Source organism: Arvicanthis niloticus, chromosome 14, assembly GCF_011762505.2.
Source record: "Arvicanthis niloticus isolate mArvNil1 chromosome 14, mArvNil1.pat.X, whole genome shotgun sequence".
In the NCBI taxonomy this organism is placed as follows: Eukaryota; Metazoa; Chordata; class Mammalia; order Rodentia; family Muridae; genus Arvicanthis; species Arvicanthis niloticus.
In genome coordinates this window covers 52,509,268-52,565,152 of record NC_047671.1, presented here as the reverse complement: position 1 = coordinate 52,565,152, position 55,885 = coordinate 52,509,268, and the positions used below count along the sequence as shown (strand labels likewise).

Here is a 55,885-nt window from a genome sequence, read left to right as displayed (position 1 = left end):
CCACCAGGGGTTTGAGATACATGCACGGTCATACGTGTCTTGTCTGTTGTTCCCGTGAAAAATCTTGCAGTTCATTTGAAAAAAAAAAATCTAAACATTCACATAATCTCATGCCATCCAACACAAGGAAATACCACCACCTCCCTTTACCAAGAATAGATCCAAGCAAAATCATCTTTGAAAAAAAATTTTTTTTGGTTCCACTTAAATTGCATGTTTTATTTCTCCCAATCCCAGCAATAGCACAGAAGCCCCATCGTGTCCATCCCAGACTGGTTTCTAGTAGGCTGAGATTACAGGGAGCCTCAGTAATGCTAATGCCACAAGGGGCTCCCAAATACCGGGCACAAATGTGCCTCCACACTGATGAATGTCAAGAGTGCAGTGGCCCCAATGTTTCGGCACTCGGTCTGACTTTACAACACAACCTGTACCTTTGAAACGGACAGTCTGGGAGTGGGGGAATGTGAGGGAGTGAAGCTCAAATTGCCTCCTATTAGCTCACCCTTTCAACATTAAACAGAGACCAAGAGAGAAACAGTTCCAATATTTCACATATATTTCTTCTTGTGCAGTCTAAGCCGAGAATGCCATGTAAATGGGTCACTGCAAAATGCAGCAGTTTAGTTATTCTCCGATCAAAGGAAGAAACAAACCAGTATGATCTCACTTCTACTAACTTTTGAAGGTTTACAGCAGTTAAAGTATTTTGCTTCTATGTATGAAGGTTAAAAAAATCATTTTTTTCATAAAATACAAGAGCAACCAATTTTACCATCAAGTAAAAGTAAAAACTGGGATTCTTTTTAAATTAGTCCAAAGTGGCATTTAGGGACTTAGTTGTAGGCTGCTGCGCTGACAGACACCACGACAAACCAAAGTGTAGGGTTGGGTCTGGTTTTGTTTCGCTTTTCTTTTCAGTATCCAATGCTCACGGATTAAGTTCTGGAAATGTTCCAATTGTAAGGCAGGGATCTGTTTGGACTCCACCACGGGTATGCGCCTTGGGTTGAATGCTGGAGGGTGAGGCACGTCTTGCCGGACCCATGTCGACTACCTAGTAGTCATCAAGGTCAAAAAATTCATCATCTCCTCCTTGGTATTCCATTCCCTGGAAATCTACTCGGTACCGCAAGATACCTGGAGAAACAAAACAGAATAAGTAGCCTGGGCTCCTAAAGCAGAACAGGAAAGCTCTTACAGGAGAAGCCCACCCTATTCCAGAATTACAGTCATAGTAATTAGCCCCAGACACGGTAGCTCACAAATAGAAACCCCAGTACCCGGGAGGCCAAGGCACAAGGACTGCCTGTGTTGGAGGCCAGTTTGGGTGGCACACTGAATCCCAGGCTAGCCACCCCCCCAAAAACCCACAAAGGGGAGGGGACAGATAAGTGAACTCCAGTGCATGTGCTAATAAGTCCCATGACCCGAGTTCCATTCCTGCAACCCACTTGATTGAAAGAGTAGTCTCCCAGTTATCTCTTGAAACCTCAATGTTTGCAGGCACAAAACCACACTCCCTAAAATAAACACAGGCCCAGCAAGATGGCTGTGCTGGTGAAGGCACTTGCTGCCCCAGCTGACTCTTCAGGACCCACATGGAGGAATGGCACTCTTGTGCCTACACAAATACATACAAAAGGACACCACCAAACCGCAGAGATTAAATACATTATGTACATGCATGAAAAAAGTGGGCAATGGCGCATATCTTCAGTGACCCGGAGGCAGGCGGATCTCTGAGTTTGAGGGAAGCCTGGTCTACAGAAACCCAGGGCTACACAGAGAAACCCTGCCTCAAATAAAATAGAAAACATTAAAAATAACTACAAATTGGTCCAAAACTAAGGAATGTGGCATCACATACTGATCCAACCACCTCATTCGAGTAGAGGGGCATATGTCACTTAATAAGTAAACGATTTCAGGAGAGCCCAGAAGACCCTGGTTGAGTTTGCTACTCACCTCCAATTCCACCAAATCCTTTCACAAACTGTGATCCTTCTTGTGACTTATCTGTGACAATTTCTAGTGTAGCTCCGAATTTTTTATAGTTGTTAGCAAACCATTCCAAGAGGGGCATGCTCTCTATGAGTTCATGTTCCTGTCCAGTCTGAGGGCACATGACACACAACAATGGGATCAGACACACAGCTTAGTACATACCCAGTGCCCACCATCATCACCCATCCGCCTCACCATTTTGAGTATTATAATTACACAAAACTAAGTCCATCTACCAGTTCTTGGTAACATAACTGAAATGGTAGATAAACTGATTATTTCAGTATTTTCCTTCAGGCTGTGGGCTCAGCAACGAAATGTTAAACCATTCTCAGTTGTCAACCTGATTCCTGTGGCTGATTCCAGAAACCAGGCTGTGGTAGTTTCTCACCCTTCCTCAGGCCAGAAGAGACATACACAACAGGACAGCCTAAATAAACGAGTAAGTACACCACACAGATGCCTGTGCCCATGAACTAGAATCAGACAGTTGTAGGCTGCCTGTAGGTGCTGGGATCCAAACCTAGGACCTCTGCAAGAACAAGTGCTCTTAACCGCCGAGCATCTCCTCAGCCCCGCCAACAGCCCTGCTCTCAAAGCGTCCAGTGTTGTGTGTATATGGGAGTGTGCATACCAGGAGGCATCATGTAATGGTCAGAAGACAACTTGCCTAAGTCAATTCTCAGGCTTGGTCAGCCCAACTGCCCAATTCAGAATTTAAGGCAGCTACCATTTATACCTGTCTTGTTTAGAAAGGTAGCGTTCATTTTAAACTATGGTGATGCATTTAAACCTAGCTAAGTGCTAAAATGTTAAACAAAACAAAACAAAAAAAGCCCCCAAGCAAGCCAGGCACTGGCAGTGAGTGTCTTTAATCCCAGTACTTGGAAGGCAGAACCAGGTATCTCTCTGAGTTCGAGGCCAGCCTGCTTACAGTGTTTCAGAACAGCCAGGGCTACAGAGAAACCCCTGTCTCAAAGCTCCCAGCTCCTCCAGCTAGTAAAGCAGCAAGGTCTCACACACAAAGTGGGGTAGCGCTACTCAACTCACTCTGTAGACCAGGCTGGCCTCGAACTCAGAAATCCACCTACCTCTGCCTCCTAAGTGCTGGGATTAAAGGCGTGCGCCACCACCGCCCGGCCTTTCCTGACTTCTTGACTTATTTATTTATAGAGATTTTTAAGGTCTTATGTATGTAGTTCCAGCAGGCTTTGAATCCAGAGTGCCTGCGTCTCTCTCACTCAGTCTGTAATAACCATGATTCTGTCCCCCTTGGATACATATCAGTGTGTGGCAGTGAGCCACTGCTCCCCTTCCACGGCTGCCTAACTAGAATAAAGCTTTGTTTCCCAGAGCTGATACTGTATGTTACCAATGCGTTAACACTCAAGCTTCTTTGTATGTTATCACTAAGCAAAGAAAACTTTACATACCTCTTTGTCTGTGAAGTGAGATTTATCCTTCTCTTGTTCTGGAGTTAAGTAGAGAATTTTCTCCTCTGTAGTATAAAAAGTTAAAAACAAAAACCAATTAATCTAGCTCTCAAAGTACTAACAGACATAAGCTCTGCAAGAGATCAGATAAGGACTTCTGGACTAACTCTACCAAACTTTCCCACAAACATCTCAACACACCAAGTACTTGATATTCAGCTCCTATAAAGAAACAGCAAAGATATTCAAGATATAGCCCCATATTCTTGGCTAATTTAACTACGAACAGGCATTATGTAGCTAGGGTAGGGTGGGGTGGAGCAGTGGGGGTGGCAATATGACACACGGAACTTCTATGTCCCCTTGTAAATATGCCTGAAGCCAAAGACTTCTGAACAGAGAAATGTAACAAACAGCAACAATATCTTCTTCTTCTTTTTACCTTCTGTGCCTTGGCAATGAAGAACGTATCTCATTATATCCAGATTTTCATAGACTATTAGAATCTCTACAGCTCCCATTTCCAAAGCCTTTAGTGTATCTTCAACTCCAAAACAGTACTTGCCTGTGTCCTGGCTAATTTCATCAAAGTATCGCCCTGTGGATTAGGGACATAAGAATAAAATATATGGTGGCTCTTGGTTCCCATGAACTTAAGCAACTGTGGATCAAATATATTTAGAAAAATAAACATGACATGCCAACATGTACTATGGCGCAAGGCTTGTGATGGCTGCACCTGCACAGAACATACATAGATCTTTACCTGTCTTCATAATCCAAAACATAGCAGACTATTACTAATATAATATTTACTATGTGTTAGGTATTACAAATTAAGAGATAATTTAAAGTACACAGAAGGGTGTGAATAGGTTATATACAAACACTATACCACTTCTATTAGAGCCTCTCACAGTTTTGAATTTTGTTATCCACAAGGTTTGGTATCATTTCCACCAGTCCTGACTGATCACTAAATATTAAAGAGGATTCCACTTTCAGTCCCAGGCTTGGCACCATGAATAGGCATACCCCTGGCCTTGAAGGAAAGGAAGGCCCAGGCCACAAGGCCAAAGGTTCCTGGACCATCTTTTGTTGACCTAGGTTCTCTCCAGTTGACCTTTCCTGTGCCCCTTTAAGGTTGGTGCTGTACTTAAGAGGCTAACACACAAGGGTAAAGGAACTCTCTATAAAACCCAGGGAGGAGACTATATGCTTTTCCTCCTTGGATCTCATGTAGGAGAAAATTAAAAAATTCTATACAAGTTCATGTTTTGGAGTATACAATACTGGTCTTGTGAATGCCAGACAAGCACTGTATCAGTTGAAATCACTTTCTCAGTAGCCCCTACTCTTAACACAGAACCTCACTCTAAAAATCAGTCCATTGCTGTGGCAATACAACCATCCTGGGGTATAGAGGTGTATGCCATGTGTCCATTTGATACTTTCTTCCAGTAAAAATGTTTAATTTTCCATTTTTTAAAAACTTTTGTTTGGAAGAGTCTTATACAGCCCAGGATGCCCTAACTACTGTGGCTAAGAATGGCCTTGTACTCTTGCTCAAACCTTCCAACTGTAGTGTGGGGATGACAAGTATGAACTATATCTAGCCCTTTCTTTTATACCTTCTCAGTGTCTCTCTCACACACACACCAAAAACATTTCACAGAATAAAATAGTAGCATTTCACCGATACCTATTAATTTCTTCTCTTGAATGAACTTCACGTTGGAGAGAACTTCAGTAGATAATTCAATAGCTTGGTTGAATCCATTTTCACCACCATAGGATATATCAACTAATTTTAAAACTTTAGATTGCAACCTCTGACACAAATAGAAACAAAAACATTAGGACCTCAAATACCTTTACTGAAATCCCACTCTTAAATGTTACTGGACTCCCAGGAGCTGGAGTTATAGGTATTCGTGAGCCATCTAATATGGGTGCTGGGATCAAATTTAGGTCCTCTGCATGAGCTGTACTCACTACTTAATACACTTAACCACTGAGCCAACTCTCCAGTCACTGTTTTTTTAAAACCCAGGGAATTTATTTCTAGGAGGGCCAACACATGCATAATGCACTGAGAATGAATGTATCTCGCACACAAACTCCTGCCACGGCAGTTCTTTTTCTCTTACCTGATCAAACATGTCAGATTGACTTAGTTCAGTTTTAAAGTCAGCTGATCCAGCTAAAACCAAACCAGCCACATTCACTTTGTCTCCAGAAATAAACAGCTGCACAGCAGTCTCTGCTACTTTCCGAACATAGTTATGTCGCTTTTCCATTCTTAAACGGGCAAAACGCAAGGCTGATTGACCTCCTCTGCCTTTGACACAAAAGTGGTGGGAAAAGGGTAACTATTAAAAAAGTACAACACGCCTTACGAAGCAAAAACAAAATAACTACTCAATCTAATCACCACCTCCGTAACTGTTTAGCACAAGTGTGCCTATTTACAGTGACTACTGTGACACACAAGTAAAAGGACCCAAGCAATCCTCTACATACCGTGTTTCTTTGGGAGATCCACAGTGAACTTATGCAGGACTTCTCTGGTGTTTCCTTGGAGCGTGCCAAAAAGAGCACCACTGCCGTCTATTACAATAAAACCAAACTTGCTGTCATCTGAAAGTAACGCTGTAAGAGCCTAAAAAACAAACACAAGCTATACAGTGAACGCCAACACTCAGTTAACTCAACATGGTATCAACACTATGTATGGGGGAGTAATCTATAGACCTCAGCTGTAATACATAATGCTCATGGCTGGTGGTCTCAAACTCTGCAGGGAAGGACTTCTGTTTACAGTCACAGAGTTTGTTCTAGAGACAAGATGGTGGTGACAGTTCACACTACACTGCATAACTAAAACCAGTTACATTTCTTTTTTTCATTTTTAATTTATTTTACATACGTGACTGCCCTGTCTTCATACATAAGAGGGCATCAGATCCCATTACAGATGGTTGTGAGCCACCATGTGGTTTCTGGAAATTGAACTCAGGACCTCTGAAAGAGCAACCAGTGCTCCTACTTGCTGAGCCATCTCTCGAGCACCACAGTTAAAATTGTTATCTGGATTTTACCACAATAACAGGAAGAAACTAGACAATTCAAAACCTATACTTAGGCAGGCAAGATTTCTCAGTAAAGGTGCCTAGTGAGTACACCTGATCCCCAGAACCAACTCCAAAAATGTCCTGACATCCATATGCAAGTCACAGGTTCTGTCCCCCTTGACAGCCCACACTCGCCACCCAACCACAAAACTTGAGGTGGAAATGGTGTCACTCTATAACACTAGCACCTGGGGAGGCAGACATAAGAGGATTTCAAGTTCAAAGCTAACCTGTACTGCATAGAGACCTCCAAAGCCAATCAACAAACTACAAAGCAACTACCAACCAACCAACATGCCAGCAGAAAATCAGTCTCTACTTTTTCATTTTCATCATTTAATTTAGATAGATGGTGTATAAAGTATAACAACATCTAAATTAAAGATCAAATTTAAAATTTTGGTTTTTGTTTTTCTACCATAGTGCTCTGAAATGTACCCAGTGGGACTCTTGTACTGAGCCAGTGTCCTATCAAAGCTAGTCACTTGCAGCCAACTTAACTTTCTGTTACTATCAATGACCTCAGCATTACTAGAGGGTACCATCAATGTCAAATAATTTTGCAGGCTAATTCTATAGTAACAAAGGAAAAGAGTTAAGTGTCTTAAAGAGAAAAAACCCACCACACTCAATTTGAAAGAGCATTGTTTCAACATGGGGTTTCTCTGTGTAGCCCTGGCTATCCTGGAACTCACTCTGTAGCCCATGCTGACCTTAAACTCACAGATGGATACACTTGCCTCTGCTTTCCAGTACTGGGATTAAAGGCACACATTACCACCACTCAACTTGTTTTAAAGTTTTATTTTCCTATCTCTGTCTCTCCTGCATAGAAGCAGCTCTGGGCCTCACAGAGACACATTTTCTGTGATGTGTTGAGACTTAAGGCCTGAAATACCATTAATTGCCATATTCCAATCTCTTTAGATCTAAGAAATCATTCACTCCTTTTTAACCAAGAAATGAGAAACTTTAAATCCGGCATGGTAACATTCCTGTAATATCAGCACTTGGGAAGCAGAGGCATGAGAACTGAGTCTAAAATGCTATCGTAGGCCATCTTAATCCAAAAAAGTCAGGCATGGTGGGGACTCACTGGGAACCCCAAGCACTCAGCTGGAGCCAAAGGATCAGAAGTCCCAGGTCATCCTTGGTTATATAAACGTGAGAACCACCTTTCTCAACAATATAAACTGCAACAGGAGCTAAGAGTGGCTTAGTAGTAGGTCAGGTGCTTGCTATGCATAAGGACTTTCGTCTGCATTCCCAGGATCCATGTAAAGAATTGGGTATGGGGGAATGCTGGGTGCTGGGGGTAGCCAAGTCTACACCCTTAGTTCTACTAATTATTTTAATGATTACTGGGAGAAAGGCAAAACCACTTATGCTAATGTAACAGTCGAGTTGCAGCCAGACAATACAGCTATCAGGTACTTTTTAAAACAGAGTGATCCAAAATCTGTTTGTTTGTTTTGAAAACAAAGTTGATATAAGCAGAATTGCTAACAGCCAGAAGAGGTCTCTGCCAGGACACTAGAAGCTAAGAAAAAAGAGCTAGATTTCCATACAGTTACCCAAGACTCAACTGGGATTGGTCTTCCTGTCAAGTTAGCAAAACCCACCCACTGTAAACTGTGGATGAATGTCAGCTCTCATCCCACTGCAGAGGTTTGTCTCCGGGTTGATGAAAGGCAAGAGACTAAAAGGAGCCAGTTGTGAATTCCTGATTGCTTACTGTTGACTGATTTAGGTCAGTCTAATGAGGTTTCTTTTCCACTATTAATGTATCATCATAGTTCTGTCACTCAGGGTTCATAAGAAAAAGAAAAGAGAAAAACCTGTCACTAAATGCATTTTATTTGCTTATTTTTCAATGATTTGTGAGCTTAGTGCTAAAGGTGTAAAGACTATAGTCATGGGGACATAGAGAGGCAGTCAATCAAAACCAGCCAATTACCTGGCTCTAACAAGTTATCCAAATCCAACTAAGAACCGTCTTCAAACACCATGATGTATAATAAACATATGTTATTTTTAAAGTAGTCATGATGGCCAGGCAGTAGTGGCACACGTTTTTAATCTTAGGACTTGGGAGGCAGAAGGCAGGCAGATGTCACGAGTCAAGGACAGCCTAGTTTTCTTCTTCTTCTTTTCAAGACAGGGTTTCTCTATGTAGTCCTGGCTGTACTGGAACTCAGAAATTCGCCTGCCTTTGCTTCCCAAGTGCTGGGATTAAAGGCGTGAGCCACCACTGCCCGGCTCAGCCTGGTCTTTAGAGTGAGTTCAAAGATAACCAGGACCACAAAGAGAAACCATCTTGAAAACCAAAACCAGCCGGGCAGTGGCGGCGCACGCCTTTAATCCCTTTAAGCACTTGGGAGGCAGAGGCAGGCGGATTTCTGAGTTCGAGGCCAGCCTGGTCTACCAAGCGAGTTCCAGGACAGCCAGGGCTATACAGAGAAACCCTGTCTTCGAAAAACCAAAAAAAAAAAAAAAAAAGAAAGAAAAAGAAAAGAAAACCAAAACCAAACCAAAGCAGTCATGATGGAGGATGCCCATAATCCCAGCACTTCAGAGGTAGAGGCAGGAGGATTAGGAATTCAAAACCAGCCTCAGCAACATGGACCCTGTTGTTGTCCACCCCAAGTCCCCAACACATACACACACATACACACACACATACACACACACACACACACACACACACACACACACACACACACACACACACACAGAGAGAGAGAGAGAGAGAGAGAGAGAGAGAGAGAGAATACTATGTAAAAGGTTACAACTGTCAACGGTTTAGAAAACTGACTTCTAGAAAGATTCAATATTCTACATATATAATCTATAAAAATAAAAGCAAATGGTTACAAACACATTCCTGTACATGTTTAGTGACATTATTCATAGAAACCAAATAGTGAGAACACCCCAAAGGTACCAACTAATAAATGCATAAATGATGTAGCTTATCCAAGACCAGAGTATTCAATGGTAAAGTGGCCAAATAGTATAGATATATGCTACCACTCAGACAGTCTTAAAAACGGGCAGACTGTAGCTGGGAAGCTGAAAGAAGGAGAGCAGCCACTAAGGGGCCCTGGCGGGGCTTTGGCTGAGACTGCTCTGTGCTCACGCTTACCTCTGTATGAAACTTGTTGTCGCACAGATACAATGATGTATTAATTGGTTTGAAAGGTTCAAAGTCAATGTTAACTTTCTTTTCCTTTCCTTCTTCTGTTACAATTGTTCCACAGTAAACAACCAGACCATTTGGAGGTACTGCAAAGAACATAAACAGTTTCTCTACTTCAATCATTCCTATAGCCGTAATCTAAATAAAACAGAAACACTTAGGACTCATCGGCAAAATTCTCATCCTAATTGTAAAGCTTCCTGAGATGTTTCAATAGGATTTATTTCTTAAGTATAGCAAATAGTACTTACCACTGAATGGATAATAAATAAATGAACGACAGTGGTAGCAGCTGGCTGAAGTCACAGCAGGAAAGTCAGGCAGGACAGAGTGACAATGTGAGAGGGAGAGGCTTACCTTTGTTATAAAGTTTGAGTCTCTGTTGTACAGATGTGATGGCTCCCAGGACTGAAAGGCGGTTTACTCGTGACTTAATGTTAGATGCAGTTCCAAACTCGTCTGCTAACATTTTTGCGACTCGTGAAATCTGGTCTTTGGGAGGAATGATCAGCGATATCATGCTCGTGCCATTGCTGGAGAACGACATGCACACAAGTTTAAACGCATGCTTACCATTGGTAAAATAAGATATGGTGAGACAGTCATCAAAAACACACCTTCTGAACAGTACCAGAAAGGTAGCAGTTATTTTAGCACACTGTTCAAAGAAAGCCTAACAAGAGTCAGCAACAATTAAGACGACAGTAGCTGCTTGATTATTTTAACACTGAGATTAGCTATGTACTGAAGGGTCCTCAAAGGGAAAGCCAGGAAATAGCTTACTCTCAAGGATGAAAAGAGAAGGTTGCTGGAGGACCAGCAAGCTGGAATTTGGCAACAAATGAAGCCTGTCAACAGTAGAGCAGATATTCTGGTGGCTCTTCAGAAGCTATGTCAGGACAATGAAACAAACCTTCCAAAGTCCACATGAATATTTCAGTTGATTTTACCCCTTTCTGAGAATCCTCAAATATGAATTCAGCACATTCAGTGCTTCCTTAATAGGAGAGTAATGCAACTCATACAGGGGCTAGAGAGATGGCTGGGTAACAAAGAGCACTTGCTTCACAATCGTAACGACCTGAGGTTGGGATCCCAGAACCCTTGCAACAGGCCAGGTGTTCTGCACATGCCTAGTAACATCATCTCCAATGAGGGGGCATACCAAAAAGTCTATCACACAACACATATGCAAACACAAATGTCTAAGATCCAGTTAAGTATCCAAACAAATTCAAATATCTAGAATCAAAAGATGAAGAATACCACCTCTTTAACCTGTACTTACAAGACACGTATCATTAACTGCAGTTAAGAAATACCTGGTTTCAATATTTCTAGTATTTTTTTGCCTAGCAAGCATGAGATCATAGGTTCAAACGCTAACATTAAGGAGTAGGGCAGGGCATATATTAGCAGCAATACAAACCAGTTTTGTAAGTTGAAAAGAGTTCTGAAGGCTTGTTTACAATGTGAATTACGCTCATCTTTAATGTCCTATACACATAAAGCTGGTTAAAGTGAAGCCTCAGCAGGTGAAGGCACCTGGCCCATCCTGTATTCTTAGCACTAGGGAGGCAGAAGTAGGAGGATCCCCAGAGCTCACAGGTTCAATGGAGACAGTCTCATATAAGGCATTGAGTAATAAAGAAAAATAGCTGACTACAGCCTCTGGTTTCCACACATGCACATAAACACAGGAACATTCATGTGTGTACCATATACAAAGATAATGTATAAGATAGGAGGGCATGTCTGAAAACCGTGTGGTACGATTTCTGTAACAATTATGTAGAGCATGGAAACAACTCTCAGCATCCAACAATAAAAACACAATCCAAGTTACAAACCAGCAAAGACCAGGCACAGGAGCATGTGCAAGCAGATCATCTGAGCATGAGACCATCTGGTCTACACAGTGAGCCCCAGGCCCGCCCAAGGCTTACACAAACAAATGACACCAACAAAAGCTAGCACAGGACATAGGTCAGTGGTAGAGTGTTGGCAAACAGGCACAAAGCCTAGGTTCAATCACCAATACAAAATCTAAACAAAATAAAACTGGGCAAAGGGCAAACAGACAATTTTGTAAAGATCACAGGAAGAATTAGTACTTGGGTCTACTGTGGGTTCCCTATCTGGAAGATAAAGCTGTGTACTGCATCTCCCCGGGAAAGTTTTGTCACACAAGAGATGGAAAGATGACTCAGTGATTAAGAACACCTGCTCTTACAGAGGATCCAGACCAGTTCAGCTCTCAGCATCCACACTGCAGCTCACAACTGTCTGTAACTCCAGTCAACGGAGATCTGGCACCCTCCTTTGGCTTCAGTAGGTACCACAGTGGGCACCACAAGCACATGGTGCACTAACATGCATGCTGGTAAACACTGTCCTGAGTGAGAGCGACAAGACATTCAGTGTTGGCCTCTGATCCCCATATACACAAGTGACCCCCCCCCCTTTAAAAAAGACAGGAGATACAGGGTGTAGAAAAACAAAAACTCAGCCGGGCAGTGGTGGCGCATGCCTTTAATCCCAGTACTTGGGAGGCAGAGGCAGGCGGATTTCTGAGTTCGAGGCCAGCCTGGTCTACAGAGTGAGTTCCAGGACAGCCAAGGCTGCACAGAGAAACCCTGTCTTAAAAAACCATAAAGAAAAAAAAAAAAAAAAAAAAAAAAAAGAAAAGCAAAAACTCAATACTGTTATAGGTGTAAAACTGGATGATTGAAACTGGTAGGATGGGTCAGTGGGTAAAAGTACTGCCAAATCTGATGTCCTAAGTTTGATTCCTGGGTCTCACATGTATAAAGAAAGAGCCAACACCTTTAGCTTGTCTTCTTACCTCCACATGTATGAATGTATGATGTGGCATGCATATGCCCACACACATAATTAAAATAAAAAATTTAAAAAGATGGAACTACATACAAGTGTAAATTATAGCACATAAAATCAGTCATAAATAACTACTATTGTCTAACTAGTTCTATTTACATGAAATATTCAGAAAACAATCGAACAGATAGGTAGATGCCATAGAATATAGAGCACCCTGCCTATGAAAGTGAAGGTGGCTGTAAGCATGCATGCATTTCTTCTGTTCCTGGCTGTAGACATGACTAGCTGCCCCCAAAAGTTCCTGCCTTGTTGTAGACTTTCCTACAACGATGGGCCACAGCCTGGAAGCCCAGGTAAACTCCTGCTCCCTAAGCTGCTTTTTGTCAGTGTTTTATCACTGCAACAGACAACTAGGACAGAACCCTGAAAAAAAAAAAAAAATCAATGAGTTACATTTTTAAGGGGTAATTTTATGGTACGTAAATTATATTTAATAATAATTTAAAAATCAAAGTAGTGGTGGTGCATGCTTTTAATCCCAGCCCTCAGGAGTTTGAGGCCAGCCTGGTCTACAAAATGAGTTCTAGAACAGCCAGGGTTACACAGAGAAATCTTGTCTCAAAAACCAAACAAAACCGGTTAGGGATAGGACATAGCTTAGCTGACAGTGCTTAGTGTACATGCATGAAACCCTGGGCTCAATCTCCAGCACTCCTATAATATAAGTACTGAGAAACTGGGGCAGGGGCATCAGAAGTTGAAGTTCATCCTTGCTGCGTGTGTTCCTGTATAACCTTAATGAAACTCACTGCCAAGGATGGACAGACCAACATACACACACACACGCACAAGCGGACTAGTGGGGAAAAGAGGGGGGAAAGTGGGGGAGAGAAACAAGAAAACATGCCGGGGTATGGTCCTTTGAGTAAGATGTCCACCATAGTTTCAGGCATTTGAATGTCCTGGTTGGTAGCATATGACCTTGTTGGGAGAAACATATCACTAGGAACATGGGAGCTTCAAAGACTGGTGCTATTCTTAGTTTGTTCTGCTTCTTGGTTGAGGGAGATGTGAGCTCTCAGCCGATCCCACTCCACGGTGGTCTTAACCTTTTAGAACCATAAATAAGCCCAAAGAAATGCCTGCTTCAGTGGTATTTTATCAGAATAAAAAAGTAACTAAAACAAAGGGGGTAAATACGATTGTAATGCCTTATGTACACATATGAAAACATACAAAACTCATTTCATATAATTCACATGTACTTAAAGATCAGAGGCTGGAGACATGGCCTTGCAGTTAAAAGCACTGCCTGTTCTTCCAGAGCAAGCTTAATTCCCAGTACACAAATGGTGGCTCACACCTGTCCATAATCCCACTCATAGGGCATCTGAGGCCACTAGTCATGCATGAGGTGCAAGGACGGACACAGGGACACACACACACACACACACACCCATATATGTAAAACAAACCAAAGATCAGCCCTAATTTTAAGGCTAAAGAAGCAAATAATTATTAGTGTCACAGGAATAAGTGGGGTCAAATGAACTGAGAATGAAGATAATTTCAGAACATGTGAGCCTCACCCCTGCTACCGAGCCTATGTATTTTCATAGAAGCCTTAAGTTATGGCTTTTTTCTTTTAAAGACTGCAGATTGTGTGTATGCACATGCACATGTGTGTAGGCAAGAACAACTTTTGCAGAGAAAAACTATTAAGTGTATGGTGCTTGGCCTGTACAGAAGCCTGTCTGTATGACTGAATGCCTGGTGCCTCAGAGGCTAGGAGAGGGCAATCAATTTCCTGGGAATCCAAGTTCTCTCTGAGAACTATCAGTGTTCTTAACTGTTGAGCTATCTCTCTGGCCCCAGACCAGTCAGTTTAAATACAAACTATTTTTTTTTGTGTGTGTTTTTTTCTCATAAACAATTCTCAAGGAGGCATATGTTTGGAATTTTTAGGGACCACAGGCATTCTCTTAAAAGGGCCCAGTTCTGAGCCAGCACTGAGATGGGCCTGACGTGGGTGAAGGGAAGGTTGGTGCAAACTGCCTCAAAGCCAGATAATGCTGTGCTCGACCTTGAGATAAGCTGCTATTTACTTTCCACGAAGATGGGTTAAGATGATAAGCATTCATTAAGCAATTTTGCTGTAGCACACCCACTTAACATTCCAGAGACGATAAAGGAAGTAAATACATTTAGTGATAGGACATGATCTTGTTCCTGGAATCCACTGCTTAAAGGGTTCAGAAGTAGGGCTCAGGCACCCTGGCATGCTTCCTAACCCCATCACACGAGGAGGCAGAGAAAGACAGATCTGAGTTCAAGGTCAGCCCAGACTACACTGAAAGAGCCTTGTTTCAAAAAACCAAACAGGTTCAGATGTATATATAGCTTGCCAGATATTTTTTCTGGTTGGTGTATTTCTACCAAGATTGCTAAATCTGAAACATACTACCTGAAGTTTAAAGCTGGCTCTCTGGAGAAGAGTGCTTGCCTGAGGACCTGAGTTCAGATCCCAGAACTTACATAAAAACATGTGCCTGGAGCCCCAGGGCTATGAGATGTAGACAGGGCTACCAGGACTTGCTAGCTGTCAGCCTAGCTGGTACCTGTCTTTTCACCAAAAGATACATGTGTCCATCTCCCTCTGATCTGAATTTTAGGAACAAAACTACCTTTCACTAGTTTCCAAGTATAACTCTCTCTACTCTGTAGGTGGAACCTTAAGTTTCTAAACTCACCTTTGTAAGACACTTGACTAGAGTTGAAATCCAGATTATTAAAAACATGCCTTAGGGAGGCATGATGGTGTATGCCTGCGTATCAGTACTCCAAAGGCTTAGGGAGTAATAGTTCAGACTATTAAAGTTGCCTGACATTTTTATGCTGGCTTTAACACCAGCATAAAACCAGCAGAGTAAAGGGCCCAGCCAGGAAAGTTTTGGAACAGATACATTCATTTACTTCACAAGCAGCCAGAGTTGTTAGACCAGTTTGTGTAAACACAATAAAATCAAGGAAGCAGAATATTTCATGCTCATGTACAACAAATACCTATTATGAGGAGAATAAGAGGGGGCTGGAGAGATGGCTCAGCAGTTAAGAGCACTGACTGCTCTTCCAGAGGTCCTGAGTTCGATTCCCAGCAACTACAAGGTGGCTCACAACCATCTGTAATGAAATCCGATGCCCTCTTCTGGTGTGTCTGAAGACAGGGACGGTGCACTCATATAAATAAAGTTAAATAAATCTTCAAAGAGAGAGAGAGAGAGAGAGAGAGAGAGAGACAGAGAGAGAGAGAGAGAGAGAGAAAACCCTTGTAGCAGGGGGTGTGCAGCTCAGTGATAAAGTAATCGATTAGCATATGCAAGGCCACGAGTTAGATCACAGACACTAGGAAAAAAGAAAGTGTTCTCACTTGAGAAGCTAACTGCAAAGGCATATTACAGCATATTCTCACTGTCACCACCGCCCCATCCTTGAGACAGGGTCTTACTCTATACTTGGCTGGCCTGGAGCTTACATGTAGACCAGGCTACACTGGAATTCAGCTCTGCCTGCCTTGGTCTCCCCAGTGCTGGAACTCAGGGTCTATTACTTGGATCTGCTTGCTTTTTCTAATTCTAATAATCCTTTTTTCATTTTCTCTGTTGTCATTATATTCCCTTTCCCAAATCAAAAGACTCTTAAGTAAGAGCCAGTGAGAGGATTGGAGAGATGAGTTGGCAGTTAAGACTAATGGATGCTCCCAGAAGACCTGGGGTTTGATTTCAACTATCCACACATATCCACTTGGTAGTTTTCATGGTGGCCAGTTCCAAGGGATATGATGACCTTTCTGGACTCTGAGGTCACCAGACACTTGCATGATGCTCAGACAAACACCTATACACATAAAATAAATAAAATAGTAAAAGTTAATTAATTAAAGTAGAGTCAATGAATACACACACTTCGGAGGGTAACACAGAAATGGCTCAAGCCAGCCTGGGCTACATGGCAAGACTGTGCCTCAAAACCAAAATAAATAAATAAATAAATAAATAAATAAATAAATAAATAAATAAATAGAAAAGAAAAGAAAAGAAAAGAGCCAGTATAAAGCCTGGGGAGATAATTCAGTCAGAAAAGATCTTGCCCTCGCTCCCTGCAAGCATGGTGGTCTACACTTAATCTTCATGTTGTACATGTGGCAATACATGCCTGAAACCCCAGAACTGAATGAGGGGCAGAGACAGGGAGATCTCTAGAGCGTCTTGACCAGCCAGTGGGTGGGGAGGTGGCTCAAGAATGAAAACATTCACCCTATGGGCTGGAGGACATGCGTTTTGATTCTCCAGAATCCATGTAAAAAGAAAAACACTTCTCTAGTGAGATGAAAAGCAGACTTGAGAATTCCCACAAGCTATGTAAAAGGGAGGTCAAGCAACAAACAAACCCCTTCTCCAACAAAGTGGCGCTGTCGCACCTGATGCTGCCTTCTGACCTACACACACAGAGGAAAGGGGCAAAGAAGATAAAGAGAAGTCAGTAGACAGCAAGCTCGAGTGAGCAGTGCACCCCAGATTTTAGAAGACAGAGTCAGGAAGATGGCCCTAAGTTTGAGGCCAACCTGATTTTCAGTTCCAGGTCAGCAGGGAACAAAGAACCTGTCTCAACACACGAGCTAGTGAGATGGTTCATCAGGTAATAACACTCCAATCCCTGGAAGCTACATGTCAGGAGAGAACAGACTGTTTTGAGCACCACCACCCCCCCACCACAAAATTAATATAAATTTTTTAAAAAGGCCAGTGAATCATGTTGCATAGCAATGACTCATATATAGGTCTTAAAAACTTCAAGGAAGACGTAAGAAACAAGGTATGACAGCACAACGCCTAAGACAATGCTCCCAAGGCCCTCTGCCTCCTCATGCTCATCAGGGTACTTTCCATTATCAGAGAATTCTCTTCCATCTTTTCCCAGAGGATTAACTTCTGGGAGACACAGGGAAGAGAAACTTGTAAATGGAGTAGACACACAGAGCAAACACAACAAAGCCAAATTAAAGCAGCAAACAAAACTCAGAAAGGAAAGATTTAGACAGCCAGTAGCTTTCCCTTTCCTCACTCAAGAACTGTTGACAGGGAAATTTTTCTACCCAGGTCAACATCCCAACACTACCTACTGGAATATTCCACCAGGAAGCAGCAGAAGCTGGAATTTTTTTCTAATTTTCTCCAAACAATGCGATATAAGGAGACAGCCATCGCAGCCAGTGTTGGATCTCATTGTCAGTGCTAGCTGGGGAACTAGGATGGAAACCCCTCTTGTGACAAGAGTGGAAGTATTTAGAAAGAAAGCAGAAATCACAATTCTCCCATTGTCTTTTGAATACACACTTTCATCACAATTTCCCTCACCACCAGATGTTCACTAAAAACAAACAGCTGGAGTAAGAGCCCTGGCTGTTCTTCCAGAGGATCAGGATTCAAGTTCCAGCACCTGCATGGTGGCTCACAACTGTCTGTAATTCTAGTTTGAAGGGGTCTGATACCCTCTTCTGGTCTCTGTATATGGTACATAAGACACAACACCCATAACATAAAACTAAAAACTATAAGAAAAGAACAAGCACGTTGGCTAGGCATGGGGGGGGGGGGGCACACCTTTAATCCCAGCACTCAGAGGCAAACTCTGAGTTTGAGGCCAGCCTGGTCTACCCAGTGAGCTCTCAGGCAGCCTGGGCTACAGAGTGAGACTGTGTCTAGAACTAAACAAAAAAACAAGGTACTGTGTATAACAGGAAGATAGATGTGAAACTAGAACATGGGACAGAAACTGATAGGACCTCTGAACTTGCCTGGCATTAGTTAACAATTCTCTGGACTTCAGTTTTATCCATGGAATGCCAGTAGTAGCTTTTTGTTTAATGAAACAGAACAGGTTTGTTATAGAGCTAAAAGGCATGCTAGCTAGTTACTTATCTTTGAAAAAGCAGTTTTGGCCGGGCAGTGGTGGCGCACGCCTTTAATCCCAGCACTTGGGAGGCAGAGGCAGGTGGATTTCTGAGTTTGAGGCCAGCCTGGTCTACAGTGAGTTCCAGGACAGCCAGGGCTACAGAGAGAAACCCTGTCTCAAAAAAAAAAAAAAAAAAAAAAAAGAAGAAGAAGAAGAAGAAGAAGAAGAAGAAGAAGAAGAAGAAGAAGAAGAAGAAGAAAAAAAAGAAAAAGTAGTTTTAATTATTTAAAAACATCAGAGGCTAGAAAGATGCTCAGTGGTTCAGAATACCCACTGTTTTGGCAGAGGACTCAGGTTTGGTTCTCAGCATCCTTACAGTGGCTCACAAACACCAATAACTCTAGTTCTTGGGAATTCAATACCTTCATTTGACTTCTGAGGACCCCTAAGCACGTGTCACATATATATAAACTTGGGCATACACACATAAAAAATACAGGCCACACAGACACAAACTTGGGCATACATACATAAAATAAACTTTTAAAAATCAGGGCCAGGACATGACTTTTTAGCCTGTGCTTGGCATTAGCAAGACCCAGCTCTATGTTCAAGCACAGCAATTAAAAAATGCACCTCTCCTGTAACAATCAATGATCTTAACCTCTGATCAACCCTACTTTTTAATTCTTAAATGCAGTCTTAAATTCTATTGTCCCAACTTTACTAGGTAGACATATATGCAAATGCTCTGCCACTATTTCAGTATCCTGAGGTCAGTATCAACCATTAACTAATACTAATAATAATTTGAGGCTACTTTGCTTTTAATTAAAAGTGAATTTTAGGGGCTCAAAAGATGGCTCAGCCATTAAGATCAAGTACTACTCTTCCAGAGGATTTGAGTTCAATGCTTAATATTCAAATCGGGCAGCTCACAACTCCCTATAACTCACCTGAGTCCTCGTGTCTCTTTAGGCACATGCACACACATACACATGCACACACTATTAGAGAATATGAATAAATCTAAGCAACAACAAAAACCAAAGAATTTGGGGGCCCAATGTAAGAGCACTTGCCTAGCATTAAAGGCCTTGTGTTCAATTTCCAATACCACAAAATTTTTCTAAGTAGTTCACAATCCCCAGGATAAAAGAATGAACCACGCCAGCGATGAGGGAAGTAGAGACAGGACTGCTGTTTCAGAGATCTTATGTCAACACAATGAAACATCACAATGCACTGTAAAACTGCAGTCATGGCTTTATTCTACCATGCCAGAGAGTCTCTATCAGCCACATAATAACACTAACGCCCAAGCCAACCTGTCTGCAATGCCTTGAACATGCTAAACAAGCACATAGTAATCTTTCTTTCTCTTCTGAGAAAAGGGCTCATTGCTCAGATTGGTCTTGAACCAATGATCCTCCCGCTTCGCTTCCCCACTACTGCAGACTACAAGTGTGGCTAGGCTTACAAAGTAACAATCTTTTTAAAAAACAGGATGTTAACTGCTCAGCCATGTCTCCAGCCCTTTAAAGTAACATAAAAAACAAACTACCTACCTTGCTAAGATACTTTCTAACTTTTGTCTAAGTAATTAGTTACATAATTATTCTTTTTGGAAGTTTTCAATACCTCATTCAAGACTAAAAACCGGGCTTGGGTTACTTACTAATGCCTGAAACCACAAAATCCGGGAGGCTAAGTTAGCATCAGGATGCCTGTGAGCTCTGGACTAGCATGGGCTATGAAATGAGACCCTTTCTCAAAAAACTCCTGCCTGCACTAACCCCTCAAACTACTACTATCTTATTCTGTACTTAAGATGGGACTGAAAATGGTTTGTGTCACCATTCCAGGGATGGCTAGCAGACCACGATCTCATTTAAAAAACAAAAAACTTTTAGGCCTGTAATGGTGGCACATGCCCTTAATACCAGTACTTGGGAGGCAAAAGCAGGCTGGTATCTGTAGCTGAGTCTGGAAAGTGAGTTCTAGAACAGCTAGGGATACACAGAGAATCCTTGTCTTAAGTCCCCCTCCTTCTAAATAAATTTTTTAGTCAGGTGTAGAGGTGCACCTCTTTAATTTCTCAGCTCTTCGGAAGCAGAGGCAGGTGGATCTGCCTGGTGTACTGAGCGAGTCCTGGGAAAGCTAAAGCTACACAGAGAGACTCTGTCTTAAAAACAAAACAAAAACATAAAATTAGGGGTTAAATGAGGTATAGCATCAAGTATAATCCTGGCACTTGGGAGGCTGAGGTAGAAGGATTGTGGAGAACTCAAAACTAGTCTGGACAACAAAGCAAAATCCTGTTTCTAAACACTAAACATAAGCCAATAGCCCCAGGTTATCTGCATGGCAAGAATGAGTTGTCAGGAACCCCAAAATGCCAAGCCCATTGAACATAATAGGAAGAGATACAATAAGGATAAAGATAGTAGCCAAGGGTCCAAAGTATGTCATATGGCAACGATAAAGCCTATTATTAGAGGCAGATTCACCAAGCTCTCAGTGCCTGAGTAGTAAGTTACACATAATTTCTAACCTGATAGAAAAGAGCTTCGACCCCTCCAACCCCTTTTACTCCCTCTTAAGATAGCAGGCTGCTAAAGAATGAAACACACCTACAGAATGTATCCTAGGAGAAGATTCTACTGAGATTTCTGGAGAATAGGCCAGACTCAGAAATCAGTGCTAGCAATAATCAACTGGACAGACCTGGTAATGGGCAGGCAAAAATTTTCTTCCCAACCTTCAAGAATCCAGACCACTAAAAACCCTGGTATAAAGCTAATAATTAAGCAAGTATCTTACTATAACTGGCATGCAACAACAACACCCTCAATCCCTAAGTTCAAAAAAACCCCATTCCTCCTGTTAAAGGATCCGATTGGTCTATGTGGTATGATAGGGAAAGGAATGATCAAATCTTACTACATTCTGCCTTAAATGTATTCTAACACTGTACTCTTGCTTACTGAGGAGTTTGTCTTAAGAATTTTCTTTCCCTGGAAGAATAACTATCTCCTACCACAATGAGAACTCTGTCAAGACTTGAAACTCAAAGAGTGCTTGCTTGTTCATCAGATCCACAGAACATAGGACACTTGTCCAGAATACTACAGCTGTTCAGATTAGTTCAGAATTAAGGTGTGTGGAAGGGTATCTGAGGAAGACCACCACATCCTATTATGAACGCTCTCTGGTCAACCCCTTTCCTTTTTGCCCACTTCTTTCTGTGTGTAAACACACGGGAAGGCCAGAGGTTAAAAGTTTTTTTCTCAATTGCTCTCTACCATATTTTTTTTTTTTTTCCGAGTCGGTCTCTTCCTGAACCTGGAACTCAAACAGCAAGACTGGTTGCCCAGCAAGGCCCATACTGTCCTGTTTCTATGCCCTCAGTTCTAGGATTACAGGGGTAAGCTAGCAGACTCAGCTTTTATGTGGGGGCTAGAGCCCCTAAGTTTGTAAGTACTTTTATTGAGCTATTTTACTAGTCCCCCAATATTTTTTTTATTCAGTGCTCAGAATTAACTTTGGGCCTTTGTTTATGCTAGGCAACTGTTTGATCATGAATTTGTATTCTGAACCCCACCTCTCTGTTCTCACCTCTTAATATAATGCTCCATTAGGTTATTTCTATGTTTTGGTAGGACTAGGTAAAGAATTGAACCCAGGACCTTGAACATGCTAGTTAAGTGCTATACCAGAGTGATGGTTCAACTGCTTTTCATATTTATCTTGAAATATGTCATTATTATGAAATATGTCAGGATGTCATTTAGTTACCAGGCAGACTCTGAACTTGCAACAACCTCCTACCTCAGCTACACAGGTAGCTAAATTAATCCTGTGCCATTAGACCTAGCTCCTTTGAGATATTTCTAAAGGATCAATGTGTAAGTAAGAGGAAAGCACTAACTAACATTTGCAGGCAGGAATAATCCAAAAGAATATAATCCCAAAGAATAGTCAGTGGAGGTAAACTTAGGCTACATACCAAGACTCACTGTATGAAAAATACAGTGTTAGACATTTTAACCCTCCTTATGCCAAACATCACCACCAACAACCCAAGATTTCTATGCATAAAAACCAAAACTTAAAAAGAATAGCACATCAAACAGACCCCTGCAGTTCGTTTCATCTCTTCCCTGAATCATAAATATTTGAATTATTGATTCCTATAAGAATTTTTTAAGTGAGATGGCAGTGTAGCACATAAGATAAGGGATGAATAAAAGCCTCCTTTCAGAGGCTGAATCTTTAATGCTTTAGGTGGCTATATGAAAGTCTATGTATGAGGAGAGTTGCCAAATCTGAGACAAGCCAGGTGTACAAAGTAAGATCCTTTCTTAACCCCAAAGTCTCTGAGGGCTGAGGTTTGTGGCTTAGAAACAGGGTGTTTGCCTACAATAGGCAGGCCTTGAGTTCAATGCTTTGCAACAAAACCAGGATGGTTAAAAATGGCTTAGATGTTCACTCTGAGGTAGGAGTCCTGGCTGGCAACCTTGAGTTCAATCTCTAATATCCTTCCTCAAACACATTTGCAAATGCAGAGTATGCAAAACAGGAAAGAAGGGAAGGGAGGAATGGAGAGAGGAACGAGTGTAAGGTTATCACTTTGAGGACTTTCTTTCTGGAGGAAGTACTGAAAACCATACACACTGGAACTATTATAACAAAGCTAGATCCCTAGCCCAGTCACAACCACTCTCTTACAGTCTTCTCAGAAAAGACCATACCACTTTCTGAGCGTCTTACTTTCTTCTGAGTAACACATTCTCTTAACCTCATGCTTAAACCTTATTAAAATATCTTCAAAACCCATTTTAAAAAGGATTTTAAGAATATTGAGATATAAAGTAAAAACAAAACTTCCAGAAATTCACTAGTTTGAAAATTGTTCCTTTTTTTTCCAGTGAGAGGAGAAAATGTGTACAGAACTGTAGGCAACTGACCTTGAACTAGGGGCCATTCCTTTTTCTGTAGCTAGAGTGATGCTGGTCATGGTGACTCATGTCTGTAATCTCTGCTCTTGGGAGATGGAGGCAGGAAGATCAAGAGTTCAAGCCCAGCCCAGAATACAGGAGACCTTATCTCAAAAAGAAACACGAAAAGGCCTAGAAATGTTCATCTGCTCTAAGTTCCTTATTTGAAACCAACCATGGCTCAACTCACATGGTCCTAGATCCATTTTGGCTATGTACATGTTTTTCCTTATAAGCCAACTTTGGAGAATATACCACGAGTAACCACAGACAGAGAAAAATCATACACAGTCGATTGTTAAGGGAAGTGTACACACACTTATGCACATATATATGAAAATTGGCTGGTTATCCTATTAGTACATACACACTCCATACTCAACCTCGCTTAAACAGAGCAGGTACCGAGGAACCAACATGAAACAGAGTCACCGAGTTCTCCTTTTAGTACTTTGGCCTTTGCAGATGCCATTTCACAAACAATACAGCCTGCTGGGCTCAGAATAAATTTTAAGACTAGTCTTGCAGCCTGGTAGTGGCAGTGCATGCCTTTAATCCCAGTGTTCAGGAGGTAGGCGAGGACAGCCTGATCTGAGTGAGGTAGGACTACACAGATACACAGATCTCAAAAAAGGCAAAACAAAAAAAGACTAGTCTTGGAGATTTTGGAGAACACAAAAATCACATTAGTTCACAAATTAGAATCTGCATATATTTGGATTACTATACAATGACACAAGTGGGAACCAAAGCTTAGACTAGCCTACCATAGGCTATCATGGGTCAATAGGGCTCTGCAGTTTCTGCTCATCTTGTTTCACAACTTTACACCATGACATCCAAGACAGTAGGTTATCTAAAATCCCAGCCTCATTCACTTTGGACATCAAATGGTGACGTTTATTGTTGTGAATAATAAATGACAATGTATTACTCCAAAGTGTCTATGACAAAATGCTCCATAAATAATTTTGTGGTTACCTCATCTTGTCAATGTGTTTTAACTATTGAGTCCATTTTGTGAATAGTTCTTTTTAAACTATACTACATTTGGTTATAAACGAAAAGATAACCACATATTGACTGAGTAAACATCAAAATTACTTATTCTGGCAAACTTTAAAATTTAGAGTTTGGGGAGGGAGCTGAGACAGCATGTATGAACAGACACACACAGATCTCTAAGAGCTGGAGGCCATCCTGGGCCATACATTGAATTCCAGGCCAGCCAAGGTCACAGTGAGAATCTGACTTAAAAAACAAACAAAAAAACCCTAGTCCCAGAACTTGATGTAAGGTAGGAGAAAGTCAACTCCTCAAAGTTGAACATGCATATACAAAGAGAAGATGGAACAAAGTTAACAGGACAGAGGGAGTCAGACCCACATCCTAATCTAGCCCACACATTCCTTTTCATTTCAGAGACAATTCTAGGTACCCACCACTACCTTCTGTCCTGTGCTAGCTGCATCTGACAACATACATTTGTTTTCTACTGAAATCCAACTGGAATACCCCCAATACTGGCACACATGGATATATTTGCCATGCAATTTGTCTTTAAAGTTCATCACAAGTATCCTAAGAATATTTTATTATTAACCAGGCATAGTAGCACATGCCTGTTAACACTAGCACCTGGGGGACAAAAGCACATCAAGAAGGCAAGCCAGTTTCAGATAGCCACATGAGTTGTAGGCCAGCCAGTTTAAAAAAAAAAAATCACTACTATTTTTTGGTATAAAGCACTATGAAAATCTAAAGTCTAACACAACTCAGAATGAAAATTAAATCTTGCCACTGTACTAAGTTCCAAGCCACATACAATAAACTTGATTTCCCAACTACACCAGAAATGGATAGGACTTTATTACCATGTGCTCAAGGTGCAACCAAAGTAGAACAAAATGATAAATCCCATTGTTTAGAACTCCTAGCTATTTTAGACAGTGTAATCCTGTCTAAAATATTGTTTAGTGTGCTTCATACTTTACTGAACTGCTTTTAAGAGAACTTTAAAACTTCAAGTAGTTGGGAACTATGGCTAGGAACAAATAGATCTAAGAATGAATTTGTTCATCAAGCAGGAGAAATAAATGTAGCTTAGTAAGCAGTGTTGTCTTCAATGTTACCTCACTCAAACAAATAAATTAGTAAGGGATTCAGAGAACGCATTGTATCTAAATTCTAATCCAGGAACCTGCCTAAATAAAAGCACCCAGACAACCTACAGGTTCAAAGCCAGCTTTGTAACAGTGTTAATAGCAGTAATCCATGAATATCAACATTCAACAGAAAGCTTCAAGTAACACAACAGAAGACAGCCCACTGAAACAAAAGTACCTAGCTAATTCTAGGCATCACAAGGAACCATGATCTCTAGTAACACTCCTGATACAGTATTTTTACACTGGGATTTTATTTCCATTCTACCACATGGTACAAGTTCCTATCAGGAAGTCTTTATATCCAAGTAAGTAAATAAATAAATAAATAAACTCTAAGAAATAATAATTAAAAATTCTACCTTCAACTCAAGTTTTTACAATCCATCAAAGGAATGAGCAACAACCAAACATACCCAAACTATCAGAAGGCTAATCCTAAACAGAAATTAGTGTTCCTCACTTATTAAGAATGAAACACCACAGCAAAACCATACTGGACTAAGAGGAATCAATCTGAATCCATTTAAAAAAGTTAATGAGCACAGCGCTAATGTCAGCCTACCCATCAGTGACAAACTTGGGCTGAAAACCAGAATGTATCGTTTGTGTGCAGAAATTGACTTTCCACATGGCATCTGAAGAAAGTCACTCTGTTATAAGATCAGGAATATACAATGTTCCACTTTTAGGGTAAGGACACCCTAAGTAGTAAAAAGTTTCTATAGCTGGGAAAGTAACAAAACATAGCAACACATGGAAGAAACACAAATACCTCTAGCACACGCTCACACAAAACAAACATATGGCTACTTTCAACCTAGCTCATTCACACACTTAGGGACACACCTACAAATTCTTATAAAAACTTAAGAGACTCGCTAATAAAAACTTAAGAAAGCTCACTTTTAAGTCAGTTTTGAATTTCCACAAGCACTGTTATTCCACCAGGCAACTAGAGAGTGATTTTCCCAAGAAATTCCACAGAAAAGCCATCAGGAACTCTATTACCTGGGTTTCTCTTGAATATGCACTTAACAGATATGTTAACAAAAACCACCACCACTCCATCCCGCACACGCTGGCATTTTCGGTTTATAGGCGGGTCTTGGAACAGCTAAACCCAGGAAGCTCCGGGTAATTAGAAAACTTAGGGGAAGTCATCTTCGGAGGGGTGTAAGGCCCAGAGAAATAAAGAGGAGCCAAGAAGAAGAAGAGCTCTCTTGGCCAACTCTCTTTTACACCCTACCAAAACTTCACCCACACGGGACTTGTAAGTCCAAGTGGGGGAGGCCATTTTAATATGAGGCCTGGTTGAGGAACGTGAAGCGAGAGGAAGAGAGGAAACCAGGGTAGGGCGTTCGGAAAGGAACGCCAAGTACTTTCCCCTAACTACCCAAGTGTGTGGCAGCACCAGGAGCACTAAAAGTGAGGAGTTGGATTTAAAGGCTCGAGAGGAGTACAAAAGTAGCAGAGGCTTTATCCGGAGAGGGGGCCGAGTGATCTGAGCCGTGGGAGCCAGGCTCATTACCACCAAGAGGAGTAAGGACTTCTTTCCTGGCCAGCCGCGCCGACCCTCGCCCTCCAGTCAGAGGCTACTACCCAGAGGTCCAGAAGGCGGGAGTTGGCTAGTGCCGGGTTCTCCTCATCCGGCCATGCGGCGCGGGGGCGGCCATCCTGAGGGGTCCGGGATCCAAGAGGGCACGGGGGTGCCGGACGCGGCGCTCACCCGCGGGCCGCCTCCAAGCTCTTAATGAGCTTCTTGATCTTCCAGATCTCCACGTTCCTATCGGCAGCACTGGGGTCGTCCGCCATCTTCTCGCCTCCTCCTCCCTAGAGCGGCCCGGCGGGGCCCGGAGACACCAAGACCACAGAGTTAGCGCCGCCGCTGGGGCAGAGCGGCCCCCTTCTTCGCCACCCCCCGAGCTGCCCTCCTCTCCCCGCCCCGACGGCCCGCCGCATAGGGCGCCGGCCTTTCCTATGCCCGCTTTACCTAAGGGCCCAGTCCTGGGCGGTAGCGGCTGCTCCTCCCCGGCGGCGGCTCCGCGGCGGCGGCGGCTCTGACGTAGGACACCGGCTCCCTCTCTCCAGGCAGCTGCATGTGTTGCAATCCGCTCACATGGGGCCTCTGATCTCACTTCCTCCGCCAGGGGCGGAGTGGAAGGCGGCGGGCGGAAGGGAGGGGGCCGGTGCGACGAAGAGAGGCTCTGCGCGCGCCGCGACTTCCCATTGGCTCTCCGCGCCTTTGCTTACAAGAGGCAATCTGATTGGCTGCCTCTGCGGCCTCGCTGCCTTATGAGGTATAGGCCGGGGAGCGGGAGGTACCGTCTTCCTTCCGGCCCGGCTATCCTGGAGGAGGAAGCGGGCGGAATTCCGTGGCTCTCGCGAGCATTTTCCCCAGGTTCTAAGGGAATAGAATGGGGGTGCTTCTTAAAGGGCGAGAGAGGGAGAGGGGAGATAGGAAAGAAGAGAGGAGAGAGAGTGGTCGTTGTCTTTCGTTCTTCCCCCTTTGACCTGAATGAATATCTGAAGCTCTGCGACGAAAAGTCTATTTTCTCGGACACGTACGTACGAGCGTGAAGCCAACCGCGTTAGAGAAGCGTGGAGGAAACGTCTCAACCAGGTTCAACTTTATCGCTCGTTGACTGAGTGCGGTGGGCTGTGTGCATCGTGGCTTCGCGAACAAAAGTTCAGAATCCTGGCCGAGATCAGGAACTTCGCCGAGCCTGGAGCCGATCGACTAAGCAGGGGTGAAGAAGTGCTAACTCGTATGGGTTCACTTTGGACTTGGGACTTTTGGGGGTTGTCTGAGATTGGAGACCCAAGGTATCTGAGAGCATGCGTGTTTTGTTCTTAACTGTTGAGCGTGGAGGTGGGGAGAATGCTGAAAGCGTTAGAACTTTTACTTTATGAGTTAAGCTTTCCAATTGTCTCCGTTCGCTTCACTTTGGTCCATTCAAATATTTGACCTCGAAGCAAGTACTAGATCTCGTTTTTCTAGGAATAAAAGTGAACAGAGTAAGTAATGTAACCCTAATGGAGTTGACAGACTAGTTGAGTTTATAATCGTTCGTAATTTTTATACTTTCCTGTGTTGGAGACTTCAGACTCGACAAATACTCATGTCTCAGCCTTCCAAAAGATGGGATTACAGGTGTGAACCACTAAATCCAGATGATTTTTTCGTATTTTATATGATAAAATAATTGCACGAATACTTAAGTACTTTAGGTACTCCGAGAGTGTATGACAAGAATTCTGAAATGAGGCAAAACGTGATTTTGTCAGAGGGAGTCTAACATATTTGAGGAGATACAAAAAATTCAGTATGCTGCAGCAGCAGGGGAAGAAGACATTGAGGGATCTTTTAGGCCAAGCCTACCATTTCAAAGCCAGTGGATCCATCCATCTGCAGGATTCATTATAGCAGGAAGAACCAGAGGACACACATGTCAAGGAGACTCACTCAGACAGAACCCTCCTTGACCTTATTCCGTGTATCATCAAGCTGTTATTCTGTATCTTTTGTAATTGCCTTTGGAATGGATAAATTGTTGCCTTGAATTCTGAAGTTATCAAACCCAGCCAGACCTGCCAGGTGCACAGGTCTTACCCTGGAACTCTTAATGGGCATCCAAAGCTGGGGTAGGCCTAGAGACTGCTCTTACTTGTGGGATCTAGTGCTAACTCCAGGTAGTGTGAGAACTGACCTGAACCCCCAGCTGGTGCTTAATATGGAAAAAACCTAGGAATTTGGCCACAGAGGTTGAATGTTAACAATTTGTTAGTAAAATGAAAGTGTCTTTCCTGGTTGTTAAGGATGCTGGGAAACACTGTACCACCTAAATGCTCTGTATCTGCAACCATTTCCTAAGTTGTCTTTAAGTGATGTTTTTGTTGCTGCTGTTGTTTTTCTGCCTCAACCACAATAAATTTTTTTTTTTTTTTTTTTTTTTTTTTGATAGAACAGGGTATATACAGTGGTAGAACACTTGCCTGGCATGAGCAACAAAGCTGAATTTCAGCTGTATCACTGGGGGTGTGGTGCATGCCTGTAGTTCTAGCTACACCTAGTGTAGTCTGTAGCTAGTTACACCTGCTCTGGGATTGAGATGGTCAGTTAAGTTCAGGAATTGGAGACAAGCTCAGGACTAACATAGATGGCTACCATCTCAAACAAACAAATTGTACCTGGGTGGCTGGGGAAGAAAAAAAAAAAAGGCAGGAGGATCTTGCGTTCAAGGGCTACCCAAGCTGAATAAATTCAAGGGCAGCCTGGGCTATGTGAAACCCTGTCTCAAATGAATAATTTTTAAAAAATGGAGTGTGAGGGCTGGTTGTGGTGTTGAAAGCCTTTAATTCCAGCACTTTGGAGGCAGAGGCAGGCAGGGCTCATGAGTTCAATGCCAGCCTGCATTAGAGATCCTAGGATAGAGAGCTACATAGAGAAACTTGTGTGTGAACCTGACAGCACCTAAGAGTATTTGCATTGGCCCCTCCTCCAGAAGACTGTGGTTTGATTCCAGCAGCCAAATGATGGCTTTATTCCAGTTCCAGGACGCACATGGTACACATACACACCTGCAGGCAAACTAACACACATAAAAACATTAAATCATTAGGATTAAAAATGATAAATAATGAAAAGACTGGGACCCTAGTTGAATGACAGTGTGTGTGATAATTGTGTGTAGGGCCATTTCTCAACACCCAGAAATATGATTAGTATCTAGTTTTACATTCAGTGCCTAAGGACTGGCTGTAGTCCATTTGGCAAGGACTTTTTCTTTACCTTACAAACCACTACCATTGTTTCTAATCTCCACCTTCTGAGTCATATTTTAAGAATTTAGAGTTTACTTTAGGACTCATGTGGTCCGATGCTCTAATCAAAGAGAGATTTTACTGTTTTCAAGACAGGGTCTAACTGCAGTCCAACCTGGCTCCAAACTTGGGGAGTCTCTCAGCCTCCTAGATGCTGGGATTACAGGTATGAGTCACATGCTTGATGGAAATCTTAATATGGATTATACATGAAAATGTATCAGTGTTAAATTTTCTGACTTTGTTAATTATGGGATCACGTAAAATGCATGCTGAAATATTTTTAGTATTTTTAGTATTCTTGAGTGTGAAATGTGCAAAGTAAATAAAACTCAATCTGTATGAAAGGTGTTCATACTATTATTGTGTGTTTTGTTATATTCCAGCTTCTTTAAGAGATTTGAAGATTTTAGTTGAAGGAGTATTAATCCATTCGTGAAAATAGCACAATAGATAAACAGTCCTTATCTGCCTAGGAAGTAAGAATGCTGTGGCTTGAATATGTGAGGATTGCACCCTCCTGAATGGATTGATGCTAATAAAGGCTGCAAGCTCAATCTCTGCCATATTTGGGATGATTAGCAAGAACTATCAGACCTTTTTCAAGCCATCAGACATACCAGTACAGCAGTACCAAGCTGACAGGATTTCCTTGCTGCTTATTCTGGCCACTCAAATTATAGGACATAGCACCTATACTTTCAGTTTTTTCCTATACTCCTTTTCTGGTTAAGAACGTCTTTCTTAGCATGTTGATATACACTCCTTCACTGCACAGCTGTCCTCCAACACAAACTCCCAACAAAAACCTTTTGTAATGGGCTGTCAATGGAGCTAGCCTAAATAGTTCTGAGTTTGATTCTTAGCAACTCATGCATAAAACAAAATGCCTATATATGCTGCAAAATTTACTCCCAGTGGCTTTAAGCACTAGGTTCCATCTCCAATGATAAAAAAGTAAATTCAGCCAGGTGTAGTGATAGATTCTTATAACCCTATCACTCAGGTTAAAGGATTGTTTGAGACCAGCCTGGGTTACACAGCATGCCTATTGAATATATATATATATATAACCCTGTAAAACTTGAGAAGCTTCTGGGTTTGATAAAAGTTGCACCCACTACTACTATAGATGGCTTTATTTCTACAATGTAGCATGGGCATTTTGCCTCTAACGTATTAAAGTATACTACATTTGTGGTGTAAGGTAGGCAGAGGGTGCCTGATCCCCTGGGATTGAAAATTTTGGACAATTCCAAGTGATAGCTTAAAGTACATGAACCCGTGCTTTTGCTAACATTTTTAAACAAAAGGTTTGAAAAGCCCTGTTTTACTTTGTATTTATTTTGCCATAAGACCAAGTGCAGAAAGGTAGATGAGGACTATGAAGGGATCTAAACCAAGTACTTAAAATCAGAAGGGAAAAATCCTTACAAGAGTTTGCTCTCCAACCTAGGTACAAGTCACTCAGCAACCTAAAGGGTCAAGCAGAACATGACTTGTTGCTTTACCTGAGGCATGTCTTGAATTTTGGTTGTCTGAACCTTTGTTTCCACATGAATTAATTTCTTAATACTAAATAATAGCTATTTTTCTGTCTTGGACACCCTATTCAAAATGTCCGGGATCAGGTGGTCTTGGTGGTACATTTCTTTAATCCTAGCATTCTACATGGTGAATACATAAGGGATTTATGTAGATGAACAGCACATAATGGCTCATCAGGGGTCACCTGGCTTAACTACAGCTCCAGCGTACATGTGCACATAACCATAGATGAAAAAATAGACTATACAAAGGACAGTGGAGATAACACCAAAGATAACAGGAAAACAAAAACTCAGGGCAACTGTTCCGAGTCACTATAATCAGACATTAGGGCTCACTAACGACACTACATTCTTTAAACCAACTCTGCTAGAAATTTGTTCAAGGTAAAGACAGCACTTAGGTTTTTGGGTTTTTCTTCCTAGATAGAAGACTACAACAACTGGATTTGTTTATGCCGGTACTTTTATTAAGTCAAGGTGTCTCATTGTGTAGCCCTGCCTGGCTTCAAACTGCTTCCTGAGTGGGCTTCCACATCCAGCATACATGCCAGCATTTTATTAGTCCCTCCCCAGGTTTTTGTTCAGCCTTTTAGCTAGTGTTGATCTTCCTAGAAATGATAGTACAGTCATAGTCCTTGAGCTATCACCATTCACAAAGGAGATGAAGAGGCTTTCAGAATTTTATTTAAAAAAAAAAAAAATTCCAGAATGGATGAAAAAGGAACAATCATCAAGAATATAGATGCCAGACATTAGCCAAGACAAGTATGCCTCAGGCCAATGAGGCGTGTATCACTCTCATACATCACTTTCAGCTATGGCTAACACAGCTGTTATCCACTGACCTAGCTTCTGTACCTATAGACTATGGCACAGGTAGCTTAAGTCTTGCAAGGTATCAGTTGAAGGAGCAAATGTTCATTCGTTAAGTCATTCTTTATAACAGTGCCCTTGGCCAACAAGCATTTGCATGTCAATTCAAGGTCCATGACAGACTACCCCCACTGCAAGTGAAATGGACTTCCCACCTTGAAAACATGGCCATTTCAGCACGAACCAGATTTACCTTAATAATGATTGGTACATAGCCCCATCCCACCCCTTTACATGCAGCTAAATAACAGGCTAGTGACAGAACAGCATGAACCTGCTATTGCTGACTTTATTACCCATTAAATGAGTTAGCAATTGTCACTAAATTTATATATTAAGGAAATTATATATAGAATACTGCAAAAATACAGTAAAAAGACTGAAGTTTGCCCCTTTTCTGCTCAGGAAGTCCCTTTACTCCCAAGCTTCATAGTATGTCGTCCTTCCCGCTCCACAATGCACTGCCACTATTACTGTTTCTCTTCCTTCTGATCTTCCTTCTGATCCCCAGTGCCAGAACTTCCAGAACCTTCCCGCTCAGATGCCATCTGTTGAGAAAATACTCGAGAATCACTAAGATTTCACAATTAGCCAAAAGTTTGCTCTCTGTTCAACAAGGTTCATTCATCACACAGACCTCATCTTGTGCTGATTCCCCCGCCCCCGTCCCCTGTTCAGACAATACTGGTATTCCCCATCTTTCCCTGGGACAGTCTAGTCACAGTATTCTCCATTTTATAAATGGTTATAGAGGGAACCTCAGTAAATATGATTAGGCCCCGATTCCCCCTCCAGCCCTTGTACCTTTTTATATGCCATTTCGAAGAGTTTCAATGATGCCTGCTGAAGAGAAGATGCTGCCTGCCTAATGTTTTCTCCTGTCTCACTGTCCTTTCTAGCAAGGAGTTCTCTCATTTTGGAAATCTCTTCCTTTAGCTTGTTGCACTGGAAAAGGCAAAACACAAACATATAAATCCTCTCTTTTTCTAGGTCTTGTCTCATTACATATAGTTTTTGCCTCCCTACCTCCACCCCTTATTCATATTTTAAAGAAACCAAATCACTATCAAACCCAAAGAAAAATAAGTTCCAATAACCAGTGAATTTTTCTTGAAATGTTACCTCATCAGCAGGCAACTGGTCCTTGAATTCTTCCATCTTGGTTTCTGTGTCATGAATAATTCCTTCAGCCATATTAACTGCTTCAACACGTTCCTTAGAAAAATTATTAGTTCAACATTAAAAAAACTTTCCAATCAACCAACACAGTTAATTAGCTAAAGTACTTGGCATGTCTCTGAGAGTTGAGCTGGCTTTTGTGACATGGAAATTTTAAGTGGAAGACTAAAGAGAACATTCCAAACCCAGTATGTGCCCTTCATTCCAGGTACTAGGGAGGTTGAGAAATGGGAGGGTTGTCTCAAACATCCTGACTACATGGTGTAATTTCACACTAATAAACAAAGATCTTAGGAAATGAGAGGTGAGAGAAACTAGGTATCAGTAACCTGCCCGAAATCTGTCAACTTTAAGAAGTTCAACAAAAGTAATCACCTTCTTTCTCCGGTCTTCCTCAGCATACTTCTCTGCATTTTTAACCATATTTTCAATATCATCTTTGCTTAATCCACCAGAAGACTGGATTACAACTGTAGTTATTAAAAAAAAAAAAAAAAAAAAAAAAGGCAGACTGTTAGTTATCTTCTTTTACTGCACTGAGAAATTACTACACTAGGCATGGTGGTACACACCCCTTTGATTGCAGCATTGAGAAAGCAGGCAGATCAGAGTTCAAGGCCAGCCATGGCTACAGACTGTCACTATTTATATAGTAATTAATATGGATCATTCAAATTATAAATACTCATTGCCTTGTAAGTAATTGGATAAAAAGATTGAGTGATTGGTCTCTCAGCAATTGATATTTTAACAATCCACAAGGTCAGGCTAGCCTGTTTACCCCTGTTATACTTATAAAAAATCAAATATCTATTCCACCATTTGGAAGGAAGAGGCAAGTAGATCTCAGTTTAAGTCCAGCCTTGTCTACCCAGCAACTCTAGGACATCCTGTCTCAAAACAATACAATACAAAAACTCTAAAAATACCCAGAAACGCAACTCTTTAGGTGCTGGAGAGACAGCTCAGTGGTTTAAAAGCATTTGTTCTTGAAGGGAACCTGGGTTTAAGATTCCCAGCATCCACAAAGCAGATCTCAACTGTCCAGCGCTAAGGAATCTGGTATTCTGTTCTAACCTCTGAAGGCAATAGATATGCATGAGGTGCAAGAAATACATGCAAGCAAACACCCAATATACAGTGTAAAAATAAGTCTAAAAAATTGACAACTATATTGGCTACCTGGAAAAGGAGTAGTACAGTAACAATCTCCCTAGGGGAGAAGAGGCATAAGAAGGGAGAAAGGCTATTTCCCAATAATGGCCACCTTACTTTTTCTTTGATGCTAACCAAAATCCAGGGCCTCACATATGCTAGGAAGGCATTCTCTACTGGACAACTTCCTCAGGTTCACATGTCATTCACACAGTCTGAATACTTACTCTGCTGCTCACGACCTGTCCCTTTATCTTTGGCCGAAACGTGCACAATCCCATTGGCATCAATGTCAAATGTAACTTCAATCTGAGGCACTCCACGAGGGGCTGGAGGAATTCCAATCTAAAATAAATATCCAGAGTGAGATCCTTTGAGAGGCCCATGTACTCTCATTTCCAAACACGGCAACCAACCACTTGCTTTCTAAAACAAGTGCTATCTTTACTGAATATATAAAAACTTGAGATTTTAAGTGATGGTAGTAGTTTTAGTTCTTTCTGAAATCAATTGGGCTTCAAGGAGTTAATAACCATGATGGCTATATGTGCCTAGAGTTTACAGCAAATGAGGAAACTTCTCTGCCTGTAGCAATGCTGACCAGAAACAGTAGCAATTAAGTGTTTTTGAATGAGTAATCAAGATAAAGCTAATTTCTGAGTTATCATTACTTCTGAGTCTGAACATTTCCTAGGCTTCAAAAAATTCCAAATTCTGAAAACACAAAGCACTTTTAGGTAAAAACTAAAATCATGGGTTTCACACATCTTCAATCCCAGCACTTGGGAGACAGAGGCAGGTGGATTTCTGAGGACAGCCAGGGCTATACAAAGAAACTCTGTCTCGAAATACCAAAGGAGGGTGGGGGGAACCCAAAACACCACTACCACCACCACCAAAAAAAACAAAACAAAAACAAAAACAACAACAACAAAAAAAACAAAACAAAAAAAAAAACAAAAAAAACCCTTATTTTCAAAAATAACACAATATGCTTGTATGTCAGCAGTCTGGAGAGATTAAAATACGTCAACTTTGCAAGCTATAGGCATGATACTCAGACTCAAAATACTTACCAAAGTGAACTGCCCTAGAAGTTTGTTGTCTCCGGCCATCTCTCGTTCCCCCTGACACACTTTAATTTCTACTTGAGTTTGTCCATCAGCAGCGGTAGAAAACACCTAGGGAAGAAGAAAACTTGATAATCTGATTTAACTACACCTATTATAGAAAAAAGGCTAATGAGAAATTTATACTGATACTGGGTAACTCCTAATGTATATGACTCTCAGAAGAAAGGACAGGAGCAAGATTAGTTTAAAAGGACACACAATATTGTATAAGGTGAGGCTTTAAGCTTTAAAAATTTAAGGCATCAAAACAAGGTCTTAAATACTGGTTTGCCAGTCCAGGGAAACAGGATCAGAGACAGGCAAATTTACCCTGTGCTCAGTAATAAGAAGTCATCACATACTTTCCTTCAGAATGATGTGTTGACAAATACATCATTGCACAAGCACCAGAATTAGAGATCTAAATTAGTCTGGAAATGAAATAATATTGGAGATATGTTCACACTCCATGGTCCAGGCAGTTCTCAAACTCTCAACTTTCATGCCTCAACATTTCAAGTGCCGGGATGATCTAAGCCACAAGAAGTAATTCCCATCTAAGACCACGCCACGCCCATATATCCCTGCTTGGTGGTACACAATGCAGCCCTTCATCTGCTAGAGTCAAATCTACTCCTACGTCCCTAGCCAGGCTTTTCTTTATTTGCTTTCGATAACAGAAGACTACAAGAACTTTGGTAGCAAATGACAACAGCCTTTATAGGAAACTGTATTATATTTCCCATAATCACCACTGTTAGTTGAAGCCTAACAACTTTTCCAGGAACTTCAAAAAAAGGAGGAAAAAACAAAATACAGTCAACACCCAGTCAAGTAGTATAGACTTAGAAACAAAGTTTTAAAGAAAGTTTATCAAGTGACTGGAAGCACATCACTTGTACGGCTTTAAGAGGCAGAAAGACAGAATGGCTCTTACCTGGCTCTTTTTGGTTGGAATAGTGGTGTTCCTATTAATAAGTTTGGTAAAGACACCTCCCAGTGTCTCAATACCCAGAGAGAGGGGAGTGACATCCAGGAGTAGCACATCTGTAACATCACCAGCCAACACACCTCCCTGAATGGCAGCTCCGATGGCTACAGCCTCATCAGGATTAACAGCTTTACTCGGGGCTCTGCCAAAAAGATCTTGCACAGTCTGCTGAACCTAAGCATCCAGGAGAAAGAACCTGTTAGCCAACACCCAGGGCAACAACTGGACTGAAACAGAACATCAGGGTGCCTGTCAGACAGCAAGTCAACTTCAGGGCACCTCATTCACTGTCCACTTAGAGAAGAATTTATTTCCCAGTGGACGTCATTTGAAACAGAAGGCACTTGACTAGGGGTTATAAAGTACAGTTTTCATATTCTACACATCAACCAATTCAAAGGAAGCAGTAATCTCAATTCTGCAGCTAAAATGAGGGATAGTTTTTGAAGCTATGTAGTAGAGCTAACAAAAGTGCACAGCATCTTAGGAGAATTTGTTAGTGTCAATGTGTCCTTATAAAGCAGAATCCTAGGTCTAAATTTATTTTGGGCTCATTTTCCAACATCCGGGTATTTCAAACAGAGAAAGGGGACAAACCCCTACCAAAATAAATGCATCATTAACTTGGGTCTAAGATAATTCAATCTAGCTACCAAAACCCAACTGCACCTTCAACAAGTCTGTGCTCAGTTATTACTTCTCTACACATCTGTTTTCAGAATGATGTGCTGATTAATAATATGCATCACTGCACAAATCTTTGTTGAAGAAATTCAAGTAGGCCCCCACCTTATCCCCCACCAAGTACCACTGGGAAGATGTGTCCAAAAGAACCCCCAGGGACTGGCTCCTATCAAGGCTTAACAACATTATCTTTACCAGACTGGGTTTAGGATTCTCCCTGCTGCCTTTTCTTGTATCCTTTAATTCCAATAAACTAAAAAAGCTTTTTTTGGAGAGGTGTGTGTGCAAGGTGTAATTCTGTAGCTGCCTCTTACCTAGAACTCAAGGCAATCCTCCTGCTTTATCCTCTTAAGTGCTGAGATTACAGGCATGAGCCATCATCACAGGCAACTAAAAGCACGTTTTGGTGAGTCTGTTCTCACCACCCTTTAAAGAACACCAGTAGAATGGATCATATTTGTGTCCACACACAACCCATTTGTCTCAATGCATTCTGTATTTTTTTCCTCTATGAGGAATACCATGAGTCCATACCTTGGGCATCCTCGTCATGCCACCAACCAGAATCACTTCTCCTATATCACTCTTGCTGACTTCTGCATCCTGCATAGCTTTCTGACATGGAGCAATAGTCCTCTTGATTAGATCTGTGACAATGCCTTCAAATTGAGCTCGAGTCAGTTTCATATTCAAATGCTTTGGTCCAGAAGCATCCATTGTAAGATACGGCAAGTTGATGTCAGTCTGCACAACAAGTACATGTCAGTAGGGAGCCCAATTGGTACTTTGATACTCCACTCAAAGTTAAGACCATAACCATGGACTTGAAAAGCACATAGGGTAGGCCTTACTAAATGAGTAGCTACCAAAGGCAATGATTCGTAAGTAGAAATGCACATTACAGAATCTATTTTAATGGAGTCTATACATATTAACAATGAAGACTGGAGTAGACAAGCTGAAAAAAATTACTATTTGACAAATATATAGTGGCAGAAAAGATCTTTAAGAAACGTACTACAACTGAGCAGTAGTGACACACACCTTAAATTCCAGCACTCAAGAGGCAAAGGCAGGCAGTGAGTTTGAGACTAGCCAAGACTACAGAGAAACCCGGCCTCAAAAAACAAAAACACAAAAAGAATCATACTGTGGGGTTGTCTTTCAAATTTAAAAATTATCTCATGTCTGGGCTGAAAAGGGGGCTCAGTAGTTAGGAGGGATTTCTGTTCTTGGAGATAACTAGAGTTTGATATCTAGCACCTAGCTAAGAACTGCCTACAGTTCCAGGGATTCTGACATTTCTATTCTATCTTCCACTGGAATCCTCAATCACCTTCTTCCATTCTCTCTGCATACATAAGATCATAAAAAAAGAAATCACATGTGTATAAAGAAAAATGTTCTCAGCTGGGCCATGTGGTGGCGCATGCCTTTAGTCCCACTTGGATTAATTGCACTTGGGAGGCAGACAAATTTCTGAGTTCAAGGCCAGCCTGGTCTACAGAGTGAGTTCCAGGACAGCTAGGGCTACAATACACACAGGGATAGGGATAGGGATAGGGAGACAGACACATACACATACACACACACACACACACAGAGAGAGAGAGAGAGAGAGAGACAGACAGAGACAGAGACAGAGACAGAGACTGACTCTGTTTCAAAAAAAGAAAAGAAACAAAAACAAAAAATGTTCTCAATCAACCTCGTAACAACATATCCAGGCCAACTTTGAGGAAATTTGACTGTTACAAGATCTCTTACCAGAAAAAAGCAGGACTAGTATACACTGGGTATGCTGGCACTGCCTGTAATCTGAGCCCTCAGGAGCTGCAGGCAGGAGATCAGACATGCAATCATTTTTAGCTATACTGAGTTCAAGACTTTTCTGGTCTGCAAGAGACCCTGACTAAAGACACCTGACTGTATTGTTGTCATCCATACAGAACTAAGCAACTATCTACCATCTATATTTAAACAAAACAAAACAAAACAAACCATGGCTGGAGAGATGGCTCAGTAGTTAAGAGCACCGTCTGGTCTTCTGGGGTCTGTATTTAGGATCCACATGTGTCTAGGCTTACCATCTCCTCCACCTGCACTCAGTTTGTTCAACCCTTCACCAGGTCTTGACCCCAGAGTCTTATACATACTTCCAGCACTGAATTTTCTCCAAAAGTCTCTTAAAATGTGCTACCTAAATGTAAGTAGATGTGTACTGCATAAGTACAGGAGTCTACAGAAGCAAGGAGGTGTCAGTTCCCCTGAACTGGTGTTACAAGAGGATGCTGGGAACCAAAAGAAGAGAGGGGGAGGACAGCAACTGCTTGCTCTCAACAAGTCATCTCTTCTTCCATGCCACCTCAAACTATCCTGTCCTTAACATGTATGCCCTAGTCAGGTGTTTTTTCAGCCTCAGAACTCTCTCTCACACACACAAAGTGTCTTACTAATCGGGCAAGGCTGACCTTAAACTCTTATCTTCCTGTGAATCAGCACAACTAGCTGTTCTTTTTAAAACTGATACCATCTTCCTGCTTCAGGTTCAGAATGCTGGGATTACAGCTGTAAGTCATCACCTTTACCTTTAAGTTACTATTTAATGCATAGCCCTTTCTATTTCCTAGTGTTCTTAGGAAGGTATGTATTCATCTGGTAAACCTCTCAACTCTAAGAGAAAGTTACCATTCATTAGCCTCAGTTGGAGGTTAAAAAGAAAAAGTGAAAGGATTCATCCAAAATCACAGTTTTAAGAACTGGAGGCAGTGGTGGCGCATGCCTTTAATCCCAGCATTTGGGAGGCAGAGGCAGGCAGATTTCTGAGTTCGAGGCCAGCCTGGTCTACAGAGTGAGTTCCAGAACAGCCAGGGCTATACAGAGAAACCCTGTCTCACAAACCCAACCTCAACAACAAACAAAAATCTGGTTTGATATTAATAGTCTAATGTCCATCTTCCCACAGTAAATCAGTAAATCTACCAAGATGTTGCTAAGGATTCATTTTCCAGATTTATAATCATAGGTGTAAAAGGATTTAATACACTTTATAAGTGCTAAATACTAGAAAAAAACCCAAAATATCCTACAATAAGATACAGCCACATAAAAATAACCAACTTCTTCTTCTCCAAAAAAACCTGCTGAGATTTAGCAGCTCTCTTCAGGCAGTTCAACACACTCTAAGCCATAGCCCTAGACATTACACACCTTCTGTCACTCAGCAGGGACAAATGATACGACATCAATACCAATAATGAGTATGAGACAAAAGGGTTCCATGATTTGAAATAACTTGAGCGACATAGATCTCGGCATGTCTTTAAAATAGGCAAGGCATTAGTAAAACTAATGTGAAGAATTAGAATTACTAACCTGGAAGAGTTTGTTTTAACTTTAATCTACTACTTGTGAATTGCTGGTTCTGTCATTTCATAAATGACAAAAAATAAATTTTTTTTTTAATAGTATTTAGCACTTTGTAACTACTCATAGCTACTTTCAAACAACGAAAGTTTGGAAGCTAGGGTAGTTCAGAGGCAGACTATGTATACAGCATTCAGGTTTCAGCAAAAGTGAATCAGCAACAACCACAGAAGCAACAGCCCATAATCTCCTGCTCGGAAACAAAGCAACACCCTGAAGCAGTCACAGCTTTGCCATCACTGAAGACTCCAACATTACGAGTGGGAGTTCCACCCACCAGCCTACAAGCTAGATCTAACAAGGATTTTTTACTAGTCTATGCTTGGTAGTTAAGACAAGGAAGCTTAACCTCTCAGAAGTTAGGTCAACAATCTCAGAACTCATATGGAGCAAATCTGTTTCACAGCTCATTTTTTGGAATGGTGATCCAATTTATTAAATGACAGAACCAGCAATTCACAAGTAGTAGATTAAAGTTAAAATAAACTCTTCCAGGTTAGTAATTCTAAATTCTTCACATTAGTTTTACTAATGCCTTGCCTATTTTGAAGACATGCTGAGATCTATGTCGCTCAAGCTAGTTCAAATCATGGAACCCCTTTGCCTCAGCTTCATATGTACTGGGATTACAGGCATGTATCATGGATTTTTAGAAATCAGTGCCCTGGGGGCAAAAGGTCTAGCAGGTGTTTAGACCCTGGGTTCAATCACAAGCCCCAAAGAAAGCCCGTTTTTCTTTGTTAGAGACAAGTCATGCTACATAACACAAGTTGGCTGAAATTCATTATGCACACAGACTTGCTTGGGTAATAATACTCTAGCCTCAAATATCTCACTAGACTTTCCTTTTTGCAATGCTGGGAACTCAAAAGAGTTCATACATGTTAGCCAAGTCCTCTACCAATGAGCTATCATCTCCTGCTCTAAAATTCCCATCTTGCTGTTGGTGGTGCTATAGGACTTTAATCCCAGCACTGGGGAGTGGGTTGGGGGAGAAAGAAGGAAAGGGAGAAAAACACACCTTTAACTTAAAAGTGAATTACTGATGTCATTTGAATAGAAGCATGATTGTTATTTGGCTCTAGTATATCTTTATAATCTTTTAGCTCAGGGATGGACAGAAGACTCAGGTTCAATCCTCAACACTGACACGGCAGTTCTGATACCCTGTTCTGGCCTCCACAAACCAAGCACAAATGTAGTACAAACACACATTCAGGCAAAAGATACACATTCATAAAAATTTACTTCACACATTAAAATGGAAAGAACTGATCATCATGTCATTCCTCTGATCATGGCCAAAATGAAACTGCAGAGAGGTTACACTAACATTAGGTAAATAGAGCACACTACTCAAATGTGCTCAGTACTGGGATTTTTCCATCTCTCACCTGCACAGATGAGGAGAGTTCACATTTAGCCTTCTCAGCAGCTTCTCGAACCCTCTGAAGTGCCATGTTGTCTTTGGTCAAATCAACCCCTGTCTACAAAATAGGATTAGTAAGACAATACAGAATTACAGTAGCGATGTAGAACACACTGTTTGCCTATTGGGGCCAACCCTTTATAAAGAAATATAAATTATCACTTTTAAAGATCTGTAGAAAACAACCAAGTATTAGTAAGTTATCTGACTTATGTCAGTAGACTCCAATCAACTCTGCCATACTCAAGGTCCTGTTTTTCAGAGTTCCTAAAATTTCTTCTCCAAGACTGTAACCCTTGGTCTTTTGTTCCCAATCTAAGATAACTAAAATGGTTTAGTTTACCCATGACTCTGAAATACAATTAGTTACCTTAGTGTAGAAAACCTATTAATAAAGCAAAAAGCAATGTGAACAAAAAAATTCTCAACAACTCAAAGCCTATATATTAACCACAGTGGTAACTAACCTCCCTCTTGAACTCCTTGACAATGTGCCGTAACAAAGCTTGGTCAAAGTCTTCACCTCCTAAGAAAGTGTCCCCATTGGTAGATTTCACCTCAAACACTCCTTTCTGAATTTCCAGGATAGAAATGTCAAAGGTTCCACCACCTAAATCATACACAGCAATGCTAAAAAATAAAATAAGTAAATAAATAAATCCCAAGAAACAAAACCTATTACAAAGGAATGAATTAAAATACCAAAGTTTAATTAACCTTGCTATTTTCCCAAAATATTTAAAAAGTGTGAAATGTAGTTAACAACTTAAGTTACACGCCTATTAATATATGGTATCATAAACATGCAATACAGAAACAAGCAAAATTAGTAACACACAAAGTATGGCTTCCAAAATGTTTGTCAACATATAACAACAAAAAATTATCAAGGGTCTAAAATGGACAGTGGACAGTAAAATGGTCTTGAAGTAATGATCATACAAACAGATTTGGAGAGAATAAAGTACTTTTTGGGGGGGGGGTCTAAGCACAATGCCTTCACCCTATGAAATGGTAATGCTCTAGGAAAAATCTTGTAGCTGTTATGACTTAGTTCACAGTTCAGGAGTTCAGGTTACATTTACAGCACAAGTCAGATGGTGGTAGTGCATGCCTTTATACCGGGGAAGGGGGAGGCAAGTAAATCTCTGAGTTTGGGGATAGCCTGGTTTACATAGGGAGTTCCAAGACAGCCAGAGCTACATAAAGAAACTCTGTCTTCAGAACAAAACAAATTACAAGCACAAAGGCTGTCAAAATAGATGGCAGGTAAAGATGTTTGGTTCCAAGCCTGACCAATTGCAGAAACTTACATGTAAGGAGAGAACTGACTCCCCCACATGTGCACTGTGCTATGAACATGCTGCAGAGCACATACAACACACCTTGAGTGTGTGGGGGCGGGAGTTCCTCAGTTTCATTTCAGGTACCTACATCAGGTAGCACACATCCACCTGTAATTTCAGCTCCAGGGGAATCTGACATCTCTGTGTCAGGAATAACATACATATACCTATATACAAACACATTAATGACTGAAAATAAGAATAATTTTTAATTAACAAAAGAGCAAAACCATCGAGGGTGAAGGTACTTGTTACCATACCTGACAACCTGACCCAAAACCTATCCTAGGAAAAGGCAAAAGCCAGTTCACACATTTTATCTTCTGACCTCCACATGCATGCCACAAGACAAATGTACCACATGGACCCACACAAAACACAAAATATAGTAAAATCACACAAAAAAGACCTGTAAATCAGTTAAAAATATTTACTGTATCAACCTACACTTTATCTTCAGATTTGTCCAGACCGTAAGCCAGAGCAGCAGCTGTCGGCTCATTGATCACTCGAAGCACATTTAGCCCAGATATCTGGCCAGCATCCTTAGTGGCCTAGAGAAAGAAGAAATAGATCTACCTTTCCATCCTTTAACTCAGGCACCCCAGCCCTACTCCCAGCAAACAAGAGGTCTCATTAATTTTACCTGTCGCTGTGAGTCATTGAAATAAGCAGGGACTGTGATCACAGCATTTTTTGCTGTGTGGCCCAAGTAATTTTCTGGGAAGCAAAGAATAAAATTCAATTGTGATACTATGTCATAAAAAAAGCAACAAAGCTATTAGTGAAGCCTAATATTCCACATCCCGTCCTCTTGTGGAGCAACAGACTCCTTTGTAGTTTAACATACAGAGAGACCATGGAAAGAAACACTCCAAGAAAGACAGACACTAGAGTGAGTATTGAATCTAGCACCCAGGAAGCAGGAGAAACAAGAGTTCAAAGATGTCCTGGGTTACAAAGCAGGACCTGCAGACACAGAAGCTCATGGCTATAATCTTGGCACTCAGAAAGCTGAGGAACGAGGATCACTACAAGTCTGAGCCCAGTCTCAGCTACAAAGTGAGTTCCAAGACAACCTAGACCACAGTATGAAATTTGGTCTCAAAAACAAATCACCCTAACTGCATTAGTACTTAGGTGGCTACAACTGTAGGATCAGAAGCTCAAGCCAGCCTAGGATGATGCATGCCTCCCTGTGTTGCTGCTCCCAAACTCCTTTCCCAAAATGCTTGATGGTCTGGGAAGTGCTCAACAGCAGAGATGTTGGTGGAAAGGAAATTCCACCTTTACCATTTTAGTCAAGAATTACCAATATCCAGTGACCTTTGGATTTAAGTTTAATGTGTAGCTTTATGGCTTTTAACACAAAAACACTACAGTGCACCCTACTGGGGAAAATAAGAAAAAAAAAAACACAAAGGAAAAACAAAACAAAAAACCAGCAGGCATCATTTGGAAAGTTAAACTCAATTTGCAGATTAAGAGTCTCAAAGTTTTGCCCTTCCTAAATTTTCTATGCAAAAAGCTTCAGACTCCACCATCTATAGAGTTAATCCGTATTAATGAAGAGAACAAACAGCACTTCTAATTCCTAGATGTGAAATAAATCCACTCACCTGCAGTCTCTTTCATCTTCATCAACACAAATGCTCCAATCTGACTTGGAGAATAGAGTTTTCCATGAGCCTCAACCCAGGCATCACCATTGGAGGCTCGGACGATTTTAAAGGGAACATTTTTACTTAAAGACAAGAAGAATTATGTAAGAAAACTATCTTGTGAAACACCGCAAGGTCATCATATATCACATCTATTTTAAATTGCAAAAAAACCCAAATAGTCTCTAAGAAAATGTCCATACAATTTACTCAGTCGCAAAAAGTAAGTAAAGATGCAAGGAAGATGGATGAACACTGACTTAGAGTAACTTGAAGCTAAACAAGTATACCCAACTCCATTTGAGTAAAATTCAGACTCCATTCCCAGAGCTTAAAAAAAGCAGTTTCCTGGGCTGGAGAGATGGCTTAGCAGTTAAGAGCACTGACTGCTCTTCCAGAGATCCCAAGTTCAATTCCCGGCAATCATATCGTGGCTCACAACCATCTGTAATGGTATTTAATGTCCTCTTCTGGTGTGTCTAAAGACAGCTACAGTGCATTCATATAATTAAAATAATTCTTTGTTTTTGTTTTTCGAGACAGGGTTTCTCCGTGTAGTCCTGGCTGTCCTGGAACTCACTCTGTAGACCATGTTGGCCTCGAACTCAGAAATCTGCCTGCCTCTGCCTTTTTTTAAAAAAGTAGTTTCCACCGGGCAGTGGTGGCGCACACCTTTAATTCCAGCACTTGGGAGGCAGAGGCAGGCGGATTTCTGAGTTCAAGGCCAGCCTGGTCTACAGAGTGAGTTCCAGGACAGTCAGGGCTACACAGAGAAACCCTGTCTCGAAAAAACCAAAAACCAAAAACAAAACAACAAAAAAAGTAGTTTCCTAGGAGAAACCACTTAACAGCAAACTTGTGGCGTTTTTCTAAATTTTACTTATTTCACATATATTGGTGTTTAGTCTGCATGTCTGTACATGCCTGTCCAGGAGGTGTCAGATTCCCAGGAACGAGAGTTACCAATGGCTTGTGAGCCATATAGGTGTTAGGAATCCTCTGGAAGAACTCAGAACTCTTAACTGCTAACCAGTCTCCCTCCAGCCAGCCAGCCTTCCTTCCTTTCTTTCAGTTTTTCGAGACAGGATGTCTTTGTGTATCCCTGGCTGTCTTGAAACTCAGAAATCTACCTGCCTCTCTGCCTGAGTGGTGGGACTCATGCACCACTACTACTACCTGGCTCCTATTATTCACTTTTAATCTAAAAACAAAACAAAACAAACAAAAAATAAACCCTACAAAACTAGACCAAGCTTAGCAAGTAAAGGCTCTTACTGCCAAGTCTAACAACCTGATGTTCAATGTCCAAAACCTACATGGTAGAAAATGGGACTTGTGCAAGGTATACTCTGGCCTCCTGTCACATGACAGAGGATGACCACACCCACAAAAATAAAAATGTAATTAAAAAATAAATAAAGCCAGGCAGTGGTGGTAAATGCCTTTAGTCTGAGCACTAGGGAGGCAGAGGTAAGAGGATCTGAGTTTGAGGCAAACCTGGTCTACAGAATGAGTTCTAGGACAGCCAGGGCTACTCAAAGAAACCCCATCTAGAAGAAAAAAAGGGAAGGGGCAGCAAACAAGGATAATTTAACATGATAACTTATTTTGCTACATGACTGATGATGACTTACACAGTCATGTAAACCAAAACAAATTCTAATCTGGGAAGGCAAAAATGGGCTTTTTAAAATTATACTCTTGGGCAGGGTGGTGGCGACACATACTTTTAATGCTAGCACTTGGGTGACAGAGGCAGATAAATCTAAGTGAGTTCGAGGCCAGCCTGGTCTATGAGTTCCAGGGCAGCATACACAGAACTCTCTCAAAACAAAACAAAACAAAAACAAAAAAACAACCCTGTACTCTTCTGGTGGTGATGCAAATTTTTCCCAAGAACAATAATGAAAAAGTGATCAAGGCAGCCACAGAAATTTGATCAAAGCACCAGAGAGTCTTCTGGGTTGATGTTCCCATTACTCACGTGTCTTTCTGAACTTCAGGGTCATCATATCGTCGCCCAATAAGACGCTTAGTAGCATAGAAGGTATTGTTTGGATTGGTGACAGCTTGGCGTTTTGCTGGCATACCAACAAGTCGCTCCCCATCTGCTGTAAAGGCAACCACAGAAGGGGTCGTTCTGGCACCCTCAGCATTCTCCAGGACCTACAATTCCCAAAGACAGTGAATAAAGTACTAGTCACCACTGGAATCTCTGTAGCCACGATTTAAGAGACAACCATGGCTTGAATGACATTTAAAAAGATGCACTAAACAAGTCTATGGCCACACCACCTTTATTATGCCTAAACTTGTTTATTACATACAGAAGCTAAAGTTTCAGAGAGGAGAACAAAAAAGGCTGAGCAGCGTATATTAGGACTAAGGACTTAGCTTCGTATCAGACATGTGGAGTTTCAGCCTGTACCAAGCCTAGGCATGAGCAAAGAAGCAGGAAGCAGCAAGGATGAGACAATCAACTGTAGACTCCCAGGAGCTCTAAGTCTTAACAACTCAAAAGGAAAAGCTTTGTATATTCTGCTGAAGAGGCGTCAACAACCTCTACATAACACCAATGTAGAGCTCTTGTTTCTACCAAGTAGAGGCTTCCAACCTTGAGTCTTGCTGAACTCCTAACAGAGCAGGCCAGTTCAAGTCCTCTAATGACATTACCACCTACCCCGCAAAGAACATGTTTAAATTGTACTCTTGGAAGTTAGATCCATTCAATTATGAACACCCAAGGTTAATTCCTAAGTCTTAAAAAAGCAAAAGCAAAAGCCAAAAAAAAAAAAAAAAAAAAAAAAAAAAAAAAAACAAAACCAAAAACCAAACAAACAAAACCAAACAAACAATCCTACCATAAAAACAAACAAACCAAAATACAAAAACAAAAACAAAAAAAACCCAAAACCAGCCTTTAAATGCAAATTAGAAGTCTAGAGTGGTTAATGCCTGTAATCTTAGCACTAAATACTGCATCCTTGAGGTTAGCCCAAGGATATAGTATCTCAGAAGAAAAACTAAATTCACCATTGTTTGTTTTTGAGACAGGGTTTCTCTGTGTGGCCTTGGCTGTCCTGGAACTCACTTTGTAGACTAGGCTGAACACAGAGATCCCTCCACGTTTGATGGGATTAAAAGTCACCAAGCTGGACTCTGATTCAGCATTCCTATGTACTTAATGCCAGACTAGATAGCTAAGTGACCCCAGGCTTCCAATTATGCTCACCTTTGCTTGTTTGCCCTCCATAACCGCCACACAGGAGTTAGTAGTACCCAAATCAATACCAACAACTGCACCCTTGATTGCTTCTGATCTGTAAGAAATGAAATACCATGGTCATTTTAACAGGTCTCCAATATGACAGGAAGAACTATGTTTTATGTTGGTGTTAAGTGGCACATTGAATACAAATACAAATGCATGGTTATAAAGAGGAATAGTTACTTGTTAACAAAAATGCACCTATCACAGCTCTGAGGTTCAATATGTGTTTTTTCTCAGAGAAACTGAGGTTATACTTACGCATAATCCCTTCTTGAAACAAATCTAAAAGCCTCATGACTGAGGCCATTCCAGCCATCCTAGGGGAAAAAAAAATTGCATCAGCCATTAACTACAAAAAACTTGGGCTTTTTCCAATTATTATTCTGAGAAAAACATGCAATCTTTAGCCCTTAGTATGTAAAATATTGATAAATTTACGTATCACCTATCTACAAGTTTTTCAGACTTGTCTAGTAAAATTAAGCATACATAAATTTGTATTGACTCCCCCCCAAGACAAAAAAAAATACACTGCAATAGATTTTCAACTTTGACATTATTGATCTTGTACCAGTATTTGCTGTGACAAACTGAGTGTGTGATGCTTAGAAGCAACTCTGGCCTTTACCAACAAGAAGCCCATAAATTAAGTGTCCCTCAAAGTCTAGACAACTTGGAAGCTGGCAGATGTGCCTTGCTCGCACACAAACCCCCATGTGTGTAGCGAGTGTGTGTGTGTGTGTCTGTGTCTGTCTGTCTGTCCCTCAGGGAACCAATTCTGCTTTAGACCTAATTAATGAGACAACAAAAAATTCAAAGTTCAGTCGACTGGCCATTAATCCTTTAATCCTAATACTTCAAAGCCAGAGGCAAGCCTGGTCTCCGTTAAGTTCCAGAAGAGCTAAGGCTACATAGTTGAGGTCCTGTCTCAAAGTAAACTTACAACCCTGTACACCTGGCCTCAATTATGTATGCACTGCAATAGAGATTTAAGGTTCTCAGAGACACTTCCACTGGCCTAGTCAAACAACTATTTGGAGAGCTACAAGACTCATTCTCCAAAGACGTCCTTTTTCTTATTTCAGATGACTATCAACAATCTTTTTTTCTATTTATTACAAACCACAAGTACATCGAAGACCCCCCACCAAAAATCTCTCTAACGGTGGAGCCGGGTGTGCTCGCCTTCAATCTCAGCCCTCGGGAGGCAGAGAGAGACAGAAACAGGCGGGGGGTGGGGGAGTGGTGTCTCTGAGAAGTCCACAAAGTCAATTCCCGGGCAACCAGGTCTACAAAGAGACCCTGTCTCAAAAAATAAAGTAAAATGTGAAAGAATGAAGTTGGAATGTTGTAATTTCATTTTCAGTCCCTAATGTAGATACCCTCCCGTTTCTTCATATCAACGACATTCTTGAATATTTACAATAGGAAAACTGTCCATCGACTAGAAAATAGTCTAGCGTACATAGTTCTGCCTTTCCAGTAAACTACATCCACTGCCTAAGACCAAACACATCCAATGCTCCACAGGTTAGAGGGAGGACGACTACGTTGTGCATTAGCGGGGTAAAGACTTCAGAACGCTAAGGATTGTGACTCAGCACAGCTCGAGGTTAAAGCCCTTAAACAAGGCCAACAATGACCACCGAAGGCCCGTTACCTTCCTTCACTCCGGATTTCTCCTAGAGTCTGACCCCGAAGGGCAAGGCCTGTCTCACTGGAGACCGGGCCTGGAGCCCCCACCGGAAGGCATGGCAGTTCCTCACCTGGTGACGGGCGGCTGCAGGTCTCCGGGATGCTGCGGTGCCCACGAGACGCGCGGCCGCGGATCTGCTGGCGCTTATCATGGCGGCTGGACAGAGGGGGTTACAAGGGCGAGAACAAACACGCCACAGGCCCGGAGCTGCGCGCACGGCGGTGGCTTCGCTTCTGGAAACCTCCAACCACGTGGGGTGGGGGGCGGGGGCTGGCCGCTGCAGCAGTGAAGCCCGCTCTTCTGCTGAGGCGCCGGGCGTGTTGCCTGACCAAACACTACCTGTCCGCTGGCCCCGGAATCGGCGCACACAGCGAGCACGCTCCTTAGCATGATCGTTGAAAATTCCCGTTCTCTCATCTCGGCTTCCGCGGCTCTGGGAGCAGTGAGAAGGGAGAGGGAGAAGAGAGGCGTACAGGCATTGCTTTAGACAGCCCCGGTCCTTGCGGCAGGAAAGACTCAAGGTCACACGGGATAAATTACGAACAGATTACAGTCGCCTTGCGTCAGTTGCGCAGAAGGAGGAGCCTCTTGCGCCTGCGTTGTCCGCTCCGGACAGAGGCCCTGGAGCGCATGTGTAAGGGGCGGGGAGGAAACGGGTTAGGATTTAACTGTAGCGTTTATTGGATATTTCAGTGCACGCGAATTTGCCTGAGAGTACCGGGGGCGCGAGCTGGCGTGTAGGCGTGTGGGAGTTTTTCCTGAGGCCGCTCTTTGCAGCGGGCGCCATCTTGTCCTGAGGCGTTGTTAGAGGGTCCTTTGTTCTCTCTCACCGTTTGTTCACGCCTTAAAGTATGCACACTTGAATATGCGCGGTCTTATACAAATTTGTGCAGCGCATTGCTTCAGCGGGGTTAGGTTCCCAATCTCTAGGGCAGCATCTGATTCACGAAGCTTTGAATCACTTATAAGGCTGTCTTGGGAACCATGAGGGGAAAACTATGCGAGCTCTTACCGACCGGTTTGCTGAGCCAGAGGCTCCTCTTTACTTTTTCAAACCTTGCGCTTGCCAGCTGTTAGTTATACTCTTGACTCTTTTTTTTTTTTTCAAAGACAAGGTTTCCGACTGGGTATAAATGGCGGGGCGCTGGGGAGGGTCTCTATATGACCCTGGCTGCCACAGAGCTCGGTATATAGACCAGGCTGGCCTTGATCCCACCAGTCTACTTCCTGAGTGATGGAATTAAAGGCCTGTACCACTCTACCCAACCCCAGTGTTTTACTAGCCTAAAAGTTATGTGGGCTTTGTAGCCTTAGTTTTCCTCAAACTCAAGGCTGTACCGCCTGACCCTTTCAAATACCTGGATTACAGATGTGAGGTATGTCTGTCCGGAGACTTTCAGGGACAAAACATGAACAGATGTGTCAGGTTTTTCTCGACGGTGGTAAAAACAGTTCAGTGATTGAAAGACAGTGAAGTAGAGCTTGGTTTTGGAGGTAAGCAGTTTGATTCAATAGAACATAGTTGGGTAGGAAGTGGTCAGCTTTGACTTCATCACTCGTTCCAGGCCAACAAGAGCTACATGAGAGTCTCTCAAAGAAAAGTAAAAGTGGTCATCATTGTAACAAGTTATGAAGAAAGTGTGGGGGAAATTAGGAGATAAAATACAGTTTACATAATGAAAAGAATGGAAGGGAAGGTAGCTGGGAATGGTGCTGTAAGCCTCCAGCACTTGGGAAGAGGTAGAATCAGAAATGCAAGGTCACCTTTGGTGAAATTAATGAATTGGAAACCAGCTTGATGACACTAAGAGATGGTGAGCCTGTTTCAAAAAAGTTAATAAAATTAAGTTAAGCAGGACATAATTAGTGATAGATAATGCAGTTTTTTTTAAAGGCCTGGTGTGATAACTGCTTGTGATCTATCAAAGATATGTGGAGGGTTGTGCCCTTCCCCCACGCTGCCAACCTGTCTAGGTTGAGCAGCCCCTAGGTTGAGCAGACTGGAACATGCTGTTTACCACTAGAGATCCGAATAACAAAGGACTTGGGAAGCTGCCTGCATTGGAGACGTACAGTCTGCCACAGGAGTTGAGCTGAATGGACTGCCTGCTGAGCTAGCCTTGACACCTTCTGGACTGCTATCTCCTGGCCCAGCCCCTGGGCTGAACGGAGAAGAGACTCTGGAGGGTGGGGCTTCCCCTTTATATGTGAAAGCAAATTATTAAATTTCAAGCCTTGATCAGAGAACTTTGTCTTGGCTTCATCTCTTCTCGCCCTCCGTCCCCTTTCATTCCCAGCCCCCCTTTCAGGTGAACCCACTTGACTTGTGGCCGCAGGCGGCTACAGAGGGTCTGATTTTAACACAGCTACACAGTAAGATTCTGTCTCAAAAAGTAAAAGGACTAGAATTGTATCTCCGTTGGTAATGTGCTAGCCTAGAATATACTAGATGATGAGTTCCATTCTTGTCATCCTGTAAATCAGGTTTAGTGGCGCACCCTTCATCTCGGCTCTCAGGATACTGATGCAGGAGGAGCATTATAAGTTCTAGACTAGCCTGGGCTATATTACCAGTACCAGGCTATATAGGAGACAGTCTCAAATCAAAGGGAACCTCTCTTCATTAAATTATTCTTGTCATTATATCCTTACTAGTACATCTAGCATTCTAAGAAACTACATTGCCAAGGCCAAAGTTAAATTGTTGACCCTCTGAAAACAGACACTCTGCCATATTTTACTGGTGAAAGAACATAGAGAGGAATGACAAATACTAAAACAAGAGTTGAAACCATTGTACCTCACATTGAACATAACAAGGAGTAGGTAAGACAGGTGAAGATAATTGGTTAGTGCATTCTCAGAAACTTGGTGTCATTTGTCTCTGAGACAAAAGCAGGAGTTCAAGGACAGCCTGGGCTACATAGCAAGATCTTATTTTAAAAAGATAAAGTTGGCCTAGCATGACCAAAAGCTTGAGGCCAGCCATGTCTATACAATGAGTTCCAGAATGAACAGGGCTCTAAGATAGCAAGACTTTGTCTAAAAGCCCTGAAGCAACAACAACAAAGTATTTGCTTTTCTTCTTGGTTCACTTACTTAAAAGCCAGAGTGAGAGCCCTGGGATCCACTGTTATATATCTTATTTAGTTTATATCCTAGACTTGCCTCAAATTCACTAAATTTACTTGAGTCATGGAACCCAAGGTTATGTGCATGCTAAGCAAAAACTCTACTGAGCTTAGTCCAAATGGTATTACCTAAAAGGTAACCACAGTTCTATCAGTATGTATATACATACATACATACATACATACACACATACATACATAAATGAGATTGGTTTTTCTTACGATTTTGTCAACTTACTCAAAAATATTCCTTATGACCACAAGGGGGCTGTGGTAGCTAAATGTTCAAAGCATAGACATAACAATAGCTTTAATATTTACCAATATGAAGAATAACCTTCTGAACTTCGAACTGCCTTGCAAATGAGCATGTACAGCCTGAAGGCTGGAAGAAATTAATTGAATCTAAGAAGGATTCAAGTGACTGAAATGGATAGTGAGATCCATTGCCCAATGATACAGTTTACCATATAGCATTACATTTGATTTCTCTGTTGGCATTTTTTATCAACTAGTGAAATAAAATAGAAATGGAAAGAACTAGTGCATAATTTGCCAGAGGTTCAATGTATACCAAGTAGAAGGAGTGATAATCCAATACCTGTGCGTAATACACATAGATGACATTTACTTGTTTCCTTTCTTATTTGACCCAGTTTCACTGTGTATCACTGGCTGACCTCTAATTTGCTATATTGATCATGCTAGCTTCAAGGAACAGATCTGCCTGGCTCTACTTCCCTCGTGTTGGTTATTAAAGGTGTTATATTTTATCAACATAGTACTTTTTATGTTTTTTACACAGGGTTTAAATTATACAATCTGGTCTTGAATTGACTCTGTTTGGAGTGTGTATATGTGAATGATAAAGCCAGAATTTGAAGCCAGTCTATCTAATTCCAGAACCTGCATGTTTCACTAAAACCAAATCTAGTCTTTACTTTTGTGTCCACATATATATAGGTGAGTATTGTAATACTGACCTACTTCACTGTTAATTGCAATAATTTTAGGTGGTAAAATAAAAAAAGAATAGTCAAAAATGTCTTGCAGAATAACAACTGTGAAATTCAGGGCATAATATGTAGGTAGCTCAGTGGTAGAGTGGCTACCAAGAAAACATAAGGTGTCTGAGCTTAATTGCCAGTCCTGCAGAACATATAAAAAAGGTTGAGAGAAGATTTAATCTGTGGTATAATCCACAGGATTTATACTATAAATTGTGGACTGTACGAACTATATGTTATTTTGAAAAAATTTGAGACAGTCATGGCCCAACCTAGCCCTAAACTTGAAATCTTCCTGTATCAGCCTCCCAGGTGCTTAAATTACAGATACTCACCACCATCCATGGCTGTGGGGAGCATCTCTGGAGTTAACTTTGGCTGACTTTTTGCTTGTGATTAATCATGAATGAATCTGCCAGACATGTTATATCCTGCCAAGTTCCTCCACTTACGAATATGTCCTTGAGAGACTATCCAAGCCTGAAAAAAATGGGCTTAGTCAAACATAGATACTGTGTACCATGAACTCTCTACTGAAGCATATGTGGTCATTGTTTAACTTCCTGGAAGTGGTCATGCATTGTGTTGCTTGTTTTAAAAGACACTGAGAAAATACACTTGCTGCTCGCTGGCATGGTGTTAACCAGCAGCCCTCCCATCTCTGTCTCTTGCGTCTTCTTCCTTCCTTTCCTATAATCATCCTCACTCCCTCAGTCTTGTTTCCCAAGTTAACTGACCAGCTAGCTCTAGAGGAATGGCATCCAGTATGGGCTCCACTATGGGAGATGAAGTGAAGGACAGCTCCGAAAAAGTGATTGC

At 41.6% G+C, this 55,885-nt stretch overlaps 2 protein-coding genes and 3 non-coding genes across 6 annotated transcripts; 1 reads left to right on the top strand and 4 right to left on the bottom strand.

Moving 5' to 3' along the window:
* Nucleotides 1-541: 541 nt before the first annotated feature.
* Etf1 (eukaryotic translation termination factor 1) lies at nucleotides 542-28,605 on the bottom strand. Of its 2 annotated transcripts, XM_034517860.2 has the most exons (11): nucleotides 27,725-28,605; nucleotides 27,461-27,564; nucleotides 10,131-10,306; nucleotides 9,720-9,859; nucleotides 5,964-6,102; nucleotides 5,591-5,781; nucleotides 5,143-5,272; nucleotides 3,883-4,038; nucleotides 3,441-3,505; nucleotides 1,969-2,116; nucleotides 542-1,140 (listed from the first exon to the last, which is right to left on the bottom strand). In XM_034517860.2, exons 2-11 carry the CDS (start codon nucleotides 27,544-27,546, stop codon nucleotides 1,058-1,060), a joined length of 1,314 nt encoding a protein of 437 aa, XP_034373751.1. In that variant the 5' UTR covers nucleotides 27,547-27,564; nucleotides 27,725-28,605; the 3' UTR covers nucleotides 542-1,057. The 2 variants fall into 2 exon arrangements, with proteins under 2 accessions (XP_034373751.1, XP_034373752.1); XM_034517861.2 differs by lacking the exon at nucleotides 27,725-28,605 and having other exon boundaries at nucleotides 27,334-27,478.
* On the top strand, nucleotides 4,571-4,692 carry LOC117720259 (small nucleolar RNA SNORA26). Its single transcript, XR_004608280.1, has one exon. It is a non-coding gene; the product is annotated as a small nucleolar RNA SNORA26 (small nucleolar RNA).
* A 4,162-nt stretch (nucleotides 28,606-32,767) lies between the features above and the next one.
* Hspa9 (heat shock protein family A (Hsp70) member 9) lies at nucleotides 32,768-55,546 on the bottom strand. The gene is made up of 18 exons (XM_034517667.1): nucleotides 55,402-55,546; nucleotides 50,999-51,361; nucleotides 49,491-49,549; nucleotides 49,194-49,281; nucleotides 47,946-48,127; nucleotides 45,920-46,044; nucleotides 44,947-45,020; nucleotides 44,748-44,854; nucleotides 43,422-43,584; nucleotides 42,920-43,012; nucleotides 38,634-38,843; nucleotides 37,362-37,589; nucleotides 36,389-36,493; nucleotides 35,540-35,657; nucleotides 34,533-34,627; nucleotides 34,101-34,193; nucleotides 33,783-33,923; nucleotides 32,768-33,526 (listed from the first exon to the last, which is right to left on the bottom strand). Exons 1-18 carry the CDS (start codon nucleotides 55,405-55,407, stop codon nucleotides 33,449-33,451), a joined length of 2,328 nt encoding a protein of 775 aa, XP_034373558.1. The 5' UTR covers nucleotides 55,408-55,546; the 3' UTR covers nucleotides 32,768-33,448.
* On the bottom strand, nucleotides 36,757-36,826 carry LOC117720287 (small nucleolar RNA SNORD63). The gene has a single exon (XR_004608302.1). It is a non-coding gene; the product is annotated as a small nucleolar RNA SNORD63 (small nucleolar RNA).
* On the bottom strand, nucleotides 38,097-38,169 carry LOC117720286 (small nucleolar RNA SNORD63). The gene has a single exon (XR_004608301.1). It is a non-coding gene; the product is annotated as a small nucleolar RNA SNORD63 (small nucleolar RNA).
* Nucleotides 55,547-55,885: the final 339 nt, after the last annotated feature.

Bases quoted from the DNA above. Each gene is read 5' to 3' on its own strand.
- Etf1 (XM_034517860.2), bottom strand. From the start codon at position 27,546: ATGGCGGACGACCCCAGTGCTGCCGATAGGAACGTGGAGATCTGGAAG. The intron at 3,506-3,882 runs GTAAAAAGAAGA...TTTATACTACAG, and splicing joins TCATTGCCAAGGCACAGAAG to AGGAGAAAATTCTCTACTTA. The intron at 2,117-3,440 runs GTATGTAAAGTT...ATGTGCCCTCAG, and splicing joins CTCACTTCACAGACAAAGAG to ACTGGACAGGAACATGAACT.
- Hspa9 (XM_034517667.1), bottom strand. The intron at 49,282-49,490 runs GTAAGTATAACC...CATTTCTTACAG, and splicing joins GTTTCAAGAAGGGATTATGC to ATCAGAAGCAATCAAGGGTG. The intron at 43,013-43,421 runs GTTAGTTACCAC...CCTATTTTGTAG, and splicing joins TCAAGGAGTTCAAGAGGGAG to ACAGGGGTTGATTTGACCAA.